Raw genomic sequence first — 60948 nt, 5'->3', positions numbered from 1 at the left:
GAAAGAAAACTATGAATCAAAGACTGCTGCCATGCAGCTGTACCCAAATATTGGAAAGATTTCAGAAGTCCACCCATGGTAAAATCAGGAGTCAAGTGACTCTAAAGCAGCTTGCAACACAGTGCTACACTCTGGCAGAACCTGTGACAATGTTGATCCCAAAATGTATCGGCACTTGGCATTTCTTTACAATATCAGCTGTGGAGAGGGAGGGAACTGCTGTGTGGGCAACATCTTTCCTACCATAGTTGATGCCCAAGCTTTCAACTGAGATGACCATAGTTGCTTCACGACTGAAGGAAGTCATAGAAGAGAATTGTGCTACTAAAATTAAAATAATTTTGTAAGAAGTTTCTGACAGTTTCACAAGTGATAAATGCCTCAACAAAATGAACCAACTCAATTGTCAATCAATCTAAAATACAGTTTCACAAGTGATAAATGCCTCAACAAAATGAACCAACTCAATTGTCAATCAATCTAAAATACAGTTTTATTGATGTATTATTCAATGGATGAAATAGATGCTACACTATGTACAGCAATTACACTGTTGAAGTTTGAAGTAAACATTAAAAGTAGTTCTAGTACAAACCTAACAATTATTTGGTACATTGTTTGATTTTTAAATGGTCTAGCTTGAGAGTTGGGGGTCAAATGTTACCAAGAACATCATTAAAGTACAAGTACCTTCCACATTCAAATATAAAACTGTTACCCCCCCCCCCCCACTACAGATTAAAATTCTTTTTGGAACATAGCAAGAGGTTGGTGGTTTGGGGAAAAAAAGCTGTGGGGCTGGGGGGGGGGACTTCTTTTTTCTTTGGTTAATGCATAATGTCTTGAGAGAGTGAACCCAGGTGCTGATGGAGAACCACTGAAATAGAACATTAGAATAGATCTTGTTTAGTGAAATCATGTGAATAAAAAAAAAGTTATATATAATAGAATAATGACACAACATAGAGACCGCCAGTTATAGGACTATAGATCTAGAGAAACAAATATCTTGTTTTTTTTTTAAACTTGATACAGATGTAGACACAAATACACACAATAAACTGTCCATGATAGGAAATAAAACTTTGTAACAATATTTACAAAATAAAATGATACAATAGCTCTTCAAAAGATCTCAATAAAACTTTGGAAGTACAAAAGAGAAAAAAAAAATTGCAAAAAGATCAACACTCACTGAATCCAAACACGAAGTATGATCAAATAGAAATGAAAATCAAATAGAAACAGAATTGTTTGACTTGTACAAAGTAAATAACAGAAAGGGAAACTTTCCATTGGATATTGTTAACAGTTTGAACTCAATCCAAGAGAATATAAGAAATGCCTTTAAGCAACATGAAACTTGTATTGAAATCCTACAGAATCAACAGTCCATTGGCACTATCGTTCTGGTCACTGCTATCACCATCAGTGTTATCACTAGACAGAGCTGTTCAATATAATCCAGGTACTAGGAACAACACGAACATCCCAGAACATCCATTTGAGAACACCTGTGAGTGATTTTTTTAAATACGGAAAAGAACAGTGGGAGACTTCTTACAGGAAATTCTACAGACTACTTCCATAATTGTGATACTCTACTCTTATTGAATACAAACTGACAGTCCTTCAATAAATTGCTTGCTGAAGCTATGTAAATGACAACAAAAATGTCAGATAAGTCTTCATACCATGTTCCAATGAAACATCTTGGAGATTTTCTTGGGACTAGTTGGTTACAAAAGGAAGTCAAGAGTGATCTGGACAACCAATGCTTAAGAAATTATTTTTATTAGCATCTATTTAAAAAACAACTTGAAATTGAGGGTGGGTGCTCTTGTGAAAGTAGTATCAGAACAAGGGAGATAAAAATGCAATTTTAAAACACATCTGTCTTCAAAGAGAGAGGAACATGGTATATACAGGCATGAAGTAGATTCAGTAATAAGCTTCTGGATTGATTGAACTATTTGAACCATGTAACCATAAATCAGCTAGCAACAAGCTTCTCATTTTGACTTATCTACCTTGTCAAATCTGGTTAATCAGACTACATAAGGACATTATAGTTTTGGTCCTATTAACTGGATTTGAATGTAGTATAGGATTTGTTGCAGAACTTTAGAATTCTGTCAGAATAAGAAGCTGGTCTGATTAACTAGATCGACTGTAATTAACAGTGGTTGTTGGTACATTTTAAAAACTTAAAAATACTTTGATATTGGAATCTATAACTTATTTCTGTTGTGTTGTTTATCTATTATAATGTGCAATGTTACGAGAAATACCTTTAACACTGACTCCTGACCTCTAGCTAATACAGGAATCATTTTAATCATCTTAAATCTTATCTAGCATTCTGTTTGACTTAATGCCAACTTTGAATCAAATAAATACACAAGTTTAGCAATAGTAGAAGTTGTGCTGTTCTCTTTGTTCCTATAGCTGTATACATTTCAGATAAACATTATGAAAAAAAAAGAAAGCCCAAAATACTGAGATCTTTTAAACAAAAAAAAAAAAAAAAAAAAAACTATGCGTTGCATCAAATGATAAAAAAATATGTCCCCAAACATCAAAAAACATGAAAAACAAAAATGTAAAAAATAAAGATTGATCCAACATTGGGAACAAACTTAGTTTTGGAGAATTAACTGGAGTCACTTTTACAGTTCAATAATTAGAAGGCCTTTTCTAAAAAAAAAAATAAATGTTCAAAATACTCAGAAATCAAATGGAGAAAAAGAAACTAGCTTTGGAAGAAGAACAAAAAGAAGCTGTTACATATTATCAGAAATCTAGAACAACATTTGAGCAGAGTTATTAATGAAACATAACCTTCCTTATTAATATCTCTAACAGGGGAGAGAAAAAAACAGCATGGATTGTGCTTCAGAAATACCTCTGCAGTTTTCCAAACATGCACGCAACGGTTTAAAACATTAAACCGATTAACATACAGATGAAGTAGAAGTAGTATTATGTAGCATTGATAAGGGTACTTATATTTCCTCAACACAAAATAGAATCAGTTTTTTAATATTTAAGTAACCAAACATCAAAGTTTATGAATATATTTTGATAGAAGGAAAAAAAAACGTGTCATTTCTGTTACAAGAAAAAACAATGAAACAACTAAATACCAGCTCAAAGACAAATATAATTACCAAACACAATAGTTGTGGGCATAAGAGTTGGCATTTAAACTGAATGCATCAAAAAACTAATGCAATGCAGTCATATACATACACGTGTTCAACATATGATGATCACTTTGTCAAGTACATGAGAATCTATGATAAGATATACAAGGAGAACTGACAATGCAAGTTGGTTATCAGTCTGTTTACAAGACCTACATCATAGTCGGAGAGAATGTTTTCTTGACAAATTTTAATGCCCCTGAAACAATGGGTGGGAGGGTGGGAGTGGTCTTTGTTAGAACCTATCAAAATGCAGTAGAAAATGCAACCCATTGGAGTTAAGCCAGTAGAGATGATATTTGAGATAACGGTGGACATAATGACATGACAAAGTTCAACTCCTCAAAAACACAAAGAGAAGGCAAGGCACAGGGGTCTGAGAATAAAATCTTTCACAAAGCAATGTGGCCATTTCACTGACATTGTAACAACAGATTGTATTTATACATATTTACACACAATAAGAAAAATGGTAAGTAAACAAAATATTTTTTTAAAAAAGGAAAAAAAAATAGAATTACTTAACAATGAAAAGTCAATAGGATCACCAAATGGTTGTTCCTTTATAGCCTCAGTATTTGATGAAGAACAGATGATACGGTGAAGTCTGCACACATACTCACATAATACACACATATATATGTATTTCAGACTAAATATCACATATACATATATTACGTCTTTGAAGTAAGATATATATTTATTCTTTAAAAAAAAAATATTTTATAAGCACCATGATATAAAGATAATAATTTTAACTTTCTCACATATATTACAGAACAAGGCAGATGATTCAGAAAGCATTATAGTCTAAATAATGTTGTAGAATATTGTTTTTTTGAATTATACATTTTGAAAAAAAAACAAAAAAAAAAAAACATTACAATCAAGCTGCAGCACTAAGAAAGCAATGAAGACAAAAATCACAAGAAGTACAGAGCAAACATTGTAATACACAGTTTCATTTCTTATTAGTTGTAATGTCATGATTAATTTGTAGACTTGCTCTTAAAGTAACACAGTTAAAGTCATTATAAAACATCTGTAAAGGTAACTAACTCAGGCAAATATATAGGTTATCATTTTTAATACAAATTTGTTTAATTATACATATATCTTAATCATAGTCATTGTTTTGTTTTTATACAATCAATAACAATTTTACAAAACAAAAAATAATCATTTAAAAAAAAAAAAACATTAACCCAGATTTTGCTTAACTGCTAAATAACAAAAATAGATGAAAAAAAAAAAGGAAACAAGTAGTAAAGAAAATTAATTATGCAAGAAAAAATTCAAAGAAACATGGCAACTATTAGCTTTATATGAAACAAGTCTTTAGGCAAACAAATGTTTTTTTCAAAGAGTACATAGGTCAGACTCTCATAAGGTAGTGTCTTTACATTCTACAACAGTCCTTTATAAGCAGACATAAAAACAAACACAGTTTGTTATAATACATGGCCACAACAATAAACCAGCAACACTCAATTTTATTGTATAAGTTGCTCATTGTAAAAAAAAAAGAACAAAAAAAGGGGGGTTAAAGGAGATGTGAGATTACAATGTCAACAGAAACACTTGAACTAAAGCATGAGTCAATGACTTTCACCTTCACTATGTTCAGTAACAAAATGTTCATGGTAGACTTGAAATTCAGAAGTCAAGAAACATCTACATGTAGCTGGCATTGTTGTTTTTTTTAACTGAACAAAATAATAATATTGTTGAATGATGAAATAGAAACCAAAGTAACAGTGACACCGAAATAAAAATTAACATTTAAAAAAAAATTGTGAACATAAAAGAAACGAATTAAAAATCCACCACAAAAGTGTTCCATGTTTTTTATGTTCCTAATTTAAAGAAGAAAAAAACATGAAATGAAAAATAGAAAACAATGCCTAATAAACAATAAGATGAAACAACACAATATCATTCTATACAAATAGTCCCATGGTATTAGCCTTACTGTTAAATATCAAACATCCATTGGGGTCAGAGAAGCAAACAATTCTGTGACTGTTTTGAGAAACTCAGAAACTAAATCTTCCATCGAATGTCAATTTAATGTGGCATCATCCATTGAAGCTTCCAGTTTAAGTATATCACTTTCTTCAGTACCATGCTCTGGTAACTTATACCTCTCACTTAGATATATATATATAGATATATGTGTGTGTCTGTTGAATAGATGATTTCATACAAAGAAAAATAATGGATAATGAAATCATTGAAAATAGATATCTACAAAGAACTATCTGATACCCTTAATAATAATTTTCTAATTATATACAACATCAATTTACTAACAACACCAGGGATACAAGTACCAGTACATAAAACATTATGTCAAAATAAAAGAATGCATATACGTACAATCAATGGCATTAGTTACATGATAAAATAAGACTTTCATAAGTTACATCATACAGTAAGACTTACGTAAGTTACATCATACAGTTAGACTTACATAAGTTACATCATACAGTAAGACTTACGTAAGTTACATCATACAGTAAGACTTGCGTAAGTTACATCATACAGTAAGACTTACGGAAGTTACATCATACAGTAAGACTTACGGAAGTTACATCATACAGTAAGACTAACATAAAGTTACATCCTATAGTAGGAAACATATATAATTAATGACATCAGCAATTAAAATATAATAAAACACAGACACACTTCGAGTCATTCAGTGAAAAGTAGAAAGTCAATAGAAGGCTCTAAAAATGTCAGAAGCATCTTTCTTTATGTACAATAGCCTACTTAGTACATCCATCAATGCCATACTTCTGAAAAGATTTTAAAAATAAAGAAACAGTAATAACAATCTATATATTATTGTGTAAAATAGTGGCTTGCTTAAAAAATTGTTAGTAAAAAAAAAACTAAATATCAGAATTAACTTTCCAACAAAGTGGTAAAGCCTTGTCTCCATGTTATTGTTGGCAGTGTCATTATTTCTGTACCAACCTACAATTTAAAATAGCTCAGATTTTTACATTTATAAAAAAAACAAATTCTTCTTTAAAGAGAGAAAGCTCAACAACTAAAATTATATTTAAGTGTTATTTAGCAGTTCTTATTAAAATAAAAAGTGTAAAAAAAAAAATGTAAGAAATTTTAATCCCAAAAACATTAGGCTTACAGAAAACTAACATTCCTATCTACTTCTGTATTTTCTATTTATAACTCAAGTTTTAAATAATATCAATGAAATGACCAAAACTTGTACCCTAGTTGATTTCTAAGACAGAAAATGGACAAGTGCCGTTGGAGCCTAAATTGTGTTTGTTAATTGTAACTTATTTAACAATAAATGCTACACCAAAACTGCATCTTTAGGAGACTGGACTTTTTGTCTTCTTAGTGTTCTAAACTACTGACCACTTTTGCACAAGCACATCAGAAAATAAAACTAAACAATCGTTATTTCTATAATCAGCTTATCCATCAGCAACAAATCAGAATAGTCTTCACCAAATCAGCAACAAATCAGAATAGTCTTCACCAAATCAGCAACAAATCAGAATAGTCTTCACCAAATCAGCAACAAATCAGAATAGTCTTCACCAAATCAGCAACAAATCAGAATAGTCTTCACCAAATCAGCAACAAATCAGAATAGTCTTTACCAAATAGTGATATGTCCTAGAAAGAAATCTTTTTGTTTATACAAACTAATAATACTTAAGATAGAGAGGAAATATTTTAACAATTTCTTTTCTGAAAATATAGACACTAAGAACTGAGGTCAATAACTAAGATTGTGATTTTGGTGTGGACTCTCTTGCCAAGCTTTCAATTTTAGGCAGTCCTTGCCTGTACTGATCTCTGGGTGCCAAGCTTACTTCATACCCTTGTTGGCTGTATGCTGGCTGACTAGAAGGTTGACTGTATTGCCCCTCACTGTATACTTCAGAGTACCTTGTGGTGCCATCTGACCTGTACGACTCTGTCTGCACACGAGGCTGGGAGTGAATGTTAGAATATTGTTCTGGCTGCTGCTGTGGTAAAAGCATGCTTGACTCCTGCTGGACAGACCTCTCAGAACTCATCAGTACAGAAGACGTGTAGTCTAAACTGCTACTTGCGTGGCTGCTGTAGTACTGTTTCTGCTGAACACTTGCACTGTACGAGGGGGGAGCAGCGACCCCAACACTGTGGTCACTGTACATTGGTGGTGCAGTCTCACAACCTTGCCTTGTATAGTCTTCAAGCTGGTGACCAAAGTCTGAGGACGTAGCCTCCTGGTAGCTGGACGCAGGAACATTATAATGCTGGAGGAGCTTCTTAACAATTTCTGAAGATGAAACGTCAGGCTTATAAGAAGGTAAGCCACTATCAAAGTCCTCTTCCTGATAACTTGTATCCATATTAGAATCATAAGAATAGGATTCTTGAGAAGAGAAATAGCTGCCCGATGTTGCAACACTTTGAGAATATTCTTGCGGCAGATTACTGGAATACTGTTGACTCTTTCCAGCCCCAATCTGCTCTTGATTTTCAGCCGTGTACTGATCTGCACTAGATGTTCGGGGGTAATATTTTCCTTGAGAGTAATAATCTTGAGGGGAAGCCTCAAGCTGAGGAGAAAGGAAATGTCTTGGTTGAGAGTTGCTCTTATAGCTGTTAAAATAATCGCCTGACACATTGGATCCAGGAGTGGAATAAGTATCACTGGGCTGAATGCTGGAGGATGGTGACATGACCATCTGTTGCTCAGGCAGGCTTGAAACATACAAGTGGCTGGCTGAGGAGTTCATCAACTGATCGTTCATGTTGAGCCTCCTTGAATCCATCTTAGCACCAGCCTGCAGTTGTCTTTCTCCTGAGTCCAGGCTATTTTTTCTTATGACACTAGTTGGGCAGTTGGCCGAGCCTCCAGGCACGGGGCTAACATCACTTAAAGTGTTAATGTTAGTGCCTGTCTGCTGTGAGTCTCCAGGATTTTTCTTCTTTTTGGTCTTTTCTGCACCTTCCACTTTAGGACCAGCTAAACGTGGTTTCCTAAACGTGGAAGGGTACTGAATCTGTCCATCTACAATAGGGAAAGGCTCCATCTCCTTCCTGTTGGTGTGACCTTTCTTGTGAGAGACAAATGAGCCAGAGTGTGCAAAGCAAGTGTAACAGATTTCACACTGGTAAGGCTTCTCACCCGTGTGAGTGCGCTCATGAGATTTAAGCTCTTGGCAAGTGTAAAAGCTTTTGTCACAATATGAACAGAACTTTGTCTTGGTTTTATCATGCCGACGAAGGTGAAACAAGTAGCTGTTTTTGCTGAGAAGCTGCATGTTGCATATCTTGCAGATAAACTTCTCATTTTCAGGTTTCGGGTTAACATTTGACTCTAGTAACGAGCCTTGGTTCATATATTGGGCATCACCGTCAGAAGGTGGAGGTTGCAGGGAGCTCTGATGGACTGGAGCCAAAGTGGACATCAGAGGCTGTGGGGAATTCAGTTGATAATGTCCTTTAGGCGCTGAATGCACCTGGCTCAAGGGATGACTTAAAGTTGTTACTACTGGCATGCTAGTTGAAATACTTTCAGATGAACCACCAAAATCAGTCTTTTGAGATTCTGGCTCTTTCTCTAATTCAAAGTTGAACTGATCACCAGACAGGTCTGGAGGATAAGCTCTTTCAGCTGTAGCATGAGGTTCTGATGCTGAAAGAGCTGGCTCCTCGCCTTTCAGGTCAGAGTCGAGCTCACTAGGGATTTCATCCACCTGACCAGCTACCTTTTGGTGAGCTTTTTTCTCAGCTTTCAACCTTCTCAGCTCTTCAACTTGTCTGTGAGTTTCCAACTGTTTCTGTAGCTCAGTCTCATCAGGACTGCTAGCCAATGGATCAGCACTGGATGAGCTTTTTCTCTGGCGCTTGACTTCACTATTGGTCTTGGAAGGAGATAACTTTTCTTGTTCTTTCACTACCTCCCCAGCAACACTTGAACCTAGAGAGACAAAACATTGGAATGCTGAAGGAAAACTTACTTATGAAATAAAATAGGACCTTTTAAAAAAAAAAATATTATATATTATTATAAATAGACTGGAAAACTATGTATGTGCATTAAGTAAAATATATGAAGTAAATATTCAGAAGTTTGATATTACTTTAACTATTTGTAATGAACATCAAAGAAAGTTCTCTTAAGAAAGACAATTTAATCCTTTGCAACTTGATTTTTAACAGGTCCATGCATTTTATTTTAAACTTAGGGACTGCATACATGAAGGAAAAAAACGTTTTTTTCATGGTATCTAAAAAAAAAATTAAAAATATTTAAAAAATGTATTTCTTCAACTTTTTTTTACTAAACTCTGTTTCACCTTTAAAAATAGTGAATCTATGAAAACTGCATCCACTGTTTAGAGGCCAGTAAGGATGACAGTATTTTCAAAATTCGCACCATTTTCTAGGCCTCATCTTTCCACCATCTAAACAACATACCTGCAACTTTAATGTTAGTGCTTCCTCCACCATGAAACCTCTTCTTATGCATGTCTAGACTGTGCTTGTGAGTGTACGTCTTATCACACATGTTACAAGACACAGTGATTTTATAATCAGGATCATGGACTCTCAGGTGACGATAGATGGTCGTGTTATTAAAAACTTTGGAACAGGCCTTGCATTTAAACTTCCTGGCACCCTCTATGAACACAATCTGAAGAAAAAAAATCAAAGAATGACAATCTCAAGCAAATACCAAGTGACGATATGTGAAGGGTTGAGAATGAGATTCAGGTAAACATACTGTGTGTGACTTTCACCCCATATATTTTTAATAAACAGTGCAACATGGTGTGAAAGTTTTCCTACATGTCTAAGAGAAAGCAGAGAGCAGGTCGCCCAATATGTTGTTTCATGAAGTGTTATCGTTTCTTATTAAGTTCACTCTTATAAAGCTATGCACAGAACAATCCCTTCCTACCCTTTCCTACAGAGCACTATACCCTCTCAGTGCAACCCTTTATAGCCATCTTAAACTATTTTGATATTATTATGGTCTTTGCTTCGTGTCAAGACGGGGTTCAAGAATTTTGTTTTATTTTTCAGAGACCAATAAAATTATTTGCTCTTTACTAGATCTTGACAAAAGTAGCTCCAGTTAAATTTAAGGTATTATCTGGCGCATGTACACTTAGATCTGATGTACACTTAGAGATGGTGTTTAATGTTTGAGTAAACAAGCAACTGTTATCTAATCATTTTAAGAATGAGTAGTTTGCTGATAATGGCCTTAAATGTCTTAATAATTAATAGGACTTTTGTGTGTGTATTGCTGAGTGGTTTGAGAGCTTACACGCAAGAATTGGTTGACTTTCTATGTGTGTCAGCTCAAGCTTTGACAGCAGCAAATGCAAAAATTTGCTGACAAATATTTTGCAACAGAAACAACTTACTTTAATTATTGACAACACCAAATAAACAAACACACTTAAGAGACTATTAACCAGTACAATACCTATTAAACAGGTGCATTGCTAGTAGCTAAATATAAAACTTAGGACTAATTTCTTACAGACCTCACAGGCTAACTACTTGCAGTGCGCCAAACATATAAAACAGACTTTAGACATTTCAAAACAAGGCATTATAGTCTAATGGTATGTACAATCAAGTAATGACTCAAACAAACTTACATCGTACAAGTGTTTTCTTTCCTTCATGACTTTCTTGTCCTCCTTTTTAGCATGGTCATCAAAGCTGTCGTCCTTAGCTAGTGACCTGTCAAAAAAGGCAGAATCCTCAAGGGGACCAACAGATGGGTGCATGCCTGCTGTCTCCATGTCAGTCATAATATGGTTGCTGCTGTCTGGAGGAGCCTTGTGGAGGCTATCAAGGTGCCTGGCCATATTCATGTGACCAGACGGCTGGCCACCAAGCCCAGCCAAATCTAACTGAGCAGAGCTATTCAGGTTGGCCTCCTCTATGTCCAAGTTGACAGTGTGCACCAGATTCATTCCATCCTGGAGCGAGTTGTCCTGATTGCCCCCAGGGCCGGGCACAATGTTGTCTTCAAGGGCAGCAACGGCTGAGAATAAGGAATTGGGGGACAAAGTTTGTCTCAGCCGGTTCTCTAAAAATGCCAAATCTTGCTGCCCCAAGTTGAAAGCTGCCAAATCTTGGTTCAAGCCACCAGAATTAGAAGAGACATGCCGCAAAAGGCCTTGAATAAGATTTTCTGGTCTACTAAAGTCTGCATCTTGAGGTAATCCAGTCTCATAGGACAGATTGGAGCTCATTGGTTGGTCCAGGTTGGAGTACATACCAGAAGATTGGTGCTGTGAGTCAAAATTATAATTCTGATGCATTGGACGACTCTGTGGAAAGAAATGTAAAAGCTTTGTGTAATTAATGTACACAGAAAACACATACACACTTATTGATATGGTGAAAAAAATGAGAGATATTATTGAACTAATTAGAACTACAGCAATTTTTTTTTTTTTTTAAGGTTCTTTCATTAAGTACAAATTATATCATATTCTTTTGTCAAACTTGTGGATCAAAATGTAATGAAAACTGTTGTTGTTCATTTCTCCTGCCCTTCACCTAGTCATATGTTCAGGTGGAAAACTAAAAGGGAAGAGATATTCAATTGTTTACATTTGACTTGAATGAAGAGCTTCATCTCTCTTAAGATGTTTATTTTTAAAATATGAATTGTACAATATTATGTTACAACTTTTAATGATACATTTAGACTTATCAAAACAACATGAAAGCATAAAAAATATATTTTTTTTAAAGAAAGCTAATATGAAGTGTAATATTTTTAATAAGTTTGGATCAGTCGTGGTGGTGGTGGTGGGGGGGGGGATATCTGGGTGAATTTAACCATAATCGTTTTTTAAAAGCATTTATAAAAAAAAGGAATGACCTGGATTCAACTTCATGGCTCAAGCCGACATACTAACCACTCTGCTAGTGAGGTGCTATTTGACTATGAAAATAGAAGATTGTATAATAATCTATGTTTTTTTTCAAGCTTACTTTAAAGCTGCTATCTATAAAAGGGACTAATTCAGCTTATACCACCACGTAAGTTAAGTAAAAATTTTTTCCTTGTTTGAGATACAGTATCAAAGAAAATAATTAATTTCAAATAGTTAATTATCTAATTTACTTTTTTTATTGATTGATTCTTGTGTTGTCAGGCAAAAAAAATAATTGTAAAAATAATTGTGCAAAATTACAGCTTGATCTGTGATTGGGTGTGGGAGAAATAACCTGTACAAACTTTTTACCTGACAGACAGAGAGAGTGAGTTGATATAAGCTTTTTAAAAACAAAAAAGGATATTTTTACCATTTGTGTGTTATTGCTTGCACTCATTTCTACATCCATATTTTCTGTCTGTCTACTGTGTTCTGGCATTATGACATTAGAATTAGGAAAATATTCTTTGCTCCAACTTTCTGTAACAGCTGCTGATGCTGATGGAGAGGATCTCCAAGATGGTTCCTGAAGTGTTGAGGACCATGCCTGCGCCACATGGGGTGGTTGGGATGGAACATTGGAGGAAGAGGACACAGTCCAAGCTGAGGAGGATGTGGAGAGGGGTGAGGAGGACATGATTGAAGGGGGAGTCGCATTCCAGGATGGAGACGGCCCATAGGCAGAGGGGGATGGTTGTGGCTGAGGTGTGGTCCAAGGTTTTTTAGGTTCCCCCACAGATGGTGGGGGTGTATTAATGGATTGGGGCAATTGATTCGGCCATGAACTCATTGGCGGGTGCGGCTCTGAAGTCCACGAACCAACAACATTGTCATTTATCTTGTGCGATGTTTTTAGTGGGGAAAATACTGACATGGATTGCAGGCTATTGGTCATGCCATGATTTACAGATGATGACTTTGAATAGTTGACTTCAGATGGCCATGAAGGTTGATGAGAAGCTGGTCTTGCTTGAGGAGAGGATGAAGTTTGACCAAATGTTAAAGAAGTGTCAACAGATGAAGCCTTAGAAGGAGCAAAGCCTGAGATGAAATTTTGTGGTAATAATACTCTGTCATTGTTGCCACCAGGAACAAAGTAGCCACTCAAAGGAATCAAAGCATCTGAAACTAAATTAAGGTCAAAATAAAAGTCAGGACAATAAGACATTAAATATTGTCATTAAAAGAAATTTTGTAAATTGATTCTTAATACTGTGAAATACTTAAATTTGTTCAGTATTTGATGAGATTCTATAAGCCTCACACTAAAAATTTAAAAAATAGTGTACAGTCAATTAAAAATCCTACACCAAGAAATGAATTATGCTTACAGTTATTTTTTAGTTTGAATGATTGTCAATAAATTACATAATACAATTAATTCAACACATTAATGTTTTAATGTGTTTAGTGAATCTCATGTAATAGCAATGATTTTTAAAGATCCATTTATCTTGGAATTTGTGTTTTTAAGATTTTTTAAAAACTGAAGATAAATTTTCTTTAAATGAACAGCGAATTCCCAGAATCCTTAGTAAACCTTCTCTTTTTAATATCAATTTAGAAGGCATAAAAAATCAAATACAAAGTGTCTTGTTGCAAAATCTAAATATTACACTTTAACAATAACTTTCCCCAAATAATTGTATCCCTTAGACCATGACACTTGGTATAATGAATCCGTTTTTTAAAAAAAGTATACAAAATAAATAAAAAAAAAACAACAAGAGTTTGCATTCAGAAGACCAAAAGAGGCCATTTGAGAGCATGATATAACATGCTATTGTGAAATTAGATTTTCAAAAATGCTTTTAGTTTTTGAGATCTAAACATGACAGAAAACCAATGGCTTATTTTTCACTTTCCAGGGCTGTTAAAATGGTGCAGTCAGTTTGGATAAATTGGAAAAGAGGTGTTATGTTACTTTTTTGTAAGTAAGTGTATAAAAACTATGTCTTTCTCTGTCTATATATAAGGCTAACTCTTGAAGTTTCCCCTGCGACAGAATCCTCCTCAATAAAAAAAAAACAATACCTAGAGCACTATTTGTTTCTATTGACCTTACCTTCTATAAAATTATAAAGTAAACTGAATCATCTTTAATGTTGAAATAGTTAGTACTACATATATTTAAATGATCAAGCAAGAATGTTTTTAAGAAAATAAAAATGTAGATTCTACCTAAAAGAAGTTCTAGGTCCATACAAAGAATACATTATATCTAAATAAAGCAAATCTTCTGTTGTGCCAGGGAATAAAGACTAAAACTTGGCTATGCAATGCTACACATTTTCCTCTTAAATGATTGAATTTGTCCATTGAAATTTATACAAGAAGTAATGACGATTTAAAACTAAAATGCATTTTCCCACTTTTTAAAAAAGCAAAGTTTTTTTTTAGTAAAGTTCTTGCAATTCAAAGTCTGAACATTCTGTGTAGTCATGTTTGATTCATAATCCTTGTCAACATGTTAACCTCAAAGGTCACTAAACTATGTCAAGATATGTATTTTAAAAGGTACTGTTTTGTGTTCGCAATAAATTTTGTGAATTTTTTAGCCCTGTAAAATCAAAACTTATTTATAAGCTCTTTCGGGTGCAGCACAAACTAATTGTTAATATTTAGTTGGCAACACTGATCTTTTATTCTGCCAACCTTGACATTGTTTAGTTTGTCTCTATATAAATTTCAAATCCCTCCCAATATTCTTCATTTTCTTTTCTTACAACACCACCAAAGTCCATTGCATTTTCTCATCTTTTTCAATGTAGTGTATTTTATTGCTTCAAAAAATATAAACTGGATCTTACAGATCAAAATATAAATAAACAAAGATCAAAATGTAAACAAAGAACAAAATTTTCTGTGTTTACAATTTATCGTGAAAGCCCCAGAGAGAAAGTTTCATTTCAGTTCAGATTTCACAAGTTTCATGACAAGCAATCAATTGTTAGCGGCTGTCATTAATTTTCCCTTTTTTTTTTTTTTTTAGAATTAAGGTCATTGCAGATGACCCTGCATCAATGAACTTTGAAAAAAACGCCTATGAATATAAAAAAATGTTGAAGTACAACATTGTTGTCTTTTAATCTCCAGCCATTGAATGAGATTCACCTATATGCATTTTTTTTCAGACTCCATACAATCCAAAATCAATTTTTCCCCCCTCCTTCAATCTTTGGTGCTGTATGAATGTTTTGTTAAGCATTGAACGATTAGATCTAGATGTTAACAATTAGTTTAAGTCTTAAATAATACAAATTAAAAGTATACTTACTACCTTCTAAATCAGATATTTCTTCTCCCACCACTGGTACTAGTCGATACATTGTCATCTTTCTTCTCTCCCTGACAGCACTTGTTTGAGCGAGCTCCTCTACTTTTCCAGAAGTCTGCGGAGACACAGCAATCTCTGTTAGTGAGGTGTTGGAGCTAGCAGAGGAAGTCACTGAAGTCGAGGGATTAGGAGTAGAGGAAGTAGCTAATGTGGGCAGGGCCTTGCACAATGGTTGTTGAAACTCGGACTTCATTGTAACATTTTTACTGCTGTCTTTTGGTTCTAACTCAGTGAAGGGAACATCCTCACTCTCTTCCTTAGAGCTTGGTGCCATGGTAATAGGACATTCCAATTTTTCTTGTTCTTTTTCTTGTTCAATTTTGGGTTTCTTTGCCTCACCCTCATCTTTACAGTCGACCGGATCAGCCGGAAAAGTTCCTTTATCACCTCCATCAGTGTTACTTGCTGACACAGAGGTCTCCACTTCACAAGTCTTACTTTCTGGAGTTTCCCTAGACACTGCTCTTTTTACAACTATTGCTTTTAATGCCCTACGCTTGCGAGATCTTTTCCTGTAATCATGATGCCTTTTCCTAGATTTATTCCTGGCAACAGGTATGGGAGCTTTTCCGTTAGCAACAAGAGATTTGGATTTGAGTTCATTTTCATTGTCTTTGTTTGTCTCTGTCTGACTGATTGGCTCTGTTGCAAGATCTAACTTCAACTGGCTCTCTCGGACACCAGACTTTCTTGATCTTTTTCTAGTTATTGGCAATTCATCAATAAACTCAGATGGTGCAAGCCTCTGTGGCTTACAAGCACTGTCTGTATTTGATGAGTTCTCTCCTTCTGTCATGAAGAGCCTTGTAGTTCTCCTTGTTACAGAGGAAACTTCTTTCACAGAGGAGGCTTCTGTCGCAGGGGAAGATTCTATCAATGTGAGTGGTACTGTTTTAATCTGCAGTCTTTTAATTGTTTTGTTCTTTTCGAGCTTAGCTTTTTTAACATTTTTCATTTCCGCTGATTGTGCTTTGGAAATGGGATCATCTTTGTTCTCTTCAACAGAAGACATGTGACCTTGTTTGTCCTTTTTACGATTTCTCAGTACTGGAGTATGGTTTGCATCATCATTTTGTTTTTTAACAGATACACCGACCTCAGATTTGTCATCTTTAAGCTTTTTATTAGCTGACTTCTCATGAGAATCATCATCTTTACTATTCTTGTGGGCTAGCTTTTCTTCAGTATCATCTTTATGATTCTTATGGGCTGGCTTCTCTTCTGTACTTTCTTTGCCATTTTTAATGGCTGGCTTTTCCTCGGTGTCACCTTCTTTACGGTTCTTATTGGCTGGCTTCTCCTCTGAATTATCCCCTTTGACTTTCTTATTGGCTGGCTTATCTTCTGAATCATCCCCTTTGACTTTCTTATTGGCTGGCTTATCTTCTGAATCATCCCCTTTGACTTTCTTATTGGCTGGCTTATCTTCGGAATCTTCTTTACGATTCTTACTTCTTGTTTTCATCCTGTCTTGTTTATCTCCTACAATGTCCTCTTGATGAGATGTGTTCAATGTTTTCACTGTTTTGGCATTCTTCTGTGTCAAGGTATCATCAACAGAATCTGTTGCTTCTTTATAGTCTATTCTTGCGGAATGCCTTTGTGACCTTCTAGTACTGTCATCAGTGCCTTCATTTTTTTTCTGCTCTTTTTCCTTTTCTTTAACCAACAGCCTCTGTGACAGTCTTCTGGTATGATCAGACTTTGAGTCACTTTCAGAATCTTCATCATAACCTTTGCTACTGTCTGTATGTTTCTTTCCTGCAACAGACTTGTGAAGCTGCGATGGTGCTGAAGCAACTTCTTTAGGTTTTGTGGCTTTCTCTTCCTCAGTCTGAAGCATGTCGCCAATGACTTTAGGATGGGATTTATTATTCAAAACAGGCTTCTTTTGTGACAAAGGTGTTAACGATAAAACTGGCTGTTTCTTATGACTAGCAGGTGCTGGGGTACTTTTCTGATTAGAAATGACAGTTTTCTGATTCCGTCTAACTGGGGTTTCTTCTTGCTCAAATGGTTTTTTAGGTTTTCTTTGCCTCACCTCTCGTTTTGGCACATGAGAATCTGTTGACAATTCTGTGGGTGCTGTTTTATTTACCGAATTAGCTCCTGTTACCTTTATGTCCTGCAAATGACAATCGACCTCCATTGTACTAGAAGTTACAGCACTTTTTTCTTTTGCAATTCTGTCAGAAGTTGGCTGTTCACTATCTTCTGCTACATCCATGACATAGCGCTCACTGGCAATCTCTGATAAAACTTTGAGGCCATTATCAATTCCTGACTTGACACTCAAAGAGGTACTTTCATCAGAGAGCTTATCAAGACAATCTGATCTAGTATTCTGTTCAACAGAAGTGTCAGTGATGGTCATCTTACCACCACTATTCACACCATCATCAGTCTGTAGGGTGCAGGGCTCCATTTTGTTTACAGACTCCTCCTCAGTCAACTTAGTTTCCATTGCTGGGGATGAGGCTGGAGAATTTTGCTTTTCTAATGAACAAATGTTATTTACTGATTTAGTGGTGATTTGCTGAGTCTGTACATGATATATTTCTGTAACATTGATTTGCTGAAGCATTGAATGACTTTCTTCAGAGGATTGGTTAATTTTTTGCATATTTTGCTGTCGACTCTGAATGTGCTGTGAAGAATGAGATTCAAAATCAGCAGACTGTGACACAGTGGACACAGGCTGATCATGCTGGCGAGGAAATACTTCATTTGATAACCTGTTTTTATTGTCTTTGGATTGCATTTGCTGCCAAATGGCACTGGCATTATGTACAGAAGGCACTGGTACATTGGAAGACATGTTAGCCATTGGGGTTGTATGCACCACCAGAGGTGGTCCTCGATGACCAGATGGTCTAGTATTCTTTTTTTTACGGTCTGGAGGGCGGTGGTGAATAACTTGACCAGGGCTGAAGACTTGTGGTAGCTGATGTGCAGGAATGGATGATGGGGAAGCCATCAGATCATCATCATGCCCGGACAAGGAGTTTGATGATACAGGCTGCATTTGACTGAAAGGCTTATGCTGTAGTGATTCCTGATTTGAAGGTAATTCTCCAAGATTGATGGTAACAGGCTGTCCAATAAGATCAGGGTGTTGCACAGGTTTACCTTCGTTGGAGTGATAGTTTACTAAAGTTTGAGCTTGCAGTTGATGTACACTAGAGAGAGTGTTTGATGGGCTTGCAGGAGACGGCTGAAATGGACTCACAGGTCTCCAAGTTACACTTGGCTGCTTATGCTGGGGGCTTGAAGAAGTGCCAAAAACAGACTGATGTGTCGCAGAAGACACGCTACCAGTCTGCTTTGGTGATTGGCGCATGCTGATAGCTTGTCGAGGTTGTGGACTTGCAAAGTGGCTCAAGTTATCAGAAAACGGATTAGGGCTGACAGTACGTCGTGGACTGACAGTCTGCCTTGGACTAATCGATTGCCTAGGGCTGACAGGGGAACTTAACATTTTGGTTATTTCAGGATGTTGTTGGTTAAGTGGACCATTAGGGTTTGGAAGAATTACAGGGGTAATTGATCTGAATGAAGATTTGTCCGAATGAATTGAGTTATTATGATTAAGGTTAAAATCCTGTTCTGACTTTGAGCTTTGTAACAGCTGCTCAGCCAATTTTGCAGGAGTGTTTGATGCATTCAGAAGCTGCAATTTATCACCACTAACTGCAATATCAGTATAAGATCCAAGTGTTTGTCGCTGCTGTTCATCTGTAGGCTGAAAAGAATACTGAGCATCTGGTGTTGAGCCATTTCCCCTAGAGGATATCGATGGCAAGCCAGTAGCTTTAGCCACTTGGGTCTCAAATGGAAATTGTCCAGCTACATCCTGAAATACAGAGTTGACATTTGATTGCTGATGATGAGGATGACCTCCATGCACATTTTGATTCTTGTTCTGGCTTTGAGCGCTAAAGGTCAGTGATGAAAGCTGCTCTTGCATTTGACGATTTTGTTTCTGTTTATCTAGCAAATGTTTTTGCTGCTGAGCCTGTTGAACCAAATGCAGTAACATTTGCTGTGATGAGTCCAATTTAGGATCAAGCTTTTGAGCTAGTTGCTGAAGATGATAGCCAGCCTGCTGAGTCCCTGACCTTGACACATTTGTATTCATTTCAGACTGAAAATTGTGGGCTTTCAATTCTTGTATCTGATAATCAATCTGCTGAGCTAGTTGTCCAGTAAATTGTGAATGTGGCTGTAGACCCTGGCTGAATGAATCATCAACCAGACTTGCTAAATGAGAAGTATCTGGTTTTTTAGATAACTGAAGCATACCTACTGGTATAAAATCATTATTGTCATCATCCTCATCATTCAATTCAGCCAAACGACGCTCTGCTGCTAATTTTCTCTTAGATTCTTTTGATCTGGACTTTCTGGGCTTAGAAGGAGGGTGACTATTTGAAACTGAAGGTAGATCATTTAGCAACAAATGACTGGAGCCCACACTAGTGTCCACAGATAATGGCAAGCATTGTTCAGTTTTTCGCTGACTGTCAGAATTCTGATTAAAAGTAACTGATCGAAAACTAGAAATGTTATCACTAGGTGACAGACTGTTCAGAAAGCCTTGTTGGCTTTCCTTGTTTCCTTTTTCTTCTAATAGTAAATAACTTTCTTTCTTATCATTTTCCATCACAGTTTTTGGGTGCTCTGAAAAATATTTCAGCCCTGCTGGGATACTCCCTTTATGAATATCCTGCCCTTGTGTTTCAGCTTTTTTTCGTAAATCAGCTCCAGGATTCAAATGTTGAAGCAAGGGCATAGAGCCAACTTGTAATTTCACAGCTTCTCTGCCTTGAGTTCCCAGCATGCCAGACTCTTCATTACTGTCTAAAGGAGCAACGCAGGAAAGCTGTGCATTAGGTGTTGATCCTCTGGATGCCTTTGCAGCATAATCTGACTCACTTGTGCTGCAATATGAGGGCAATAAATTGGTCAAGTGAGAACAACTGGACAATGTTTTATCATTGTTATTGTTGTTTGGATGTGATGAGGTCTGGCTAATAAAACTTTGAAATGCTCTGGAAGTCTGATCTTTCATCTGTTGATTGGTGCTATCAGATTTCTCAGAAGCGTAGGGACTTCCAACAAATTTAGAATCCACTCTATCCAACTCCTGGTTGACATCTTTTGGTGATGTAGCAAAACCAGAAGGATATTTGATGGAATCAGAATCCTCAGAGTTCTGAGATTGATCTGGTTTTAAAGCAACCATTTGTTTACTGGAAATTGATAATGCATGAGGTATCCCATTATTAACAGTTCCAGAAGAAGGTGTACTGACATTTACCTTCAGGTGTGCATCCTTGTGCAGCGGCAAGGAATCGTCAGATTCCTCTTGTTTTCCTGACTCTGTGACATTGTGATGCTGACTTGCTGGAAATCGACTCAGTGCACCCTTTCCTGAAACTTCATGAAGTACTGGATTTGGCCTCCCCTCTTCCATTGCAGGGAGGATTAGCTACTGCATACCATTGTCTTTGTAGCTCTCAACATAATCAAAGGGGAAAGCTCATGTTAACACTTTGGAATACTTGCTATGAAAATATCCAATCCAATGCAATTTTAATGCTGATTAATCTTCCTTATAATTTCTGAAATAGAATTTGAAATAAAAAGTTGTTAAAAAAGCATTGTTATAAATGTAACATTAATAAGCCTATAAACTGCTTGCTCCTTTAAGTCTTTTATAGTGCTCACTATGACAGCATTCAATAGGATTATGTACTGTTCACTCTGTGGGATGAATAAACCAATGTAATGGAGAGAATATGATTTTTAAGTGAAAAATACATTTTCAAAATTAAGAATGTACTACTTAAGTACAGCCAGTGATACGGCCAGTGAGTTCTGTAGGTAGAAGTTGTTTTTTTTAATAATTATTTTTTATAACGATTAGAGCCTTTCTTTTTAGAGAAATAAGGAAAATAGATAATCTGCTTCAGAATTGATGTAGCATCATAGTAAAAAAAAAACACAAATAAAGCACATTTTGATAAATTATAAATTGATAGATTATACTATTTAACTACTATAACTATTATATATTATTATATATTATATATTATTATATATATATTATAGTCATGATAGTCTATAATCACTATAATGATATATCTCTATAATCTAGGTCTAGAAAGTAGTAGTAGAAAAGTAGATTTTGATATTTATTTTTATTTTAAGATAGATCTAGATATATATCAGTATATATATATATATATATATATATATATATATATATATATATATATATATATATATATATATATATATTGAAAAATTATCCAAATCATTTGTTTGTCTTTAGAAGTGGTTGTTTCTTGAAAAGTTAAGTAAAGTTCCTCCTTTCCAACCTTGTGATCTATACGGTAGATGATTAAAAGGTCATCTGTTTCTATGGTTGATGTTTAACGTTGGCATCATGTTGAGAGCATTGAACAACACCCTTTACTTTCCCAAACTAAATGCCAGATACCCATCAGAGTTGGGTGGACTCAAATGAAAATCCTGAAATTCAAAGTCCCAGTCTTCACCAAAATTCAAAACCAAAACCCCTCTGCTAGGAAGCCAAGTATTTTACCCCCATTTCCCCAATGCCAGTAAGAAATTCTTTCTATCCAGATTTTTTAAACTTTCAATATGCTAGTATGCAATTATTTTCCATAAATACACAAATTGTCACTGTTATTTAAAGTGCAATCAATTTATTTTCTAAAAAAATCTTTCCAAATATTTACTTTTTTGGTCTGTATTTATAAGCTTCAATTTTAAAAGCAAATACCTTTTTTGCTTTGGCAATTTTTCTTTTCAATTTTTTAACCAAGAAAAGAGTTTTAAAAAATGCTTCTCTATTGAGATTATTACAAGAGGTCAATCTATTCCATGCTCTGAGTCTAGTATCATTATTATATCTAGGCATACATATATTTCATATCTAGATTTTAAACCTAATCTACATGTAGAATCTATCTTATCTTATAAAATATGTTACTTCAAAAAGAAGATTACTAAACGTCCTACCCATGTTCCTATGCCTAGGTCAATCTAGTCATGCATGTTAATCAATGACCGCATACTCAGGCAACCCATTCCAAGCTCTAAAGATAAAGTCTAATCGCACTAGGGAAAATGGAGCATTGGTACAAATTTGTCTTAGCATATGGAACAAGAAATGTGCCTTTGTGTCTTTCTGAGTATTTTATTAGGATTTGTTTTTGTCAATTTGAAGATTATGGTTCAGTGTTTTATGTAGTATTGTTACTTTACTTTTCAGTCTACTATGCTGAAGTCTGTAGTGTCTCTAAATTTAATGATTTTACTGATTGTGTTACTCTCATCAAATCATAATATTCATATTCATAATATTCATTTGTTATCCATATGACTATATTTCTATAGACTATATCTAGATCAAGTAGAACTATCTGTCGTGCGTGCGTGAAGTTTCCTTTGTATTTAATATCTGTGTTTTAATGTATAGGAAGTAGTTTTTATTTTAGGTGCGTTTTGTTGTCTAGAATATTGTGTATGTGTGTGTTTACATCATCCTTAGTTCCCGCAAGAGAGAAAGAGCTTCTGTTGTTGGCTGGTTAGCTAGTTTTCTGTTTACCCGTTGTAACTGTACGGTGTTAGGCTTGGGCTATCGGAAAGATTGTCACCTTTCCGCCCTTGGAGCCGATTGTAACTATCCTTGAGGTGTAGGAAGTTGTTGGTCTGTTGGGCGTTTTGAGCCCTGATTGACTGGGGCACCGCATTTTAAGGTGTGCTATATCTATTGTAAATAATTTGATTATTTGTACTTGCTTTTGTAAATACCATTAAGACTTCATCATTTTTATCATAATACTTTATATGTTCATTAAATTGATAAACTTCCGTTTAGGTTGTTAACTAATGTAAGTTCACTTATTGTTAACATTAGTGGGGATACGGGACCGTAATACAGACCTGCCTACCAAAAAAAGTCCAAATGCGTAACGCTGATGTTCAAAATGCGTATTTTGGCACCAGAATGCGTAACACTTACGCGATTCACTATTTTGTCATATATATATATATATATATATACATATATATATATATACATATATATATATATATATATATATATATACATATATATATATATATATATAATATTAGATGTAGATTTCATGATTAGATCTACAATCAAAATCTAGATCAATACGACAATAGAGATGATATCTAGCCTAGATCTGGATCTATGTCTATATAATGAATATAATCTACTCTAGACCTAGATCTGGGCTCAAGAGTGTTACCGATGCCGTGGATCCGCTACAAACGTAGATCTAGGTCTACTCCAAACTTTCGTAGGCTTACCTCCATTCTTGATCTATTCTATACTAAGACTAAGAATCTAGTCTAGATCTAGACTAGATGGTAGTAGATGTTATCGATCTAGATGTAATCAATCTAGATCATACTACAACTAAATTGGATCTAGATTGTAGAGTAATGACTAATGTAGAGAATCATGACATAATGTAATGACTAGCTAGACTCTAGCTAGATCTATTCCTGTATAACAAGTTATCTAGATTCTAGATCTAGAATCCAGATCTAGATCTAGACTAGATATCTACAATGTCACTCAATGTGTTTTGAATCGATGGCACTTCGATATTTTTTTCTATACAAATGAATACGGGAATCAGGGATTCAACATAATTAATTTCTACTAATGAACTTACAAAAAAAAAAAAAAGTCACGTTGGTGTATCAGCTAACTGACGGTACCAACCGTGACCTCCGTGACCCCTATGTCGAAGGCGCCGTACCAACCCGCCACTCCCTCACTACGCGTTCTTCATTTCTAGACTAAATCTAATTGCTATTAAGAACCAATCAACGTATAGATCTGGACAAAATGTGTTCCCCCCACCTTTTCTGTCCCCCCCCCCAACAGGACGGCTTAGTGTGACCCCCGTGACCGCTCGTAAGCTAGTCAAGAGAGGGAAAAAAAAAAGGATACGAAATGCGTAACGCGACGGGTTAAATGCGTATTTGCGTACTGGCGGTCATTTTTGGGAGATTTTGCGTAACGAATACGCATTTTGCGTAACGGTAGGCAGGTCTGGTAATATCATACCCTATCTAAGCAAACAATACACTTGACATTAACTAGAATCTAGATTCTAACTTCTAAGTCTAAGATTAGATTGACTTAATCTCAGTCATGATAGTCTATAATCACTATAATGATATATCTCTATAATCTAGGTCTAGAAAGTAGTAGTAGAAAAGTAGATTTTGATATTTATTTTTATTTTAAGATAGATCTAGATATATCAGTATATATATATATATATATATATATATATATATATATATATATATATATATATATATATATATATATATATATATATATCAGTTAGGTCTAGATTTTAGATGATACTTGATATTTTATCTAGAGTACATATATATTAAAAATATTATTATATAATATACTATAAATAATACTAGGCTCTATTTAAATCTATAGATTATAATTAATAATAATAATAATAGGACTAGATCTAGACTATGATGATTATGATTAGTATGAAAATGATATTTTAATGATTTATAAAAGACTAGGTCACTAACTGTCACTAAGTCTTCTCTAGCCTAGAAGTATAGTCTAGAGTCTAGATGTAGTATCTAGATATTCTAGAATGACTATAGTAGTATAGAGATCTACATTATATTTATTATTTATATATATATAGTAATATAGTCATAGATCTAGAATAATCTAGTAATCTAGTTCTTTTATTATAGATCTAGTGTCTAGGTCTAGAGACAGATTCCTAGGTCCTGGACTCTAGACTAGACAATAGATTTAGAATAATTTAGATCTAGGTCTAGAGGCTACTACACTGACAAGAGCCAGCCTATATTATATATATATATGCTTAATATGCTATATAACTATATATTTATTTATATACTATACTCTATATTATGAGTATATGATTTATAACTTTGAAAAAACATATAAACATAGCATAGAGTCTAGATTTTGACTCTAGATTCTAGCCCAATCTAGATCTAATATACTAGATTCTACAATCTCAATTGATAGAGTCTAGACTAGAGAGTCTAGACTAGTCTAACTTAGTCTAAGACTAGGTCTAGGGCAGTCTAGGCTAACTAGACAGCTAGAGTTAGATAGAGGTCTAGAATCTATCTATATTCTATAATAGATTTAATAAGACTCTACACTAGTCTAGACTCTAGATTTAAATCTAGATCTAGGACTAGATCTATCTTCTTATCTTATATAATACAGACGTTACTTCAAAAAAGAAGATGATTACGTCCTACGCGTCATGCATTTAGTCATGCATATTAACTAATGACTTAAATTCTGCCAAGTCACTGGTTTTCCTGGCTAGCTCAGGCAACCCATTCCATGCTCTAATAGCACTAGAGAAGAAGGAGTATTTGTACAAATTTGTCCTAGCATATGGGATGAGGAATGTGCCTTTATCTTTGTGTCTTTCAGAGTATTTTATTAAATTTTGTTTTTGTATTTGAAGATTATGGTTCAGTGTTTTATATATAATTGCTACTTTACTTTTGAGTCTTCTGTCCTGAAGGCTTTCTAAATTTAGTGATTTTACTAAAGGTGTTACTCTAGTCAAATGTGAATATTCGTTTGGATTGAATCTCACTGCTCTATTTTGTGTCTGTTCCAGTTTCTTAATGTTTTCTTGAGTTGAGGGTTATATCTATATTCTATTCTAAATAGATCTACTCATCTAGATCTACTTCTAGTCTAGATCTTGAATATAGAATCAAGATTAGATCTAAAATCGAAAATACTTAATCTAGAAACTAGATAAGACAGATCTTATCTTGTTATCTTATTATGACTTATAAAAATATATTATATATCATAAATGTCAATGATTAATATGATACAGACGTTACTTCAAAAAAGAATATGATTACAACATAATGCATTTACTTTTAATTTTACTGTTAGTCACTAATGACTAAGTCATAGTGTTACACTGTTAACTGTTAGTGTTACTGTGTCACTTTGTGTGTTAGAATATTTATGATATTAAATTAACCAAGACCAATTCAATGATTCATTAGACTAGTATTCTCTAAAAGAATTTTTTAAAAGCCAGGACCTTGTTATCTTTGTTAGTCTTATTTAGATCTAGTCTAAGTCCTTTAAGGCAGCCGTGCATTTCAGCCTTTTTATTTTGCCAGTTTTGCCTAAACTTTGGCTTTCTGCCTTCCTTTTCAAAACCGTGAAACGAAAAAAAAATCATCAAAATGATCAAATTTAATGCATTTTAGGTAATGCAAAGCCATTTATTTTGCATGTCTTGGGTTAACATGTCGTGAATTTGAGAATTAGTTTACTTTAATTAAAATACGTACAAGTGGAAAAAAAAGTGCAGCCTAAAATAAAAATCATTGCAATTATTGAATTAACGATACAATAGCAACATTTGTATCGTTGGCTGTTCTGGAGACGCCATTGAAAACTTAGTCGCTGTTTGTCGGTTCCGGTTTTCAGTAGGGGGGGGGGGAAGAAGGGGGGGAGGAGGGGGGATTTTCAGGGTCTAAGCCCTCAGGTGTTTTTATCTAGATCTACATCTATTTTTAAAAATAGCCTATATAAAGTTTAAATGAAAGTTGAAAGATTATTATTATCCTTGCCAACCTTGAGATCGATAAATATAGATATAGATTTAGAAATTACATGGACTTCAGATCTAATTTAGATACTACTTAAGCCGAAGCTAATGCATTGTATTAAAAATATAGATCTAGAATCTAGAGTTAGACCTTTTCATATTAAATTCTTTTTTTATTTATTTATTTTCTGAGTTACATCCAGGCTAAACGATCAATATCACTATCAGAATGTAGTCTAAATCTAAATTACTTTCAAGTTTGATTAAGTTAATTTACAATCAGATTTAAATCGCCTTTATTCGTAAAATCCTATTGGAGAAAGAAGAAAGGGTTGTCTGAGTCTGAGAGATTGAAGTCAAAAAGTTGCCCTAACCTTTATTGTTAACTCAATAAAAGATATTTCCTTCCAACACACACACACACACACTGTTGGCATTGAAAATAATAAAATAGGCATACTAAAAGAACGAGTCTAGATCTATACGACTTTTATATATATAGGCCTATATATATATATATATATATATAGGCCTATATATTTTACATAACACGAGCGGTGTTGCACTGCCGCACTATAGTGTGCAGGTGTAGCCTAAGCCTATCTTACATATATTGTTATTCAGTCCTATTTTGATTTTTTTCGACTAACACTTTGAAACTAAACTCTAAAGCAGTGATTCCCAAAGTGGTCTATATAGACCCCCAGGGCTCTACGAAGACTTCCAAGGGCTCTACGAAAGTTAAAAAGAGAATTTGGGGGTCTTATAGGATGTGCACGGGGGTCTACGCTAATCTATTCAGCATGTTATGACTTTAATTTTGACCATTGGAAGTTTTTCATACACATATTTATTATTTGTACCTTAGGACAACCTTAAAATTGCTGATTGAATGAAAATTGTTTTATTTAATTTAATAACGATATTTAAATATTGTAGTTTTGTCTACTTATAACTTTAACAAAAGAAATGTAGACTGTTCAGCGTTCAGTATTTGAAATTGAACTTCATTACTTCATTGTCAAACAAGCAAGTGTTAATGGGCCATTTTTTTATGATGCTATGAAACCAATTAAGCTGGAGGATCATTTGAGATGATGCCACTTTGATAAAAAGATAAAGGTTAGCAAATATTTCAAACACTCAGACATAAAGTTCAGAATGCACCTACAAAATCTCTCTTTGACCTGACATTGAGAAGATGATGAGAAGCGTTTTACTATATAGGCCTATCTTTACTTATAGTAAAATAATGAAAACCGCGCACGATAGGCAAATTATTGATTTTACCAGCCTTTGAAGAAATTGTACAAACTCTTACACAAACTTATATCATTAAAAGATATTCATGTTTGTGTTTTGTGGCCGGTGTCTTGTTTTGGGCCTCTTGATGAAGAATGCAACTTTAAAGACATGGTCAGCACTCTCTGGTGGCACTCCAAAAGGGCAAATTGCAGTGGTCCCAATTTTGAGCTTCCGGAACATATGTTTTCTCATTATGATGTGTACGGTTCTGATGTGATCCCTATCGTGATTGAAAAAGGTGCCGGTACGCCGTACCGGTGCGTACCGTCACCAAAAAAAAGCACTGCCTAGATCTAAATATTGACTTCTATAATTAGGCTTGTCTTCGAGTCTGAAGTTTAGTGAGGAATGCAGTATTTCCCGTGGCTGCGCAGCCCCAGCAGTGACCTACATATTTTGTCACACCCAGGGCAAGCATCATTGTCCGCAGGTGGTCGATTTAGATTTTCTTTTCGCCGTCTGCGTCTGTCCTCGGCAACGAATTTTCTTATATTTAGCCTTCACCTTCACCAACCCCTTAGTTTGTTGAACCTTTGGGGCACCACACAGGATCCGTTGAACGTTTTTCTCCATTTCTATATTGTCTTTATTTTTTTAATAATTTATTTTTTTTTGCTTTGGATAGAATTTCTTTCTGTGACAGGTCTTACATTCTTTTATGTCGTCTTTATGCGGTCATTGTAAGTGATATCTAAAATCTTTCTGTAGCATCTCAATTCCATTTCTACGATTCTCCTCTCGAGATCTGCAGCCAGCGTCCAAGATTCGCAAGCATAGGCCTATATAACAATGCATCCGTAACCAGCGATTGCATCAGTCTGCGAATTTTGTCCAGTAGTTCAGGTATGGTTCCTTCATCTGAGACAGTAGCTCCGAGGTATTTCAAACTACTATAACTTGTCATCTTTTCGCCTCCAATACTGTCCTCTTTAAAACCTGGTTGGCTATTAGTCATTATTTGTGCTTTTCGGCATTGATTTGCATACCATACCTTATAGGCTTACTGCGTAAGTCTTGTCTATACGCTTCACCTAGTCAGCTTACTCTTCTTTTGTACGTTCCTACCTGACTTCGTTCAATATGCTTCGTCTTCCCTAGTGCTATTAGAGCTTGGAATGGGTTGCATGAGTCAGCCAGAAACGGAAAACAGAAAACCAATGACATAGCAGAATGTATGTCACTGATTAACATACATGACGCGTAGGACGTAATTGTCTTCTTTTTTGATGTAACGTCTGTATTATATAAGATAAGAATGTCTGACTAACTAAAAAAACTTAATCTTTGCAATGTTTCATTCGCATCAGGCTTCGATAAAGGCAAGATCACACTTATTATAATTCTTCTATTCAGTTTGCAAATTCATAGGAAAAACCTGGATGGTGGGCACCTACGGCTTTCGAAAACGGCTCTAACGATTTTTCTACAAATTTCACAGTTGATGTATATCTTTGAAAAAGAATTAGGCTTCTATAGTTATACGCCTAAGTCTATTTGGCCACAATGGGAAAAATCTAGTTTCACCGTTATAATTATAATAATGACAATTGAACATACACCAGAAGAGAGATCATGGCAGTTGAACATACAAAGAAAACAAAGATGAAAACAGCTGCCCATACGCCAGTCAACACAGATCATATGGCAGTTTCGTATACAGCAGAAAATATTCGATGTTAAGGCAGTAGGCTATACAGGTGGTTCGACGATCAGAAAGAAACGCGCAACTCAATGAAAGGAGATAATTTAAACTATATCCACATTTTTGTAAGCATGTTCATTTATAAAGGAAGATTGATTTAAGAGGCAGAAACCAAGACGGACAATAGATAATGCTAAAGGCCTAATTTACCAGACAGCTCCGCTCCTGATTCATCGGAACAAAATGGTGCTTGCAAACAGCTTTAGTGCAACATTCATATATCTTCATGATTTTGGCCATCAAGTAAGAATACCCAACCAATCAACAAGCTCTTATCGCATCAGGACAGATTTAGACTATTTTATATATGGGCACCTTGTAGGCCTAATCAACATATTGTAGGCCCAATTTTCCTTTTAGGCCTAGTATTTCTTCAAAATGATTAAAAATATCCCTTGAACCACTTTTTGGGGACTCCAAACAAGTGTGGGCTCTAACCTAAACAATGGGACAGTTAGTACTGGATCGCTAATCATCATCACATAAGCCAGTGATGCCCAAAATACGGCCCGCAGGCCAGATCCGGCCCGCGACGTGCTTCCATCCGACCCGCCGAAATGTCGGCACAAAATATAGAAAATCCTTCTCCCTAAAAAAAAAAAAAAAAAAAAAGTTAAAAATGTATCTTTACCTACGTCATGGCCCTCAATTTTATTTCTAATAGAATTGCTACCAAGGCATTTAAAATGTGTAACATTTTTTTTTTTTTTAAACATGTCTTCAAAGTTCAACCCCGAAGATCAAGGGAAGCGGAGTGTTACACGTAGATAACCGAATCCTTATGTGCGAAATTAATGAAAAACAAGAAAATGAAGAGAGGAAGAATATGAAGAGATTTTGAAATAAATAGAAAAAAAAACTTTTTAAAAAGAAAACAAACAGTCATGTAATTAAATTTGTAATAAGCCTCAGACAACAATTTGTAAGCGGGACTAATTCAACTTATATCACCACTTCAGTCAATTACTATTTATTTCCTTTGTTTGAGATACCAAACAAAGTAATTTATTACCAATAGTTAATCAACTAATTGGTTAATGTTTGTTTTTTTTTTTATTCTTGTGTTGTCAGGTAAACCAGTAACATAGACTAAAAACGCAAAATACCCAAGAGTTATAATACCGGTAAATGAAAAATTGTCATGGATGATGAAACTATAAAAAAAAAAAAAAAAAAAGCATTAGGGTTTACTAAAAGAAATTTCTATAAATCAAATAAGAACATAAAACAAAAATGTTATTTATCCTTGGTTAGGCCAATAATAGAATATTCATCCTCTGTTTGGGACTCCTCAACACAAGAAAACATTAAGGAACTGGAACAGACACAAAATAGAGCAGTGAGATTCATAACAAAGGAATATTCACATTTGATTAGAGTAACACCTTTAGTAAAATCACTAAATGTTGAAACCCTTTAGGACAGAAGACTCAAAAGTAAAGTAGCAATTATACATAAAACACTGAACTTTAATCTTGAAATACAAAAACAAAATCTAATAAAATATTCAGAAAGGAAAGGCACATTTCTTGTTCCATATGCTAGGACAAATTTGTACAAATGCTCCTTCTTTCCTACTGCTATTAGAACATGAAATGGGTTGCCTGAACCAGCAAGGAAAACCATGGTGACTTGGCAGAATTTAAGTCATTGACTCATTGGTTAACATGCATGACTAGATGCAAGACGCGTATGACGTAATCATCTTCTTTTTTTAAGTGACGTCTGTATTATATAAGAAAAGATAAAATAAATAATTGTGCGAATTTCAGGTTGATCTGAGATTGGAAGTCGAAGAAATAACGTGTAAAAACTTTTGGCCAGCCAGACAGAGTTGATATAAGCTTTGTAACAAACAAAGGGCAAAAAATCTTATTTATCTTATAAATTACAAAAGTTCCACCAAAACTGGATTACGTATATATCTGTGTGTTAATCTAGTCATACATGATTTGATTTTCATGACTGACTCAGGCAACTCGTTCAATGTTCTAAAGGTACTAAGGGAAGAAGGAGGGCCTACTTGGATGACTTTGTCCTAGCATGTGGAATAAGTAGTGTGCATTAGGCATTGTGTCTTTCTGGGTATATTATTATGTGCTTTTGTATTTGTAAGTTATGGTTTAGTGTTTTATTTACTTTTGTTAGACTACTTTACTTTTCAGTTTTCTGTCATGGAGTGTCTACAGACTTAATGATTTTACTCGTATGGTATTCCTCTAATTAAATCGTTTCTTATAGCCAAAATCTCAGGAGTCTATTTTGCTTCTGTTCTAGTTCTTTATGTTTGCTTGAGAATAGGGATTCCAAACAGAAGATGGCTGTCTGGTCGTGTGGTCTCGAATGTACCACTGCCATCACCCGTCGTCCTGCTTGAGATTTGTTTGTTTGTTTGTTTTAATGTTTCGGATGTTCCTTCAGAGTTGAAGATAGTTTACTTCCTAGACCAAACCTCTCGCAGGACGACGGGGATGGGAGCGGGCAGGGTTTGAACCTGGGCTGGGTTGCAATTATCTTCAGAATCTGTAGGAATATACGAACAAGAGGATACATTCTAATATTTGTCAGATCAACGATAATAGTGTTGTCATCTATTCGCATAATAATAATTAAGTAATTAATAAAAAAAAGGAACAAAAATGAACCACTTTTTTTATCGGCCCCAGAAAGGGGAAAAGACTCTATTAGTTTTGTGTGAAATGTCTGTCAGTCCGTCCGTCCCGTTTAGATCTCGTAAACTAGAAAAGATAGTGAAAAATCTATTTTTTTTAAATGACTTATGCAAGCAGTTTTTTCATAAAAATACACTTTTACAACTATTCCCTATTAATAGTAACAAATACTTGAGGCACTTTAGTAGGGGAGATTATGACTATTTACTATATTTTAAAAATATTTATGCAAATAGTCTTAGAATTTTTTTGTTTACAAATTATTTCTTTACATTTGTATTGCTACGTCATGTAGGACTAAGTTCTGACCTACTAACTACTAAGTTTACAAAAAAATAATGTTTACTTTTTTAAACAGAAAAAAAGCTATTTAGTATGCATATAAGTTGGACATAATTTAAAACAACAATTAATTTTATTTTTTTTTAAATTTTTGTTTACATATATTTTGATTTTCATAATTTCGAGAATTTGAATAAGAGATTGACCCTTTACAAAACAATTAGATATTCATTATAAAACATCAGTTAGGCCAGGTTCGCATTTAATTTCACATTCACTTTCACCTATTCTTTGGTCTGCTGGGGCACCACACAAGATCTGTCAACCTTCTTTCTCCATTCTTCTCTGTCATTTGTCTTTGATAGAATTTAGTTCTGGTGTTCTTTCTGAAAATATTGATACCGGCCTTATTACCTGCCTGGGTGGACCACTTCGGGGGCCGATTTAGAGTATGTGTTTCGACACAAACTGTCTGTAACCTTGTTTTTTTTATGTATTAATCATGTGGTATTAGATAGGCTAGATCCGGAATTTAGATATTGAAGTTTAACTTTGGAAAATTACAAAAGGAAGACCAAATGTAAAATTTTGTTTGGGCTGTGTTTAAGCTAGTCATAAACATAAAGAACTAGATTCTTGTTCACTTATGTACATGAATAATGATGCAGATATATAGCCGGTCAAATGTAATTCTTTTAAAATTGTGGCGACTGTATTTTTTTTTCACTTTGCGCGGTAAGTAGTCATAACCTTTAGAATTTATTATTTTTTTTTAATAAATATTTTTTAAATTCTCTTTTTAAAAAGCTTGCACATCTAGGATGTAGATCTTTCTAATAATTTATTGATATAGATCTATATATACATATATATATATATATAATTAAATAAAAATATTGATCCTATTTGGACTAGCATATCTGACGTTGATTTTTTTTTTTTAGTTTTATAATCACGTGACTAGTAAGGAAATCTCGTGGGTAACTTCCTTTTTGTTCCACGCCGATCAACATGCCTGCCGTAAGTGAATTTTGTCTAAAATAAAATAAGCTATTGATCTAGATAGTGCTCCGTCTGTATTTTAACAACACGATTATGATGGTGTACATTTACATCTAAATTTTTAGATCAGTCAGTCGGTTAATAATATTAGACTTCACTTATTTTTTTTTTGAAATTCATATTTAATTATTGATTCAATGATTGATGATAAAAAAAAAATAGTCTTCAGTTTCACTCATCAGAGTCAGACATCACCAGTACTGACTTGTGTCTTCAGTAATTGACAAATAAAAGGGCAATAGTTTAGATGCCCAGATACCTTTACTAACCACCATGTCCATGTTGTTTTTAAGCATATTTATCTCCCTTATCTAGTCTATATTAAACTTTCAATAACTTTTTAAAGAGATTTTTGTTCTTATGCTGTCAATTTATGAATTTTTAAGTGTATTTGCTGAAATGGTCTAAAAAAAATGAAAATAATAAAATGTTTTCTTCTTTTTTTTCAATAACTTTTTTTAAAAAGAGTTATTTGTTCATGTGCTATCATTTTAAATGAATTTTAATATATCTAGACTAAACTAGAGTAAAGGATGGTTGTCGGACACCCGGGTTTCATCTCGCATATTGGACACCTCGATGTAATAATAATAATAATAATTTTATTTATAAAGCGCTGTTAACAAACAAAATGTAGGCTCAAGGCGCTGTAACAACATTACAAACATAAACACAACTGCCGAAATAACAGTTTCGAGAAAGTAATGTATTATTATTAAATCTTCTTTATTTGAATGTTTACTACCCAACTTCCGCATAAATATTGCGCATGGACTATTTTGTCACACTTCCGACATGTACAGCTCCCTTTTATATTCATATTGAGAGAAAGTAATTTTATCTGGGGTCAAAGTAGACTACTGTAAAACTTAGCTTTTTTTCTCCCAAGGGGAAGAACGAGATAGGGTCTGGAGCTAAGACGATTTTTAAGCCCCTAGATGCATTACCCAATTAAAACCCAGACATAATGCTTCTAAATAGGCACTAGAAACAGATAAATTGTACAACCCAGACTCTCCTTTCAAAAAACATGTAAATAGGGGGTGGCCAACAAGTTTTACCTTTCTGAATAAGAAAACATCGTCATATGACGCTAGTCATCAAAGGGAAATAACTTGACACAGTACTTATGGGGAAATAAACAAATTGTTATTGTTTTGTTTTTTTTTAAACATTTACAAGAATAATTTTGTTTGTTAAAATAATATAGTACAAAATGTATATTTAAGTTATGTATGTGTTCTTGTGTGTGTTTGTTACATGTTTCACAAAAAAAAATTCGTAACATATTTATAAAAAAAAAGTTAATGCAGTGTATGCAAAACGTATAACCATTTATTTTAAACCATTTAATATGCAAGAAATATGTACAAATGTTATAGCACCTAAGTGCACTTATGTATACAATAATAAATTGGCATCAAAGGGCAGCTGAAAAAAAAAGTCACAATAACATCATTGTAGACCTCGAGCCTACAATTATTGATCGACCAGGTGCGCTAAATTGCCATTGTGTGAAACATCAACATTCTAAGAGATTGTCAAAATCAAAAGAGAGTATACTACATGAAGTCTCCCCCCCCCCCCCCCCCAATTTCCCTTTTTTCCACGTCTCTTAAGCATACCATTACACGCTCTAAAAAAAAAAAAGCAGGTGAGAGAGAGCAGGAGACTAGCAATTAGCTGACTGGTACAATAAAGGCTAAGGTGAGACAGGCACGCACTGCGCTAGTGGAGCTGTGCTACTGGTAAAAAAAAGTGCCCCGTAGGTAGACTAGAGAGAATACTCCTCCTCTTCTCACCCCCAACAGAGGCGATTTTTTCCCCTAGCGCGACCAGCTAGGCTAGGCCCAAAGTAGTGGACGTGGTGTGACATCAGTTACAAGCCGAGAATGAAAGCGTGGAGCTTGGGAAAAGTGATAATATGGCTTGTGTCGTTGCGCTAATGTACAGAATAATAAAATTAAGGATGAAATGTCTTAATAATAACATGTTTAATATACAGAAGACATCTATTTCCTTTGAAGTGTCCGATAAATCTCCAAACCGGCCAACAACTTTTACAGAGACAAAAATCATGACGAAAACTTTTATGCATCAGAAAACCCAACCTATCCCTCTTCACATCATATCTTATTTTAACTATGCGTAATGATACATTACAAAATAGCTATTTTTATAGACAAAAGGATGACGAATTCATTGACACCATCAGTTTATTCATAGGTTAGACCATTACGGAGTTATGAATTTTGAAACTTAAAAATGGCTGGAGAATGGCTTAGCGTGTCCGACAACCATCCTTTACTCTATTAGCTGCTAGCGGTTCTCAACCTTTTAAGCTCGGCACCCCCTTTTTACAATCCCCCACTCTGCCGTGACCCCCCCCCCACCAAGCACTAGAAGAGTAGACAAAAACAATCCATTTTTTCAATGGTCTTTGGCGACCCTGGCAAATCATCAATCGACCCCCAAGTGGGTCGCAATCCACAGGTTGAGAACCCCTGTGCTAGAAAGAAAGACAAAACAGCAACAGAAAAAAGTTGGCAAGTAATTCAAGGGAGATAGTCTAGTATTAAGCCTTAAGACCAAAATGGCGTATTTCCAATGAGAATATATGGTAATAAGAAATAAAACTTAAAATATATATTTTAAAAACTATTTATCTCAGGAGGAAATCAAACTACATATTTGAAATCTGCATTTTTTTCTGCATATTCTTAAAATATAAGAGAAACCTGATTTAGCATTTCTAGTCACATAAACTAATACCATATCTTCTTGTGACCGACTTGTCTTGTATGGATGGCTGTCTGAAAATAGTTCAGTTTCATGCTTAAATTTTTTTTTTTTATGTAACAAGTCATCATAATTGTGATATTGTTTTATCTTCAGAAAGCAGTGAAACGCCCTGGCAAAATTCAAGCTGGAAAGGGTGGTAAAAAAAAGAAGACCACCCTGAGATATACTGTTGACTGCACCCATCCTGTTGAAGATGGTATAATGGATGCTACTAATTTTGTAAGTATTTATAGTAATTTATACATATCATATACTGTCTGGATATGACCTGCAGCCTGCTGGCCTTAGTTTGGGTATTACCGATCTACTTGATGACTTGATTGAATTTAGATGTTGTTTTTTTTATTTCTACACACATGTACATCTAGATTTAAATCTAATTCTCCCCTAGATCTAGATAATTGTCAGAGTGTATGTGATGGATTATCCTTAGATCAGTTTATCAAATGGGATTTTACAAAGAAAACAAAACATCTGTATGAAAGTGTGTGTGGAAACTTGTTACAGTTAGAAATTTCAAGACCAGTAAATGATAATATCTAGCACAATTTTAAATCTAGATCTACAAGTAGTCTTTTAGTCTAAATAAAAAATTAAAATGTGTGTAGTGTTGGTGCTAGGATGTTATAAAGTGTTTGTGGGTTATAATGCAGTCAGACAAGAAGGCTACAACTGATGGTATTTGTGAAAACTCTATATTAGGGAGTATCATCTGTAGCTCGGGTATCTGCTCATATATTTATATTAGTTTAGAGATTTGCTAATTATATTTTATGTTATAATTGTTTAAAAAAAAACTAGGGTTATCTTCCCTAGCTTATATTAGGGTCATCTTCCCTAATATATTTTTGGGTTCTCCCCAAATTTCTAATTTCAGGAAAAATACTTACGAGAACGCATCAAAGTAGAAGGAAAAACTAACAACTTTGGTAACAATGTGTCTCTAGACCTTCAGAAAAGTAAAATTTCTCTTACAAGTGAAATTCCATTCTCAAAAAGGTAAACTTGAGATTTTATTTTATAATTTGTTTTTTTTATTTGGTGCATGTGGAAGCAATAGTGTCTGATGTTTCACTTAAGATACACGAGTTTTATTACATAATAAACAACTGGACAGATAAAAGTAAAATATTTGAAAGTGCTAAATAAAATTTAGCCATGGGTGTAGTGCTTAGATAAGCAATTAAACAAGTCTAGTGGCCTGCACAAGTTAGAACTGATTAAAGGTTAGCTATTTTAAATACCAAATTAATTGTTCAATAAACTGTAAGAAATAATTGTAAAAAACAATGAAGCCAACAAAAATACAAATAAAATGGTTTTAAAAACATGGATTTAACAACTCACAATTTTGAGCATTTACGTGAAGAATAAGTGATTGAAAAATAAATCTTTTCATTCCTTTGTTATAAAATGTGCAAATGTTAATACATAGAAGTTTCACTGGAATTGTAAGAATAAATAACCACAAAACCCAGTATTCTTATTTTTATCATTATTTCTCTTTTGTAGGTACTTGAAGTATCTGACCAAGAAATACCTGAAGAAAAACAATTTGAGAGACTGGCTGCGTGTTGTTGCCACAAACAAGGAGTCCTTTGAATTGAGATACTTCCAGATCAACCAAGATGATGAAGAAGAGGAGGAAGATTAATTTATGTCTTTGTGTTGTCTGGTTTAGAGAAGTAAAGGAAGTCTTGTAAACACCTTGTCCTGTTGATCATTCTTAAGATAGCTTAAGCTCAATACTATTTTGGGGGTTACTAGATAGCTTAAGCTCAATACTGTTTTGGGGGTTACTTATTTTTAAACTTCGAAAGCAATTTTGTATAGTTAAAAGGTGAATTAAACTACTATAAAGTTGTGTATACTATCAATAACTAACTTTTATAAAAATAATTAGTTCAAAAAGAATTTTTTCCCACAAATCAGGTGACTTTGCCTTCAACTTTTATTTTCTAAATAAATGTCTTAAAAGTAAATGAAACAAAAAAAAAGCTCTTTTTCCCTAGGATTAGAACATTTTAAATAAGCATGCAATAAAAAGCACAATCCATTACAATTGTTAAATTTATCACAGGCTTCTCTTTACTTGGTTCATGTAACCACCTATCAAGTAAATTGTTTCCTTCAGAGCCAGTAGTTTCATTCTCATCCTCTTATTTAAACTGAAGTTGAGGGTATTGGCTGTGTAGGATGTTTCCTGCTTGCACAAAGTTGTATCTCGCCTACAACAGCTGAAATTGAGGTCCAGCTCCAAAAAATATTATTGCTACTTATAGCAGTGTAGATTTCAAAACATTAACTTATTTTCTTTGAAAATTCATGGGAAACAACTCGAAAAACTTTTTTAAAGCCTTTCACATTTAGCCCGTTCAATTTTTGAAAAAGAAAAGTACCGGTATCCTTTCTGCCCCACACTATTTACAATAATAAAAAAAGGCTCATTTGTATGAAGTAATTTTAACAAATACCGGTACAAGGGATAAAACAAAACGCATTGAAAATGCACATTAAATATACTGGTACAAAAAAAAAGTTGAAACAAAATTAGGCATATTAGAAGTAGCTGAAATAGCTAAAAAGGGCGAGCACACTGAGGTGCTGACCAACCAATTTAAATAGTATGCTATTTGTATTCCAAAAATAAAAGTGAAACATTGGACAAAATTCCATGAGTTTATTTGTAATAAGTTCCAATTAAGACATTGCGATCCAAAGTCACTTTTCTTTGGCCCACAGTTAATGAGCAGGATGTCATGTGACCAGCACAACGACCAACTGACTTAACTTTCCCCAACTGAAGTCAGATACCCAATAGAGTTGGTGACTTAGGGGCGCCCTGAAAATCATGAAATTCAAAATCCCAGTCTTCACTGAAATTGGAAGCCAAGCGCTTAACCACTCAGCCACTGAATTAGCTTTTAACAATTACACATCTAGTCTTCAAAAAAGTTTTTTTAAAAAGGGCACAATTTTCGATTTAGCACGCCCATTTAAAATATTGGCAATTGCCAAATAAAGTGCCTTAATTAAATTAGAATGAATAAACTAGTAATTGATACTGAAACGCTCTGATCAACGTACACACCGGTACCTATACACTCACAACATGGTACATTCGTATACCGGTACCTATACACTCACAATGTGGTACATTCGTATACCGGTACCTATACACACACAACGTGTTACATTCGTAAAAACGCAAGCTTAAAATCTATGGCTGTATTACAAGGTCTTCGGGCTCGCAAAGACCTTCCTTCAGGGGCCTGTTCATAGCTTACTTGGTCACCATCTCTCTCCATATAGTGCAGTCTAGGGTTATGTCTTCTTATTAGTATCAATATTCACTGATTTGAGGGGCCTGTTTGAGTACATCCACGTAATGGAGGTGGGGACGACCAGTCGCGAATGGCCCATAAAGGATGACTTTCGGGATGCTATTCTCGTCCAACTTGGGAACATGAACAACCCAGCGCAGGCATCGCTGCCTAAGGATTGTGAAGATGCTGGGAAGACCCTTTTGTGTAGCTCTGTGTTGCACACTCTCTTTTGCCATAATTTTCAAGATCCTTCGGAGGCAGGGCATAATATAGCCTACATGTACCGGTACCGTATTGATATGTTAACTCTTTCTCTCCGTAATTATTTACCACATTCTGGTGGAATCAAGGTTGGTATCGTCTGTTAGGAGAGAAAGAGTTAAACATAGCGGTATTCATATGTGCTATTCGCAGAGGAATGAGACCTAAAAGCCTCAAAGAAGACCTTCAAAAGAGCCGCCCCTCTTCGCCAACGCCTGCAAACATTTTGGCCTCACCATAAATGTAAAAAAGACAGAAGTGCTGCACCAATCTCCTCCAAATAATTCTGTCACAGTACCAGACGTTCTTATAGATGGTCAGAAACTAGCAATTGTTTCAAAGTTGGTCTATCTGTGAGCATCATATCAGCAAATCAACCAACCAAGATGATGAGGAAGACTTCCGTTTTGCATGTGTCAGTGCTGCTTTTGGCAGAAGTCAATGGAGATGTCTCAGCTTATCCACAAAACTGAAAGTCTACAGTGCTGTATTGCTCCCTTCTTATATGCATCAGAGTCCTGGACCTTATATTCCAGCCATATCAAACTCCTTCCATCTAACGGGTATTCATAAGGAGCATTGGTCCGACCACATACCAGATACAGAAATCCTAAAGCTGTCTAACATGTACATTATCAATGCAACAGTAAAAAGGTTCCAAGTTCGTTGGGCGGGAGATGTAGTCCGCATGCCAGACAATCGCCTTCCCAAACGACATCTGTACGGGGAGCTGCGTGCAAGAAAGCGTTCCCAGGGGGGTCAATACAAGCGCTATAAAGACACACTTAAGAGCTCCTTCAAGGTGTGTGATATTGACATTCACGGCTGGGAAGCACTAGCTCTCGATTGCTCCCCATGGCGTGAAGCGAGGATTGGACTTGACAGTCATCTTGGAGTCCATAGGGAATGAGAAATGTGTTCATCTTCGATCACGAAGGAAGGAAGGAAGAGCAATATATGCATAATGTACATAAAACATACCGGTATTTGTATGTTATGTCGCTGTCGCGGCGCCCCAAACCACCTCTCTAAATTCAGACGGTGCCTAAAAGGCCTAATTGGCAACCCTATTTTTAAGAGGGTTTGGAACAAATGACATAAGACTTCGATGAGGTCTGGACATGGAGAAGAAGTCATTTTAATAACCGGTACCTATTCAAAACATTTTATACTATTGTTCCCGATATCAAAAAGAAGAGATGCACACACACACACATGTAATTTTGTATTCTCAGTTACTAGTAAACGACCTTATAGCAGCAGCACGAGATGGCCACGCTGCGCGGAGTTTACCGTTCGCATCATAACCTGAGCTAGCAGACGAGAGCGCGGTTAACATCATTGACGAAAAAAAAAACAAAAAAAAAAAACTAGGCCCCAGCTATGAATGAGTCATACTTTACGAATTACGTGTGTATGTGTTTTTGTCGCTTTGTGTGTGTGAGTGTTACAGCAACGTGCATGTGTGCTCCCTTGTAGCCTGAATCATAAAATATCTCCCAGATGGCAATGGGATGTAGATTTTATAAAGTAAAACTTGAAAAGGGGGGGGGGGGGGGGGGAATGGACCAGCGGGGGAGATAACTATCGCTGCATCAAAAATTACAGAGTGAGTTTCTCTTTAGTAGTCATTATTATTTCCAAATGTGTATATTGTATAGGCCTAAATCAAGTCTAGATCTTTGTGTGTTTTTTTTAACATGTAGACGAATTCGCCCCCTCAGTTTTTTTTGTTGTAAAAGTTTATTTTTATCATTTGCGTGTGAGTAACAACAGTGCGAGAAATGTGAGCATAGCTTAAGTGAGAGTATGTTTACATGGATGCAGCACTCATTATTTCATGTGGGTTGTCGGATGAAGGCCCTCCCACATACACGGACACAGATCGCGCGACTCGCACATCACTTCGTGTGCTAAGGTGGTGTTGTGTGTGATTTCGGTGTTCAATAATTTTGTGATTTTGTCGGAACAGCGATTACGTTCCTGGGCAGAGACTCATCCCTGTGGCATTTCTGTCGACAAGAAATAGAACCCAAGGTGAGTGGAAACGAATGATAGTGTTTGAGTGATTCATTTCTGTTTCCGGGCTTTAAGGCAGATCTAGTTGTCGAGCCTTGCCCCTTCGCCGAATTAAAACGTAAAGATCTAGATTCTCTATCGTTTAGCTAACAGCTTTGCTTTTCAGCAAGACTTCGATTCTATTATAATTCTATCTTGATTTAATTATGTTTCGATCAAGCATAGTCAACACTATCAAGCCTTTATCTTCACTCCCCCCCTCCCCTCCTCTTTTGTTTCAGTTACTTAGTACTCATCTCACTCCCGACCACCCCCCAATCATTTTAAGATAATTATAGACTACCTACCCTTAAATTACACAATAAAATGTTCATTTTTTTTTAATTTATGAAAGTAGCTGTTAATTAATGCACAGTTGTGCCTATTTATTTTATTGTCTTTCGCATTTGGTTTGTATTTCGATGCTGGTTATACAGTCCGCTCTTATACGTAGAGTTTAATGACATGCATAGACCCTATCAATTACAGCTTGGTATCTAGATCTAACCGGGACACATCTAGTTGTACATGTATGATTCATTCCTGCTAAATACATTCTACTTTGTGCCTGCCAATCAAAGCGGACGACATGTATTTGTGTATGTGTAACGTAACGATTGGGCAGTGTGTATGCGTGTTTTGCCTGAGATGATGTCATTCGGATACTAAACTGTGTTGAGGTTAGACTTGTGAAGTTTTAGTGAGTCTATATTTTGTAGCACTTCGTGAGGATGGCTATTAGGTTACCATCAATGACTCGCAAACGTCGCAGCAGGTGGTTATAGTAGAGGTAGGTTAACTTCTTTTATAAGCTGTTTCTTTTTTATTTCATTTCATTTCGTTCCATCTCTATCTTTTCTTCTTCTTTCACCCCTTTCTCTTTCTCCCTCTCTGTCTTTTCCTCTTTCCATCTTATTCTTTCTTCCCCCCCTCCTTTACCCCTTCCTCCCTCCTTAACCCTTTTCTCCCTCCATGTCTGCTTCCTTCTTTCTTTCTCCCCCCCCTTTTTTTTTCTTCTTGCCTGTCCCCCCCCACCATTTTTTCTTTTTCCCTCCTCTTTCCATCCCTCCTTTCTCTTTCTCCTCTCCCTCTCCAATCTTTCTCTCTTTCTCCTCTCCCTCTCCAATCTTTCTCTCTCTCTCTCTCTCTCCCTCTCAAATCTTTCTCTCTCTCTCTCTCTCTCTCTCTCTCTCTCTTCGAGAAACGCCCTTCATACTATATTCTTGATTTCTCTAAAACATAGTAAATAAATAGATCTGAATCCAGAGCGTCTCCGCCGTGCATCGCAATGCAAGACTTTTGTGTGTGTGTATCGCTTCCACCATTTTGTTCCCTGTCGTTGTTAGAGTATTACTCACACTCTGCCCACTGACTCACGTCCAGGAAGCTTACGCACGCTGTGAAATATCTACGTCTGCCACCGACTCACTCACAGCACTCGAACTCGCCATCGTCTGCTTCTATCTGCAGCCTTGTTCAGACTTAGTGGCTAGACAACTTTTATATACTTTTATATATTTTTTATAAGTCGACCTCACGGAGTTAAAAAAAGACAAGAGATAGCTACATATCAAGGGGACTCGAGTTGAGTTTGAGTTGTGAGCGCCTAAAGGCAGTATGAAAACCTTTTCCCAGATACCCCCCTCTCCCATTCCCTGATTTTTTGTTTCGTACACTTTTCAATCAGATCTAGATGTCTAGATATATAAATCCCGACTCGATTCTATGGTCACATATAAACAAGTAAAATGTAAAAGATATACTTTAAGACTTAACCTTTGTAAAAACAACTATCTAGCTCTTAATCACTAATGAATGATAGATTTAAAAAATGGAGATTTTTTTTAACCTCGCCACCATTCTCTTACAAAAATATTGTTAAGCGAATGTATAAATCTATTCAGAGTTTATACAATTCTAATGGTAGGCTACAAGATCTAGACTTAGAAGACTGTTGTATATACAATGTTCCTAAACGTCTCTTAATTTATTATGTTTATGAAGGCCTACAAGCGGGAATACCCTCTAATGTATGTCTGTTCAAAATGAATATTATTTAGGACTTAAGCTAGATGTAAATTAATTTATATTTTACTTTGAAAATTATAACTGCCAAACAAGAGTTTTCCCAGTGTTGCCAAATAGCTACCAAAATACTTTTCCTAAACATATACAGCTACTGTCAAATTTCTTGGAAAATCGTTAGATTCGTTTTCGAGATATTATGTCTAACTCTAAGTTCCCCCCCCCCCCCCGTTTTTTTTTTTTTTAAATGTTTTTTTTTTTTGACCCGATGAAGAGTCCGCAACATGAAAAGAGGCGTTTAAAATGTTATCCCTTGATCGTTGCGGTGTTTTTCGCGAAAATGAACGTAAATCCAACTTCTTATCATTTTCCTGTAAGATTTCGAAAATCAAGATCTAACAATATGAAATATCAGGTGACCGAGCCTCGCTCGGATGAATAATTTGTTAAGGAAGGATATATACCCGAAGTCATTTTGAGAATATTTTTGTACCAGGTGGCCGAACCTCGCTATGTTAAATAATTTTGGAAGGTTATATACCCGAAATCATTTTGGGAATATTCTTGTAATTACGAAAATGAACGATCGGATAAAGACTACTAATCTGTTCTGTTAGTTCTAATTGTAGGCCTAATTGTACATGTCGATTAAATTTAAAGTCTTTTAAGTCCTCCTACAGTCTAGACAAACTACAGCTCACGTCCGTCTTATAGTTTTACTATCCATCTTTTGCGTAAAACTATTGTAGGCTTACTATTATTGGCTTGGAAGAAAGTCTTTGCAATGTAACTTCTCTACGTTATAGGGTAAAACATGCACTTAGTGACAAAGTAAAATGGCGCATTTTTTCTTATTAGACTTAAATCATGGCATTAGTTTTCTAAAGAAACGTTTCCGTGGGGCACCTCTGTTACGCCAAACAATATGCTCGTTACCCATACGGGATACGTGCCCTGCCCAGCCTGACTGTCGGACTATAGGAAGTTCATACCATCCACTCATCCTAGTGGTGCTATGGCCTGCTTTTACACATCCATCCATTCAGATCTCTCCTGACCCTAACTCCAAGCTTTTTACCGAAGTTTATAGTTAAATCAAAAGAGGCTGCAGTGTACGCAAACTCGTTGACCGCTAGATGGATATCATGTTTAGTGTGAGCAAGTAAGGCGTAAAGAAGCTGTGTTATGACCATTTCCTTTGTTTTGGTACAGGAGAGGTAGACACTGAAGCATGAACACATGGTAATAATTCACCAGCAAAATAATAATAATAATAAGGCTTGTCTTAGAGTCCGAAAATTAATGAGGATTGCAGCTGTGACCTACATATCTTGCCACATCCAGGGCAAGCATAACCATTGTCCGCGGTACTCGATTAAGATTTTCTTTTAGCGTCTGCGTCTGTCCTCGGCAGCAAATTTTCTTTTGGTCTCAAATGTGTATCCGCGGCCTTTGTATAGAGGGAATTCTTTAAGTCCGACAGTTACGCTGGACAGAGCAGTATCCTGTATGGGAGACGAATCTCAGACGAACGCATGCCAAAGGCAGTCTTTTTTGGTCAGCTAAAAAGTGGTTGACGTAACACCGAAACCCTTAAAAGACCAGCTTATGGCGCAAACTTGACTTAGCTGACATAGAAGAGAGCACCTGATTGCATGGGGCCTCAGGACGAGACAGCTGGAGGTCACCAGCAAAATAAACAACAAAGTAAAAGGTATCTACACCGCTCTACACAATTAAAGTGTAAACAACTTATTAAGCACTTAAAACACAATAACTAATCATATATCGGCACATTTAATTTCATTACTTTTCTTTCATAGTTCTATAATAAATCAATCTACAATAAGATGGTGCGCAAATGTTTCATTAGGTCTATTGATTCTTTAAAACTCGTTATTGTTTGCAAAGAAATATTTTAGTATACTGCGGTAAGCCTAGTGACGTAAGCAGCGTTTTTCCCGTTTACGTCATGTAAATTTTTCATTCATAAAACATTCTAGCCAAAATTATTTTTTCGATAATGAGGCATTTTCAAACCGATATAACGGTCGACCTCGAGTTTTCCCGATGTGGCCAATGAGTTGAGAATTTGTTTCTCACTAATATGCACATACCTTGAAATTTTAAAGAAAATCGTTAGAGCCGTTTTTGAAATAAAATTTATATATATATATATAAATATATATACATACATACAAGAATTGCTCGCTTAAGAGTATAGGATTGATGTTGAGATGTCGGCCATGTTTGTCAAGATTGCCCCGGAAGTTATTTGAAAACAAAAAATAGAACGATTGCAAACTAGTATATTGCTCCTACTTTTCTGATGAATGAATTCTTAACAAAAAACGGAAAATTACAAGTTTTGCACTATCGGTATAGATGCACTGCCGAGGACAGACGCAGGCGGCGAAAAGAAAATCTAAATCGACCACCTGCGGACAATGGTTATGTTTGCCCTGGGTGTGGCAAAATATGTAGGTCACAGCTGGGGCTGCGCTACCACGGGAAATACTGCATTCCTCACCAATCTTTGGACTCGAAGAAAAGACTTATTATTATAGATGCACGATTAAAAGAGCAAATGAAAATGGTCTCATCGTCCTGTGTATACATATTTGTATGTCTTTGAGCTTACGGTCAAACTTTTAAATTAGTTTTATCTAGAAGCTAAACAGCCTATTGTTATAACATTTTTTATCTCGCATATGCATATTCAGGCCACAAGCTGGAGCTATCAGAGCAAACAGAACTTTTAGAAATTGGCATTCGTCACTGTCACCAACATTACAAACAAAAGGTCTTACAGCTGACTCAGAGACTTACGTATAAGATATGTATGTGGGCTAGCTTCTTCCTGTTTCGCTTTCGGGTGAAGTTTATATTTGTTGTTTTTATTTTGCTTCAGTTTCCACATTTGTGCGTGTCTAGATACCTAGATATAAAGAGTGATTGTACATAAAAAAAAATAAATAAAATACCTAATGAACTCACGTAAATCTTTTAAAACAGTAGAATGTACAACTCATTGTCCTAACTATTGTTTTTAAAAGTCTATAACAAGTTATCAACTCACTCTGTCTGTCTGGTAGACGTTAGGTCTATATCTCTGACACCCAAATCTGGGATAAAGATGAAATTTTGTACAACTATTTCTTTTACATGACAACACAAGAACCAATGAGATCAATTAACCAATTAGTTAATTAACTTTTTGTAATTATTTTTTTTTTTTTGTATCTCGAACGAGGGAAAGAAATATTGTACTTGACTGAAGTGATGGTATAATTAAGTGTATATATTAAGTGTATAATAAAGTGATGAATTAGTCCCCTTTATAGGTCTCCCCTTTAAAGTAAGTTGAAACAAACAATAGATAACTCTACAATCTTCTATGTTCATAAGTACCTTTCTAGCAGAATGGTAAGTATGTCAGCTTGAGGAGGCGTGAGCCATGAGTTCGAATTCAGGTCGTCCTCCACCTTTTTTTTTTTAAATAAATGCTTTAGAAAAGGGATTACGGTCAAATTCACCCCAATATCCTACTCTCCCATTTACCCCGACTGGTCCAGAGAAGTGATAGGATCATAGCGTAGTAACTAAAAGCAACTGGTCCAGAGAAGTGATAGGATCATAGCGTAGTAACTAAAAGCAACTGGTCCAATGAAGTGATCGGATCATAGCAAAGTGAGAAAGCTAAAAGCAACTGGTCCAATGAAGTGATCGGATCATAGCAAAGTGAGAAAGCTAAAAGCAACTGGTCCAATGAAGTGATAGGATCATAGCAAAGTGAGAAAGCTAAAAGCAACTGGTCCAATGAAGTGATAGGATCATAGCAAAGTGAGAAAGCTAAAAGCAACTGGTCCAATGAAGTGATAGGATTATAGCGTAGTGAGAAAACTAAAAGCAACTGGTCCAGACAAGTGATAGGATCATAGCGTAGTGAGAAAACTAAAGCAACTGGTCCAGACAAGTGATAGGATCATAGCGTAGTGAGAAAACTAAAGCAACTGGTCCAGACAAGTGATAGGATTATAGCGTAGTGAGAAAACTAAAGCAACTGGTCCAGACAAGTGATAGGATCATAGCGTAGTGAGAAAACTAAAGCAACTGGTCCAGAGAAGTTATAGGATTATAGCGTAGTGAGAAAGCTGAAAGCAACTGGTCCAGACAAGTGATAGGATCATAGCGTAGTGAGAAAACTAAAGCAACTGGTCCAGAGAAGTTATAGGATTATAGCGTAGTGAGAAAACTAAAGCAACTGGTCCAGACAAGTGATAGGATCATAGCGTAGTGAGAAAACTAAAGCAACTGGTCCAGAGAAGTTATAGGATTATAGCGTAGTGAGAAAGCTGAAAGCAACTGGTCCAGACAAGTGATAGGATCATAGCGTAGTGAGAAAACTAAAGCAACTGGTCCAGACAAGTGATAGGATCATAGCGTAGTGAGAAAACTAAAGCAACTGGTCCAGACAAGTGATAGGATCATAGCGTAGTGAGAAAACTAAAAGCATGAAATAATGGGGATTCTATTATAGTTTTGAAACTACGAAACAAAAATTTAACTCTGCATAGTTGCAACTGAGCTTACTCATGTTTGTGCATGTATTGTGGTTGTGTATTATTTATAAGTGTCCAAAGCTTGTCAATTCTAAGCGAGTTTATTTTGACTAACCGCGTTGCGTTGCCTGTTATCCTCTACCAACACTTAGTTGAAAATTCACAAAGAATGCAAAGAATTCAATGTACTAGACATCCTGTAGACCACACCACAGAGCAGTCTATAAACTAACCATTTTAACCATTCGGGTCTGTCCATTTTAATAACTTGCGGAAAAAGTAAGAGTTCAGATGGCTTGTTTGGGGGGGGTGTCCATCGAACAAGATGGTTGTGTGTGGGGGCCAGGGTAACGAAACGGTTCTTGTCCTCTACACTTGTGTAGACCATGTTATCTTATCTTGTAAGTTACAGGCGTTACTCCAAAAGAGAACACATTTACGCCTTACGCGTACCCATGTGTTAGTCTAGTTACGTAATGTTAAGTAGAGACTTAAACTCTGCTAAGTCGTTGTTTTTCCCCGGCTGATTTAGGCAACTCATTCCATGCTCTAATGACAATAAGGAAGGAGCCCGTGTACGAATTTGTCCTAACATATGGAAAAAGAAATGTGCGTTTATCTTTTTGTCTTTCTGCGTATTTTATTAGATTGTGATTTTATGTTTGTAAGTTATGCCTCGGTGTTTTTATGTATTATTGCTAATTCAATTTTTAGCCTTCTTTCCTTTAGTGTTTCTAAATTGAGCGATTTTTACTAATGTTGCCAAATGGGAATAGTCTTTTGTTATAAATCTCACGGCTCTATTTAGTGTTTGTTCTAGTTCGTTAAACGTAAAAGTCAATTATGTTAATCTGAGAACTAGAAAGTTAACCCACTTGTGATAACGTTCCGTCACGTCACAGTCATGTGATCACTGCAACCACTAACTGCTTGTCTTGAAGGTTTCTCTTGTACGCTGAAATATTCCCAAATGAGAATCTCGTGTTAACTGAGATTTGTACTGAGACCCTTGGATTGTATGGCTAACACTTTCCCACAATGTTCTCCTAACGTTTGATGGAAAGTCCGTGTAGTAGTCGAAGTCTTGCGTTCAAATTAAATTATGCTTAGTTTATTTAATGTTGTAGCTTTCTCCGTTATTATATATATAATTGTATATATATATATATATATATCATGGGCGTAGCCAGGGGGGGGGTTCTTGGGGTTCAAACCCCCCCCGAAATGAAATTCCCCCCCTGCGGGGGGGGGACGGAATTAAGTGACTGATTTTTGCTTTCATTTAGTTTATTTTAGGTGAGATTTTAATACTAAATCATCACTTACCACAGCACAGCCGAGGCAGTTTTGAGTTAAAAACCCTCTACCAGGGGGTTTTGAGTTTAAATCCCCCTCCCCCAAGGGGTTTTGAGATTTAAAAAAACCCTATCAGGGGGTTTTGAGATACAAATCCCTCTACCAGGGGGATTTGAGTTTAAACCCCCCTACAGGGGGTTTTGAATTTTAAACTTCTACCAGTGGTTTTTGCAGTTAAATTCCCCTCTTCTATAAAACAAAACAAAAAAAATGCAAACAACAATCCCCAAATTCCAACAGCACAGTTGAGGAAGATTTTGATTTTAAAACCACTTCCAAAATTTACGATAAACCCCATCTTCAATATAAAAAAAGCAAATTACACACTATAAAATCTATGACTGTAGCCAAAGGGGTTTTGAGTTAAAATCCCCCTCCTCCAGAGTTGAAAACCTCTCTCTTCAATATTATTTTAAAGCAAACTACAGTCACCAAATTCTATGATCGTAGCTAAATGGGGTTTTGAATTAAAAACAAAACAAAAAAACTCCAGAGATTTCTTAGTTTAAAACCCCTCAACAGATGATTTGACGAAAAAACTTTCCTTTTCGATATAAAATCTAAAGCGAAATACAGGCATGTAATTCCAAGAGCGTAGTCAAGAAAGGTTACAAATTTCTACCAGTGGCTTGGGCTCCATTAATAAAGTGTGAATAGTCTTCTGCCGAAATTGAAAATCATTAAATGTGTCTCAACAAAGATGACTAAGACAGATTTTAGGAGTCAGTCATAGAGATCGGGTCTAAATCAAAGAAATCATATGCCGAACTGGGAGTCGAAACCTTAGTAAGGTTGTGACAGAGCGTCGCATGAGGTTTTGCGGGACATGTTCTCACAAAATGAATTACGCGAAATAAGAGTTGCGGAAACAGCTTGCCGGAAAATGCGCCGAACGGCGCGAGAGGGTTTAAGTCAGTAAGAATAGCACATTAGGTTTTTGAAATAAAACTTTTTAATAGCAAGATAATGCACTGTAGATACCTCAGAATATGCTTTTTGTTGGCTTTCAATACCAGAAATAGTGCTCGGCGGCGGGGCTTCGCCCCGCGCTGGGGGAGCGTGCGAACTCCCCCAGACCCCTTGCTAGCAAGGGCGGGGAGTCTACGATAAACAATAAACGTCTTCCGAAAGGGTCAGAATGTAATAAAGATTAATTATGTACACACATAAATATATATTTTATTTCCGCGGGGGGTGGGGGCGGTGGGGTCAGGGGGGATTCCCCCCCCCCAAACCCTCCCCGAAAAAAAATCCTGGCTACGCCCATGGTATATACATATATATATATATATATATATATATATATATATATATATATATATATATATATATATATATATATATATATATTACCCCCTTTTAATGTGGTAACAAACAAACAAAAAAAACGCGTTCATAAAATAGCATTTTATGAAGTAATATAAACAGATAATAAATATCAATTCTTACTTTATGTTCAAATAATTTAGTAAACTCAACATTTATATTTCTTTTGGTCATAAAAAAAAAAGAGAAAAAAAAAGTCATTTATGAGGATCAAACCCATGACATTCGGGTGAAGCTCTATCAATTAAGCTGGAGTGTGCGAAATTCAAGCTTGAAATAAATTATTCAAATTTGACTTGAGTCTTTTGACCTTTTTTTTTGTGCTTATCTTATCTTATCTTATAAAATAAGGACGTTACTTCCAAAAAGATGATTACGTCCTACGCGTGTCCCTAGGTCAATCTTGTCATGCATGTTAATCAATGATTAGACTCTGTCAAGTCTGTTTTTTTTTCGTCTGATTCAGGCAGCTCATTCAATGCTCTAATAGCACTAGGGAAGAAGGATTATTTGTATAAATTTGTACCAGCATATGGAACAAGGAATGTGCCTTTATCTTTGTATAGAAAGTGTGAAATAATATTAGGAAATGAAAAAAAAATCCAAAATGGAATATCTAAAGCTGTAGGGACCTATTTGCTGTCAAGGAATGAAGTCTTGTTAGATTCTCAAATCTGGCATGAGACTTGGAGCATAGGATGATAAATAGATAATACTTTTTTACTATTTAATATATTTTCCCCCTAAAACAGGAATCGGCAACCTTTTGAGTCGAAAGAGCCAAAAACGACAATTTACCAAATTTTAAAGTTTTTAAAGAGCCGCCACAAATTTTTTCTTGTCAACAATAAATAGTATTTACACAATTAATTTTTAATTTAAAAAAACGAATATATTAATTCATATATACATTTTTTCCACACCAAATAAGATAATATATATATGGTTTTATTTGATAATTATTTTTTCTTTCGGTAACAACTAAAGCAGTTATACATTTACTTACAACACTAACTTGTACTTGAATTACAAACAATTGAGAAAATTCAATGGGTGGTTGACTTCGCATGGTTTTAGAAAGTTTGGATACGATACATTTGGTTCATAAATTCTAAATTTTCATTTGGTAGTTGACTTCTTACTGTACTTTTATTTATATATGAATATAACACTTGCACGAATATGTCGATCCGAAGATACTCAGTACTTCAAATGTCAACTTCACCACACTCTAGCATTCTGGAAGACTATTCCATGCTTCGAATATAGGCTCAACTCTCAACTGTTGAGAGGATTTATTAGGAATGCTAGAATAGTTTTGTTGAACTACTCAAATGTGTCAGAAACTCATCTTTGATTTTTTTTATAACTGTGCTGAAGTAATTTGTGTCAATAGTTGCACTGGTTTTTATCGCGAGTCTGCTTTAGACATTGAAAATGAAGTAAGTGCATATCTTCTGCAAAAAAAAAAAAATATTTTTTTTCTTCAAAATAAACTAATTCTTCTACCAAAACGTAGCCTGGGTTTCAATTTCCTTGTAGTTTTAGATTCAGCTCATTTCCTTTCCCTGTTATATCCACCATAAAGTAAATTTTTGCGACCATTCGTCGTCCTCTTATTCAGGGTGATTAATGCTTTTTCATTTAGGAATGTATTTATTTCATACAAGCACAAAGCAAAATGTTTCAAGCCATCGCACTTAAATGTAAAGAAGGAGGTCGGAATACTTTGTCTCCATCTCGTTAAAGAGTTCTTTTAAATGAAGATGGTTGAGTGCAATTGATAAGATGATGTTTACTATCTTGATTATCAAATTTATGACTTCAACTATTTCTGCCATAAATGTTTGGGCACAAAGCGCTTCTTCCTGTATGTGAAATGTAAGAATGTGAAATGTAAGAATTCGGTGGTTTATTTGGCTCGAAGAATCGTTGTTGCTCCTTAACTTTTCCTGTCATACTTCTGGCTCCATCAGTTGCTGCTTAAACGATTTTATTTAACTCTTATTGTCTTCAAGGCATGTCTGCACGGCATTCGCTCTATCTTCCCCTCTAGTTTGTCATGAAGATCTTCTTTTGGACCTTGGGAAGACATATACCAGACAAAATGGGCAACTTGTGCCGTGCCTTTTAGGCCGCAAGTGATAAGGCAGAAGAAAGTTGAATATCTTCTACCTGGAAATATGTTGAAGATATTTTGGCTATTCTATCTTGTACTGTTTTAGCGGATAGTGGCATAGCTTTGACTTTTTTTCAAGGTTTCTGTTTTTGTTGTTTTGTTGAAATCACGAAACTGTTCTTCAGACGCACGTAGGAAGCAGTCTTTGACATACTCACCATCTGAAAATGGTTTGCCTTTTTGTGCAATTTCTATTGGTACCGCAAAGCTTGCCAGATTAGCATTACTTGTAGATGTTTCTAACTTTGAGAAGATCATTCGCTTCTAACTCATTTACTTAAAACAACAAACTATACGTCACAGCCAAAGCACGCAGTGAAGATGCCGTTTCGTCTTGCGTCGAAAGCGAATTAAAACCTACATAGAAACATCCTACCATGGCGTCATTTGAGAGCTTCCGACGACTGACGACACGTGTAATGGGGGGTGGTATAAGGCTGAGAGATAGAATCGGTGCCTTTTCTTAGTTAAAAGATTCAGAACTATTTGAAAAATGTTTCGATAAAATAAATAATATTTACGTATGGAAGTAAAGAGCCGCAGCTTCACGTCCAAAGAGCCGCAGGTTGCCGACCCCGGCCCTAAAATAACAACAGAATAATATAGATAATGTAGTATTTCTTTACTAGTACATGCATATGTATCTAATTGAGATTTAGTATAATTTGGTATTATCCTGGAACTAGAAGAAAAAAAAAAGGTTTCGAAAGATTGCATACGGAGTTGTGCAATGTGTGTCTTGACATGGTACGTCAATGTTACAGGTAAACGTACCAGATCGCGATGCTCTCCCTTTCATCTCCTGATCTTTTTTTAAACTTTCGTTTACTTTAGGGTAACTGTGGAATCTGATCGTTGAAATTGATCTTTGGCATTCGATCATATCACAAGTCTCACCTTTTAACTAGATCTATATTTGGTTCTTGGTTTATAAGACATTGAAAGCTGGAGTGTGAAAATAATTCCTTTCATTTTAACCCCTTGTGTGTGTATGTGTAACTCTATCTATCTATCTATCTATCTATCTATCTATCTATCTATCTATCTATCTATCTATCTATCTATCTATCTATCCTATCTATCTATCTATCTATCTATCTATCTATCTATCTATCTATCTATCTATCTATCTATCTATCTGTCTGTCTGTCTGTCTGTCTGTCTGTCTCTCTCTCTCTCTCTCTATTGTTATTTTATTTTATAAGACTTTGTGTGTGTATGTAACCATCATTTTAATATTGTTGTAAACTTGTCCCCCCCCCCGACTGACCATTTTTCCCCACGTGAGATCTTTTTGAATTGTTGTTTATGTTTTGGAGGCGAAACGGACCTGAGCGAGTGTGTTGAGGAAAAAGGAACTAGAGTTATGATCGTGGATTTCTCAACGGAGGATTGTTTCTTTTCTTAAATCGGTTTTGTGAATAGTTTTATGTACATTTTGATTAGGAGGACTGTGCAATTGTTTCGATTATTCGGATTATTGACTGTTCGTAGTAGATTGTGCTTCTGCAACGAGAAGAATATCGGCGACCTGACAATCGGTGAGTTAACTATCTTTAGCCTACTCCAAAGTCGTAACAACTGGTGTCACAAGTGGGACCCCGCCCACTCTAGTTACAATGTCTACTTCTAAACGCCTTCACGAGCTCCAGATTAATGAAATCCGAAAGGAGCTAAAGAGGCGAGACATCGTAGCGTCAGGAAACAAAGAAGCCCTTGTTAGCCGTCTGAGAGAGGCCTTGAAAGAAGATTGGTGCAGGAAATGTGACCGGTGTGCGGCAACTAAAGGCCCGCAACGTCGAACTAGAGGACCCTTGCAACAGTACAACGTAGGTGTCCCATTCGAGAGAATCGCACTGGACGTAGCTGGACCTTTTCCTGAGACTAACAAAGGGAACAAATACATTCTCGTGATAATGGACTATTTTAGTAAATGGCCAGAAGCTTTCGCGATGCCCAACCAGGAAACCACAACAATAGTCGATATTTTGGTAGGACATTGGATTAGTCGTTTTGGTGTCCCAATGGAATTACATTCAGATCAAGGACGCAACTTTGAATCTAATCTGTTTCAGGAGATTTGTAAAATCCTGAATATCGAGAAGACGCGAACCACACCACTACGCCCTCAATCAGATGGGATGGTAGAACGCTTCAATCGTACGCTGGTACAGCATCTGGCTAAAATGTCCACAGAACAGCAAAATGATTGGGATGAGTACATTCCCCTATTCCTTCTGTCTTATAAAGGAGCAGTTCATGCAACTACAGGTTACACACCAGCCAAATTATTGTTTGGTCGAGAACTTAGGATGCCAGCAGACCTCTTATTTGGACAGCCAGGAGACCAACCAACAACGGCAAGCGAATATGTAACAGGACTTCGAAGGAGACTAGAAGAGGTTCATGCAGTTGCAAGGAGTAGGATAAAAGACAGTAGCGACCTTATGAAAACCAGATACGACAGATGGGCCAACTCTGCGGGGTTTGAAGAACATGATCTTGTCTGGCTATACAACCCCAAGAGAAAGAAGGGAAGATCGCCGAAATTACAGAAAGACTGGGAAGGCCCATATCGGATTGTGAAAAGGATCAACGACGTTGTGTACCGGATCCAGAAGGGCCCTCGAACCAAATGCAAAGTAGTGCACCTAGATCGGTTGAACCGTTATTGTGGAGATGATGGAGAGCCTGTTCGGGACGCACAGACCTAGGGAGGGGGCAGTGTTGTAAACTTGTCCCCCCCCCCCCGACTGACCATTTTTCCCCACGTGAGATCTTTTTGAATTGTTGTTTATGTTTTGGAGGCGAAACGGACCTGAGCGAGTGTGTTGAGGAAAAAGGAACTAGAGTTATGATCGTGGATTTCTCAACGGAGGATTGTTTCTTTTCTTAAATCGGTTTTGTGAATAGTTTTATGTACATTTTGATTAGGAGGACTGTGCAATTGTTTCGATTATTCGGATTATTGACTGTTCGTAGTAGATTGTGCTTCTGCAACGAGAAGAATATCGGCGACCTGACAATCGGTGAGTTAACTATCTTTAGCCTACTCCAAAGTCGTAACAATATATATGTCAATGGGATTTTAAAGAGCTTGACAAATAAAAAAGAATTTATCTTAAGGCTCATTTTGTTGCTTCAGACAACTTGGGTGCTACCTTTTATGTGTACACGTTTTTTCTTATGAAATACAAACTTTACTTAAAAAAAGAAGCCAACCACATTCTACATATGTTCCTAGGTCAGTCTAGTCATGCATATTAACAAATGACCTAAATTCTGCCAAGTCACTGGTTTTCCTGGCTGTCTCAGGCAACCCATTCCATGCTCTAATAGCACTAGGAAAGAAGGATTATTTGTACAAATTTGTCCTAGCATATGGAACAAGGAATGCGCCTTTATCTTTGTGTCTTTCTGAGTAATTTATTATTTTTTTATTTCAAGATTATGGTTTAATGTTTTATGTATAATTGCTACTTTACTTTTAAGTCTTCTCTCCACAAATATTTTATTAGGATTTGTTTTTGTATTTGTCTTCAATCTACAAAAGAGCTGTCTACGAATGAAGAGATCCCAATCAGAATAATGCATGTTTATTAGTCAATTAATTTTCCTATCTCTTTATTATATGTGTTGTATCATTTGCAGTACCTAGACTTGAAAATGTCTTAAGCTATTTGAGATAATGGGCCTATATAGGTCCATTTATAAGTCTACATATTACATTTCTGGGCAAAATTTTTCTTGGGGAACCCCAAGCTACCATTTGTGTACCTATAGGCGGCTATATATCAGTCCGGCCCTGAATGGAAGTTGCTAATGCTAGGTAAGATTATTGTGTTTGTTTTCTTTGTCTTGTTTTATCGTATCTTAAATAATACAGACGTTACTTCAAAAAAAAAAAAAAAAGAAGATGATTACGTCATACGCGTCATGCATTTAGTCATGCATATTAACCAATGACCTAAATTCTGCCAGTCACTGGTTTTCATGGTTGGCTCAGGCAACCCATTCCATGCTTATAGCACTAGGAAACAAGGAGCATTTGTACTCATTTGTCCAAGCAAATGGAAAGAGGAATGTGCCCTTATCTTTGTGTCTTTCTGAGTATTTATTTGTACAAACAAATGCAAATCCATTTTGACTACTATAGTACACCTGTAACAATAAAAGTTTAGATACAAACACAAACAACGTAAAGAAGATACACAAACACAAACAGCGCTTTGGGCTCCTTTGTACTTCTAGGTGACGACGAATGACATTGAAACACCGTCTGTGAAAGTGAAATAAAGGAGTTTTCAAATCTATCTGTTCTAGCTTTAATGGAGAGGTGTTGACAACCCAGTCCAGCGGTAATCAGCTGACATAGACAAAAGACCGGATCACGAAAAGGGCCGATACTAACTAAAGGCTAACAGTTTTAATTAGCTGGTATGGAAATGTTTTAAAGTCATATTTTCGTTATGCCAGAATCTCTATTATACCTATTAACGCAATCATTTGATGAGTTTAGAGTTAAGTTAATTGTCATTTGATATCAATTTTTCGAAGCTATTCCTCGGGATAGTCGTAGACACTTTGGATGTCTTTGTTTACAAGCCACATCCCGAAAATGTCCGGAGGTAACCGATGTAAACATTGTTCTTAACTTTGAAAAAAAATTCATTAAATAATAATAATAATAGGAATGCCTTCGATTCCGAAGATTAAGAATGAGTGCAGTGTTTCACATGACAACGCAAACCCATTTGAGACCTGTATATTTTACCGCATCTTGTGCAAAGTTGTTGTCCACCGCGGTCTTAGTTAAGTTTACTTTTCGTCTTCTGTGCCTGTCTTAACGGTTTTTCTTTGGATCTTAAATGTGTGTCCCGCAGCCTTTGGGAGAGCTCTCGAACTCTCTTTCCGAGGCTATCTGCTGCCAGCTACTTTCTTCTATGACAGTGAGAGCGAAATGGCGCCTGAGTTGATCTTTATAGCGCTTACACCGTCCTCCTTTTAGCTCGCCAATGAAGATCGCCTTTGGCATGCGGTCGTCTCCCATGAGGGATAAGTGTCCGACCCCAGCGAAGCTGTCAAATGCTTCTAAACTGTCCACACCGACCTCCTGTAGAACATAGTTATGTATGCCAGCGTATGCCCAATATAGAGCGAAGGCGCGTTTAATAGAAGCGTTCGTGAAGCCTTATATGCCTTCGATGCATCAAAACTGACTTGCAAAAACACTACCGATTACAAAAACATTACAAAACAAAAAACATGTTGCTATTTTTGTCAAAGCTCCATCTAGGTAAAACACACACACGCACACACAAACTTGGAACTTTTCGTTGATTTCCGTAGAGGCGTAACCCTTCGGCTTAAAGATTAAAAAAAAAATAATTAGTGGAATACGAAAAGGGAAAATGACGTCACCCGGTCAACGGTGTTGTGGGCGTTGCCAATAAACTGAGCAGAGGTGTTAGCCATAATGAGGTGCTAAGTGACGGTGTCGGCCCAGCTGGTAGGACAGCTGTAGCCGAGAAACATGAACAGAGAGTTCATCTCGTTTTGTTTATATGTTTAAATATGTTATATACTAAAAATAATCGCATTTTCTCAAGTTGCAGTTTGTATTTCTAATAATTGTCTAAAGCTTTATTCTTTTCTAATAGTTGTATTTATCTGTTGTTTTTAAATTGTTTGTATTATATGTTTCGTGTGTTCTTTCAGAATTATCATAATTACAAACCTTCCGCAGGACGACGGAGGATGGCGGCGGGCAGGGTTCGAACCGGAGACCACGGAGATGCCAGTCGATAGCGCATACCACACGACCAGGCAGCCAGCCATTTCACATATATGTATTTCCTCCTATCTGCTGTGTGCCGAGTACTAGAATTGAAGCTACGCAGTTGTAGGGTTAATTACAAAATATTTGAGACAACTGGTCTGACTAATTGATTCTAACATTTGATACATTCAAACAGCCAAAGAACCTGCATACAAAAAGGCAATAGGGAAGGGGAGGGGGGAGGCTTTTCTTTTTTAAAAAGTTATGCAAGGTATGGAGGGAATGGTAGGAGGGACCGGGGGGGGGGGGGATGGAAGCTGTGAGACAAGTGCTAAAAGTGTGCTGATGTTATTTTGAGCCACTGGTGAATCTTGGGTGAAGTGTAAGCATGCATGGCGGCTTGTTTATCTGGGTGTAACTATAGGAAGCGAGCAATGCTGGGAGATGTTAGTTAGGGAATTAAACCAAGGTCTAAGTGTAAACAAGCAGCCTTTACATCAAGCATACATCACCTGACACAAATGCATTTCCGAAAAAACAACACAAAAAAAAACACGCGAATAAAAAAAAAAGACCAATCAAAGCATCGATCATGCATAGCTCAGTTAAAATCCTAGTAACTGTATATAGGCCACACGTAGATCTTGACTGATGTAAATGAAGATCTAAATCTTATGTTGTCTTATAAATTGCAGACATTCCATCGAGAAAGACAAGAATCACATCTCACATGCATCCATGTGTTAATCTAGTCACGCATGTTAATTAGAGACACAGACTCTGATAACGAGTTGCCTGAATCAGACAGGAAAACAAACGAGTTAGTTTCTCACTGATTAACATGCATGACTAGATGGACACATGAAACGCCTGGGAAGTAATTATCTTATCTTTTGAAGTAAGGTCTGTAATTTGTAAGATTAAGAAGAAGTCGTTGGCTTTCCTGGCTGAATCAGGCAACTAGTTCCACGCTTTAATGGCACCAGGGAAGAAAGAACAATTAGTTGAATTCGTTCTAGCATATGGAATAAGAAATGTGCCTTTATCTTTGAGTC

The 60948-nt window shown here is 35.8% G+C and overlaps 3 protein-coding genes across 5 annotated transcripts in view; 2 read left to right on the top strand and 1 right to left on the bottom strand.

Moving 5' to 3' along the window:
* Positions 1-474: 474 nt before the first annotated feature.
* Positions 475-27043, bottom strand: LOC106056088 (uncharacterized). 2 transcript variants are annotated; one of them, XM_056008471.1, is made up of 6 exons: positions 26937-27043; positions 15441-21124; positions 12534-13291; positions 10865-11545; positions 9669-9885; positions 475-9168 (listed from the first exon to the last, which is right to left on the bottom strand). In XM_056008471.1, exons 2-6 carry the CDS (start codon positions 20974-20976, stop codon positions 6977-6979), a joined length of 9384 nt encoding a protein of 3127 aa, XP_055864446.1. In that variant the 5' UTR covers positions 20977-21124; positions 26937-27043; the 3' UTR covers positions 475-6976. The 2 variants fall into 2 exon arrangements, with proteins under 2 accessions (XP_055864446.1, XP_055864447.1); XM_056008472.1 differs by having other exon boundaries at positions 15444-21124.
* A 6984-nt stretch (positions 27044-34027) lies between these two features.
* On the top strand, positions 34028-38725 carry LOC106056089 (60S ribosomal protein L22-like). The gene is made up of 4 exons (XM_056009026.1): positions 34028-34177; positions 37115-37240; positions 37899-38020; positions 38534-38725. Exons 1-4 carry the CDS (start codon positions 34169-34171, stop codon positions 38673-38675), a joined length of 399 nt encoding a protein of 132 aa, XP_055865001.1. The 5' UTR covers positions 34028-34168; the 3' UTR covers positions 38676-38725.
* A 3475-nt stretch (positions 38726-42200) lies between these two features.
* Positions 42201-60948, top strand: part of LOC106050976 (uncharacterized) — a 43217-nt gene continuing 24469 nt past the window's right edge. The window contains exon 1 of one of the 2 annotated variants that reach the window (XM_056008355.1): positions 42201-42645. The gene's annotated coding sequence lies outside the window, so the exon portion shown is untranslated. Of the gene's footprint in view, positions 42646-43163; positions 43457-60948 lie in introns of those variants that run through there. The other variant, XM_056008356.1, reaches the window with a different exon arrangement.

The sequence above is a fragment of the Biomphalaria glabrata genome, chromosome 13 (assembly GCF_947242115.1).
Source record: "Biomphalaria glabrata chromosome 13, xgBioGlab47.1, whole genome shotgun sequence".
NCBI classification, from domain to species: domain Eukaryota; kingdom Metazoa; phylum Mollusca; class Gastropoda; family Planorbidae; genus Biomphalaria; species Biomphalaria glabrata.
The sequence above is the reverse complement of the archived record's forward strand: the minus strand, read 5'-3'. Positions and strand labels throughout refer to the sequence as shown.

Excerpts from the sequence above, each read along its gene's own strand:
- LOC106056089 (XM_056009026.1), top strand. Across the intron at positions 37,241-37,898 it reads TAATGGATGCTACTAATTTT|GAAAAATACTTACGAGAACG; the intron begins GTAAGTATTTAT and ends TTCTAATTTCAG. Across the intron at positions 38,021-38,533 it reads GAAATTCCATTCTCAAAAAG|GTACTTGAAGTATCTGACCA; the intron begins GTAAACTTGAGA and ends TCTCTTTTGTAG.
- LOC106056088 (XM_056008471.1), bottom strand. The coding sequence starts at position 20,976 with ATGGAAGAGGGGAGGCCAAATCCAGTACTTCATGAAGTTTCAGGAAAG. Across the intron at positions 11,546-12,533 it reads CAAGCAATAACACACAAATG|AGTCGTCCAATGCATCAGAA; the intron begins GTAAAAATATCC and ends TTCTTTCCACAG. Across the intron at positions 9,886-10,864 it reads AAAGAAAACACTTGTACGAT|ATTGTGTTCATAGAGGGTGC; the intron begins GTAAGTTTGTTT and ends TTTTTTCTTCAG.